Raw genomic sequence first — 60,948 nt, 5'->3', positions numbered from 1 at the left:
TTTTTTTATATTTTTTATGGAAAAGTCGGGCTATTACCACCGTCTGATTAAATGACAAGTCATCGTTGCTGGGATTGGGAATGGGTGGACCCGCTCCTCGTCTTAATTTATTTATTATTTTATTACAGCTGCTCATTAAAGGAAGTAGAATACCAATGCCGTTTGGACATTACTGAATTGACACTTGACACGTAGGACTCTATTGAACGATCTCTTCGGCTGGTCACAGCACTTTCCTGCAACCACCAATAAAAAACAAACACAATAGCAGTTGTTTTAAATTCAAAAATATCTAATAATAAATCTTACCGGTTCGTTTATTACAAATAAACAAATTAAATTAAAAATTAAGGGAAAAAAATTGGAATGAAGTGCAGCAGCAGACGTGAGCTCCACTCAGGCAGAAGCAAAAGACTGGTTCTTCGGAGTTCGGACCAGCCAACCAGGGTTGCCATGTCCACGGCCAGCTCATCTTAGAGGTTAGAACAGCAACACAAAACCAGTCAAATATTTTTAATCTTTTTAAAAATAATAATAAAAGCCATAAATTTGAAAACTGAGAGATAAAAGAGACGAAGACACCGAATAAAAACAAGGAAAAAGGGTTCTAATTTTATAACCGACGACTGACCGGGAAATCCTGTAATTTGGCTCGGACGGAGAACGGAGCAACTGATGTAGCCTAAACCCTCTTCTCACCCTCTCTCCTTCTCTCCTATCTCGTCCTCATCTCGATCTCTAAGATCTTGATCCGATTCGAAGAAGAGTTCAGTGGCGATCTTTGTTTAACAGAGGTTGCTCTTCTGAGGACTACGAGAAGGTTTTAGCTTTCACGCTTTTCCTCATGGTTCCAGGTACTTTCTTCTTAGTTTCCTTTTTATTCTGCTGTCATTGTTTTATGTCGATCAAATTTTTGCATTTGCTTTGTTATTCTTGTTCTCCTTTTTTTACATAATTTCTTTTTAGGAAAATATCCAATTTCTTCGCTGATTTTGTGCGTGTTTGTGTGTTTCGAGGTTGTTGAGGTGCTTTTCAGCTGGATTTTATTTTTGGATGATGTTCTATTGATTTCCATTGTGTATTTTGCTTATTCCTGTAGGCAGTAGAATCTTTTAGTTGAATATGGAAGATGAAGTTCTGCTTCTTACTGTTAACTTAATACGACTTTTCGTTCATTATGCTTTTTCTTAGCTTTTCCTTTTAGAACATATAGATCTGGAGTGGATATTGGTAATGCTTAATATTAAGAGTTCCTCACTTGTTTGGTGTGCTCAGTCCAAAATGTTGGCAGCAAATTTACTTTCAGATCAATTTTAAAATCTTTTAAAATCCTTTAGCTTTTTTTTTTCCTCGAAAATTCACGGACTTGAGATGAATTAGTTTCTGTCTTTCTGGACATCAATCTATCGTCTGCAAAAGAGAAGAGCCTTTTGAGGGCATTGGACTTCTTTTTCTTGGATAAAATTTCATTGCTGCTGCGGGTTGATCTCTTCTATTTATTTATCCATTTATTGTTACATATATGTCCCCTTCTCCAAGACCCTGGATAGCTCGGACTAACACTGGGTAATGGCCTTTTACATGTCTCCTTGCGCAGAATACTTTTTGCAGCATTGTTTCGGCAATCTGTTGTCATACCGTGGCTCAGGGATTCAATGTTGATAGAAAGAACCCCGTGGCGGGAATTCCTGCAGTGTTAGACTGAGAACTTTGGCTTTTCAGATGGGCTTCTCCTGACTTTACTTCATCTGAGTTGGAATTCTTAAGATGTCTCGGGCAGGCAGGGCAAGGGGGAAGCTTCGGTTGAGCAATCTCTACACTTTCTCTTGCATCCGTCCGAATGTTTTGGAATCAGAAGGCCCCCATTCCCTTCAAGGCCCTGGTTTTTCACGGGTTGTCTACTGCAACCAACCTCGTCTCCACCGGAAAAAGCCTCTGAAATATCCATCCAATTACATATCAACCACAAAATACAATATCATTACATTCCTTCCCAAGGCAATCTTTGAGCAATTCCGGAGGGTTGCCAATCTGTACTTTCTCATGGCTGCAATTCTGTCTCTCACACCCATTGCCCCATTCTCTGCTGTGAGTATGATTGCCCCCCTGGCCTTTGTTGTTGGATTGAGTATGGCAAAGGAAGCTTTGGAAGATTGGCGTAGATTTATACAGGATATGAAGGTCAATACCCGGAAAGTTAGTGTCCATAAAGGGGATGGTTTATTTGGATACAAATCATGGCAGAAAATTCGGGTTGGTGATGTGGTAAAAGTGGAGAAGGATCAGTTCTTTCCTGCAGACCTGCTTCTGTTGTCATCAAGCTATGAAGATGGGATTTGCTATGTGGAGACCATGAATTTGGATGGTGAGACAAATTTGAAGGTCAAGAGATGTTTGGAGGCAACCTTGCCCTTAGATGAAGGCATGGCTTTCAAGGATTTCACTGGAACAATCAGATGTGAAGACCCCAACCCTAGCCTCTATACTTTTGTGGGTAATCTTGAGTATGACCGTCAGGTTTATGCTCTTGACCCTAGTCAGATTCTCCTCAGAGATTCAAAGCTTAGAAACACAAGTCATGTGTATGGAGTGGTAATATTCACTGGCCATGATAGCAAAGTCATGCAGAATGCGACAAAATCCCCCTCTAAAAGGAGTAGAATTGAGAGGAAAATGGACAAAATCATCTATTTCCTGTTTACACTTCTTGTCTTGATATCTTTGATCAGTTCAATAGGCTTTGCAGTGAAGACAAAGTTTGGAATGCCAGAATGGTGGTACTTGCAACCAAAACATGCTGCAAATTTGTATGATCCAAGAAAGCCTGCCTTGTCAGGCATTTTCCATCTGGTCACTGCTCTTATCCTCTATGGGTATCTGATCCCCATCTCACTCTATGTGTCAATTGAGGTAGTGAAGGTCTTGCAAGCAATGTTCATTAACCAAGACTTACAAATGTATGACGAGGAGACCGGGAATCCTGCACAAGCCCGTACATCAAATCTGAATGAGGAGCTTGGGCAGGTTGATACTATCCTCTCTGATAAGACAGGCACTTTAACATGCAATCAGATGGACTTTCTCAAGTGTTCCATAGCTGGTGTTTCCTATGGTGTTGGTTCTAGTGAAGTTGAAATTGCTGCAGCAAAGCAGATGGCTTTTGACCTTAGTGGACAAAATTCTGAAATTTCTGGCATCGCCATGCACAATAGAAGTGCCCATGATTCTTGGGAGAACGGTGCAAGTGATGTTGCAGGGTCTGAAGTTGAATTGGAGACCATCATTACTTCTAAGGGCGAAAAGGAACAGAAACCAGTCATAAAGGGGTTCAGTTTTGAGGACAACCGGCTTATGGATGGAAATTGGTCAAAAGAGCCAAATGCAGATACCATTTTATTATTCTTTAGGATATTGGCACTTTGTCACACAGCAATTCCTGAACCAAATGAGGAAACTGGCAGTTTCAACTACGAGGCAGAGTCACCAGATGAAGGAGCTTTTCTTGTTGCAGCAAGAGAGTTTGGTTTTGAGTTCTGCAGACGGACTCAGACAAGTGTCTTCATTCGAGAAAGATACCCTTCTTTTAAACACATAATTGAAAGGTCAGGATATATGAGGTTCTGCTTATTTAGCCTCTCCATTTTTTACCTATTTTGATTATTGGCATCTAACCTCTGTCTTCAAATATATTCAGGGAGTTCAAAGTTCTTAATCTGTTGGAGTTCAGCAGTAAAAGGAAGCGGATGTCTGTGATTGTGCAGGATGAAGATGGGCAGATTCTTCTTCTCTGCAAAGGTGCAGACAGGTTTGATAGACAGCCCATTTCTTGTGGAATTTCTTTTCCATAAAAGATCTTAAATTGCTCTTATAAATCTAGTTATCTATGTTGGTTGAGTTATATCTACTTGGTCGCGATTTCCTTATACCAAAGAAGAAAAGAAGATATGTTTTCCTTCAGGCACTTACTATATGTTTCTTTGATTGGACCATGCAGCATAATTTTTGATCGATTATCAAAAAATGGAAGAATGTATGAAGAGGAGACAAATAGGCATCTAAGTGAATATGGAGAAGCAGGTCTGCGGACTTTGGCACTTGCATATAGAAAGCTAGAAGAGTCTGAGTATTCTGCTTGGAATAGTGAGTTTATCAAGGCAAAGACTACTATAGGAGCTGATAGAGAGGCCATGCTTGAGCGGGTATCAGATATGATGGAAAAGGATTTGATTCTTGTCGGCGCAACAGCTGTGGAGGACGAACTACAGAAAGGAGTAAGCTCAATCTTTCTCTTTAGAGTTTAGAGTCATTATCAGCAAGAGTGCATCTTGGGTCAGGTTAAGTGCTGAATACTCACTCCTAATGAAACCTAAGATGAAGATTTACCTGAATTGCTCAACTGGGTCCCTACTTGAAATGAGTTGAGTTGGGTTCACTATATTGTAATTATTTGTGGAAAGTTTTAAACAAGAAAGGATTTTTTGAGGTTTGAACTTTCAACCTGTTTCTTAAAAACAATTCTGCTAGGACAATGGCCACTTTTCAGTTGTTTAAATGTCCTAATATATAAAGTAAATAAAAAGAGACATGAAATCTGGTTTGGTTAGCCAAGTTGGCTGAGGCTGCAAACCCAACTTGACCTGATTTTGCATGGGATTTGTTGTTTTCCAACATCAATCCAAGTTGAGAGCATGACAATTCTATTTTACCTGGCTTAGATATGGTTTCGTCCAGTTGTGTTCAGGTTGGACTGAATGTCCCAACCTAAATTGCATACATTGTCATCAGTTTATTTTTCTTTTGGTTCTTTTGAGTTTCTTATTCTTCTCTTCTAATAGGTACCTCAATGCATAGATAAATTAGCCCAAGCTGGTCTTAAGATATGGGTGCTGACAGGGGACAAGATGGAAACTGCAATCAATATAGGGTTTGCCTCTACCACATCCCAAAAATACCTTGTTTTACAACTACTTTCTAGGAAGCTATAGCTTTTAGGCTAGCCCTTTATGTCAAAAGTTGCTGAGTCAGATTACTAAAATGAAATGCCTGTTTATGTGATGCAGCTATGCATGCAGTCTTCTTCGGCAAGGCATGAAACAGATCTGCATAACAACAATGAACACTGATTTATTAGCCCAAGATGCTAATAAGGTATGCGTTTGTTTTGATGTCCTGGGAATGTTCTCTTTAAAATAAATTAAAAAGACAAACACAAAAAATAGCTGAGAAGATGAACCTTTAAAATCGATTAAAAAGACAAATATAGACATGGATGAGAAGATCAAGAACATGTAGAAGAAGAGCCGGTTCAAGAAATTGATTTTGTATTATGGTTTGTTACTGTTTTTGGTATCTGACCAGGCAATGAAAGAAAACATTTTGATGCAAATCACTAATGCATCCCGAATGATCAAGCTGGAACAAGATCCCCATGCTGCCTTCGCTTTAGTTATTGATGGGAAAACTTTAGCATATGCCTTAGAGGATGATATAAAACACCAATTTTTGAATTTAGCAGTTGATTGTGCTTCTGTCATATGCTGTCGGGTCTCTCCAAAGCAGAAGGCGCTGGTATGACTCTGTCACCTTTACCTTATAAAATATGTAACCAAGTAGTTTTTTTTTTCTCTTTGCTAGTATGATTCTGAATTGTCTTTCCATTGGAAACATTCTTATGTTACTAGGTGACGAGATTGGTAAAAGAGGGAACTAAAAAAACCACTCTAGCTATTGGTGATGGTGCAAATGACGTTGGTATGATTCAAGAGGCAGACATTGGTGTTGGTATCAGTGGGGTGGAAGGCATGCAGGTTGGTAATTTCCTTCTAAAACTTCATAAACTTCAAATCAAATTTCAGAGACTTCGATATGCTGGTAAAATATGTATTTATAGAATGTTATATTCTGTGATGCCAAAGTTTGTTGGACTGATGGTTTTTTTATGGGAATTGTTGGACTCATAATTTCAATCTGTTAGACTAGACAAATATTTTCGGTCTTTTATTTTCTGGGCACTTTTATTGTTTTGTTACATTGGTGTTGGGGTATCTTTTGATGTAATGCTTTGGGGTGAAATCTCTTCACCTGTATGTAACCTTTTTCTTTTCTCAATGAAATTATTTCTTACCATCAAAAAAAAGAAAAAAAGAATCATCCACATGTCAAACTATCTTTAGGTTGGCCATTATTCAATTGATCTCCTGCAAGTATCACCTTTAGTTTCATAGCCCAGATCCTTTTGTCTGTATATACCCATTATGCAATAGCTTACAAATTATCTATGTGGATTTATATTTGATATCATATTCAAATTGGTGGTGTAAGGTGCAAATCTTGAACTTCAACATTGCACTATCTCACCTTTAGAGGGCGTTCGGTAGTGTGTTCATCTCGTGGATGGACCATTTCGGTCCACGCCACGGGATGAAATCAATGTTCGGTTTGTTGTGGATGGGACCGGTCCACACTATCTTGTGGACCAACCCCGTCCACACCCCAATTTCTCGTCAACGGCATTTTATCGTGGATGGGGTCGGTCCACAATTTGCTTTTGCTATCATGCTTCACGCGCACTTTCCAAACCCTACATCTTTTTACCATTGAAGGCCTCCTCTGCCGAAGTGCTCTATCGAAGGTCTCCACCATTGGAAGATATTTGTTGTGCTCCGCCGAAGGTCGCTCTATTATTTTTGTTTAAGTACTAATTATAACATTGGTGGTTTATCCATGCGCCATTCCAGTGAACCAATTGACCAATATTTTGATGTTATATATGCTTGCCTTACAACTAGTATGGGAACCAATGAGTTATTAGTTTACATGAATAGTTTGATGTTATGCTTATCTTGCAATAATTTATTATTTAGTTTGTTTAAATATTATTTTTAATATTTTTATCAATACAATATTAATTTTTATTTTTTAAATTAATTTATTACAATTTTTGTTGAAATTAATATTTTTCAATGATCAAATCCTTTTTTCAATTTATATGTATCATATAAATTATAAAAATTAGACATTTGTGATTGATTGTATAGGTTACTTCATAAATTGTATATGAGATACATGGAATCAAAAAGTGTGGTGTGGATTGGTCTACACCATGCCTACAGAACGCCACTATGTGTGGACTGGTCCTGTCCACACAGTCTGTCCACAGTTCAGAACAGCTGTGGTCTGTGGTGTAGTGTGGATTGGTCCCTGCCACAGGGTGTGGTGTGGATTGGTCCACAGAACCCAATTTCTTGTCCACACTACAGAACACCCCCTTAGTTTCATAGCCTTCCTTTTGTCTGTGTATACCCATTATGTCATAATTTAGAAATTGTCAATGTGGATTTGTTTTTGAGATCTTATTCAAATTGGTAGCAGATGGTCTGAATTGAATTTCACATCACACTCTCAGCCCCAAACTCCAACCCCTCTTTCCCTAATGGAAAAAAGAGAGTAAGAGCTTTTTTTTCTTGCAAATTGCAATATTTTATTTTGAACTTCAAACATCACACTCTCTCAGCCCTAAACTCCAACCCCTCTTTTTTTTTTATAGTTATGAACTCCAACCCCTCTTCCCCGATGGAAAAAAGAGAATAAGAGTTTTTTTGTTTTTTTGCAAATTGCAATATTTTATTTTGAACCATTTGCAGTGAACTTCTCAAGTGGTTGTGGATTACATGGGTTTGGGTGCTATTGGACCATGAAAATCTTGGCATGTAGTGAATCACAAATGAATCACCAAGTGACTACAATTGTGTGGACACATTGTATAATGTATAGTGAATGGTAAATATATTTGATAAGCAAGCAACTTATGTATGCAATATTGCAATTTGGGTGTGCTCTATGTATATTTCAAATGATACAGTATATGTTATTGAATTACTTCTTCAGAATGGTGCATGGCTGTATTTACAAAGTGCCCCTGTACAACTTGTTGCTATACAGCAGGAGTCAACTATGAGCCTGAAAGCGACAGCACTGAATTCCTTGTTAATAGGCATCTAAGACACTATACCATTTAGCTTCCAGAGAACAGCCTCAATTGATACATATCTAATAAATGAAACATTAAAAACAGGCAGTGCAATAATAAACTTGCAAAATGAACATAACAAACTCATAATGTAACAATATACTAAAAAAATCTGGTACAAACGGTTATACAGATGTTGGTAAACAATATTCATGTGGGTTGCATATATACATAGATACATACATATAATAGGGTTCTACTGATTTATCCTTGTAAGGACTTGGGCAAGATGAAATACTTAAGTGCGTCAATGTCATGTTCTTCAAATGCATGCACTGTTTATTAAAATACAGTCGAGCTCACAAATGTTTATCTTTTTGCAGGCTGTAATGGCTAGTGACTTCTCCATTGCACAGTTTCGGTTTTTAGAAAGACTTCTTGTTGTACATGGGCATTGGTGCTATAAGAGGATTGCTGAGATGGTAGGAGTGAGGGTGCCCTCTATATTGTCCTTATTACTAACTATTTTGGTTGACATAGATATTATAGGCTATAAGGGTGCAAGAATGTTGACAATAGCTTATTAATATTCTTTTTTTATTGCATTGAACTGCATTCAGATATGCTATTTCTTCTACAAGAATATTGCATTTGGCCTCACCCTCTTCTACTTTGAGGCATACGCTGGCTTTTCGGGGCAGTCTGTCTATGATGACTGGTACATGCTACTGTTCAACGTCATCCTCACTTCGTTGCCTGTCATTTCACTTGGTGTTTTTGAGCAAGATGTTTCTTCTGATGTCTGCTTACAGGTTAGTTCCAGTTGTAGTGCTATATCATGTAGCGAGTGAGATACTAAGTTGGCCATATTGAGACTCATGCACTTGCCTTTTGCAGTTCCCAGCACTTTATCAGCAAGGGCCAAGAAACTTGTTCTTCGACTGGTATAGAATATTCGGATGGATGGCAAATGGTCTCTATTCCTCCCTCATTATCTTCTTCCTCAACATAAACATCTTCTATGACCAGGCCTTCCGTGCTGGAGGCCAGACTGCAGACATGGCTTCTGTTGGAGCCACCATGTTCACTTGCATTATCTGGGCTGTAAACTGCCAGGTTGCACTGACAATGAGTCACTTCACATGGATCCAACACCTGTTCGTCTGGGGCAGCATCTGCACCTGGTACCTGTTCCTCCTCCTCTATGGCATGTCCTCACCAACCTATTCAGGGAATGCTTTCCATATCCTTGTGGAAGCTCTAGCCCCAGCACCTATTTACTGGGTTGTCACTCTCCTAGTAACAACTGCCTGTAATCTTCCCTACTTGGCGTACTTGTCATTCCAAAGATCATTCAATCCTATGGACCATCATGTCATTCAAGAGATTAAGTACTATAAGAAAGATGTGGAGGACCAACGCATGTGGACAAGGGAACGGTCAAAAGCAAGACAGAGCACAAAGATTGGGTTCACAGCAAGGGTGGATGCCAAGATCAGGCAGTTGAGAGGGAAGTTGCATAAGAAATATTCTTCTTCAGGTGTGCAGACTGTAATACCTGCTTCATAACCATGTCTGGTCGTGTAGTATATATATATATTTTTTTGTGTTAGGATTTCAAAACCAGCCCCATTTTTTATTCTTTTTTTTTCTTCCTTTTTTCGGTCCTTGTCCCATTCATGATTATTTTTCCACCCAGGTACATGGGGTTGGTTCAGTGTCCATTACAAGGAGCAATGAAATTGTCTGTACAATATTTATAAAAAGCATGAGAAAATGCAGCTTTTGGAAATAGTTAATATATACAACAGTACCTGTTCTTCGTATCCCCCCCTTCCTCTACTTTTATTATTTGGTTTTCCTAAGGCCCAGTACCTCCATATTCACAAAGCGATGACTATTTTTCTGTTCAAGATTTATTTGAGATTGGATGGATGGAATAAGACTCCCAACTCACTCATCTATAACTGTCAAACACCCATGATTAGGGGGTGTCAATCGACGGGTTTTGGGTTGAACCCGTCCAAATCAACATCAATTTCGATGGATTGGATGGGGACAAGTCGTATTGAATTGGACCAGTCCAGACTTAATGGTCCAAAGTATTTATTGGATTGGATTGAACCTAGTTCATTCTTAATTGATTTATATTGGATTGGGTTGGACTGAATCAATATCTGATCCATTGATAGAATATAAGAAAATAGGTGTCAATGGGCCAGGTTTGAATTGGTATGAATCTAAATTAAAACCAATTTAAACAGATTGGATGGTTCAGACATTGAATTGGATTGGTTCAAAATGGCCCAAAGTATTCAATAGATTGGATTAGATCTGATCCATCTGTAATGGATTCATATTAAATTGGACCAAATCTGGTCAAATTGACACTCCTATCATGATATACAGCTTATTAGGGATTATCTTCCAATAAAACACATTCCAACACCCTCTCATCATGATCCGACACTGCACATCTTACGTAAGACTGGGACTCATCAAATGGAACTCGATATGCGGTGTCAAATCATACTGGGAGGGTATCGGAACATATTCTATTAGCAGGTGATCGAGGCTCATTATCTACCTTAAAACAAAATAGAAATATTGTATTATAGTTTGGTGCCACCGTGCCAGTGCCACACGCAATGATCGTCTTCATCTAGACTCGAGCACAGACTAATCAACATGACAGGAATGATATCGAAAGCTATTAGGGTTTGAGATTTGGCTATTTCATTTTCATTGTAAAATTTAGGGAAGTTTTTTTTTTTTTTGTTAATGATGAAAAGCTTGCTTTTCTTGCCATATACACCAGATTTTCCATTTATTTTAAATAGAAAGAAATGCAACCAAAAGGACAAAAATGGCAACGGGATGGTTTGGTTGGACCATTCAACCCATGATGTATTGACAGTTTGACACATAATCATCAATGGGGAATGGCAACTTAATTAGGCTATGTTATTGTCTGAACAAGATGAACATTCATTTTAATGTTGTGAGTGTATTCAATTGCTTTGGCTGTAGTGATTTGTTTGGCATTCTACACCCTACTTGTTTATTAATTATTTGGTCATTCATCAATTTTATAATGTATGGCGGATGGAAATCCTGTTACTTTGCAAATATAATGCCGCATGCAGGATCGACCTAAGCCAGTTGTATTTCGAATGGCTGCTGCGTTGTGTTTTCAAGTACAAGTGTTTGTACTGACGTTGTACTATCATTTATATAGAATCAGAGCAAGTTTAAGGCGGTGTTTGGTATCGATGCCGTTTTTTAAGAAAATGGTGCTGGAAGCAACGTTCTTTTGTTTGGTATCGTTTTTTTTTTTTTTTAAATATTATTTTAGACCATGCCTTGGAAATTGAGAAAGTGTGGTCTGGAGTAACGTCAAATTTGATGTTTTCTGAGAAAATGGTTCATTGCTGCCAACAACACAATGATGTGGCATGATCTTGGACATTGGATAATAAAATCAATGTTGAAAACGTTGCACCCCCCCCAACCCACAAGACTGCCCCCTACAACGTCCCAAAGCACATCCCCGCTGTGTATTGGGAACATCTCCCAATGATAATACCAGGAATGATGATATCATCATTGGGAGATGCTCCCAATACACAGTGGATATATGCTGTGGGACGTTGTGGGGGATGATTCGGTTTCATGTAGCAGCACTGATTTCAAATAAAAAATAAGTACATGCCCAACACCATTTTTCTCGGAAAATAGTGTAATGTTCCCAGCACCATGCCAAACAATTACTAAAAAAATTTGTTTCTCTCAAAAGAGAGGGATGTTTTCACTTTGAGTGTCCTATATGGTGCCTAATGGAAGAATTGGGTTCTCATCTCAACAAGTCATTACCGTCATACATGGGGAGCATCTCCCTTGTCTTTGTCCTTCATGGTGAGATGTTCTTGATGTATAACTGCATTAGCTTGTTGGGATCAGATCTATATAATATTGCAATTGAATCATATGAGCTGAGCTTCAGCATGTCTTAACTCGGTTTAACTAAAATCTCCTATATCCGAATTTGATCTGAACTCTATTTTTTACTTCGAGTTTGAATAAATATTCAGCTCATGAATCCAAGTTATTCCATTAAAGCTCAATTGGATTCCACTCCCATATCTGGATTCCTAATAGAGCCCATCTGCTCAAAACAATGATAAATTATTGTAAATTGTATCACATGCACAAACACCACAAGCTCTTAAAGTCCAACACAAACACACACACACAAAAAAAAAAAACAGTTACCTACTCCGTGTTACTTGGCCCAAGCATAATAATGAGCACTCGGGATTTCCTACAAATTTTTCCTATCCACTCTCTACCCGCCATAAATTGGAGCCATATATCTCTGTTATGAATTAAGAGATGTGTAATTCCAATTCACAGCAAATAGAGAATGAATAGGAAAAGTTTGTAAGAAATCTGGGCTCAACGGTGAATGTATGATGAAGTGTTAACATTTGGAATCCTTATTAAACCCACAAAATCTTCAAAGCACTGAAATAAAATGAATCATAGTTACAGCTCAAAAGCCTAATTGGTGGAATGTTAATAGCCCATAATCAGTTTGATATTCAAGCACGACTACACAGAGAAGAGAGAACATGACCAAACAACTGAAAAATGTAGCTCTGTCGTCCATTACACCAGACCTACTGAGAACTACTGAAAACTTTAGAGTATTATAGTCAGGATTTAAGGATGTGTTTGCCCACTTATTCGTGGTATAGAAAAATGACCTATTTTTAGCTCTGTCGTCCATTACATCAGACCTACTGAGAATTCTAACCACACAAACCTTTGGTCAGTCCCAAACCCATAACCTTTATAATCCATAAGGCTTCATTTTGTTGCAGAACAAATTTCATTTGCATCGGTCTAAATGCATGGGAGTGCAAAAGGGTGAATGTAAGAAGTAAAATGAGGTGACCTCCATTTTGAATGAAAAAAAAAATGAAGGTGCGAGGAGGACTATTTATGTAGGAAAAATGTAGGATGCAAGATGATGCGATCGTTTTTGGTGAGAACAAATTGAGATAGGAGGATGTTGGGGCTAATTTTGCATCAGTTTTTGGGATACAAATTTTACACTGCCAATGGGTACAGATGTGATAAAAAGTAAAATTTTTGCATCAAGTAGGGATCCAAACTATAATTACAAATAAACAAAAGCAAAACTGCACCGGACACAAATTTTGCACCTGGTGAAGATTTGATCTACAACCAAACACAGCCTAAAGAACCAAAACTGATCCTTGCTTAATATTTGACATTTTTATAGGATTTCAATATTATAAGAATAGCTAAGGCTTCTCAACAAATTAATGATGGAGAGGTTAAGAACTCCTCAAACCACCCTAAGGTGTTATGGTCCCGTGCATAGGATCCCGTCACGGGCCGGTCCACAGTGCGAAAGTTCTGCTTCCCCTTGCGCCTTCCCTTGCGTGCAGACCCTATTGCGGAAACTGAATGGGTGATTTGTCCAAGAGACCACCCGAACTCTCCCTTGGGGTGATTTGTTCAAGAGACCACCCGAACTCTCCTCACTATTTTCTTGGCTGGAAAATTGACTGCTTTATTTCAATTCGTAGCTCCTTAAATAGGAGATTACAGAAGGAAATTCCTAATTAAACTCAAACTCCAACTTGAACTCAAACTCCTAATTACCTACTCCTAATGGTAACTCACTCTTACTTAAGATAAGATAAAGATGAGATTAGATAAAGATAAGGGATAAGGGATAAGATAAGGATAAGGTAAGCTGGCGGCAAGTTGGCTTGACGTGTCCAGATAAGGGTGTGCCCACCCCTATGAGCTGTCGTGTGGGCCCCGCTCTGCTGCTGCTGCCGGGTAAGTGCGCGCGGCTCATGGTGCCGCTGCCACACGGTGTGTGTGCGCAGTGCTGCTGCCGCGCAGTGCGTGCACGCGACTCATGGTGCCGCTGCCGTGCGGTGCTGGGCGTGTGCACGGTGCGTGCTGCCGTGCAGTGCGTGCGGTGCGCGCTGCTGCCTGGCGGGCGGAGCGTGCCTTCGTGCGGTGCTGTCGGGCGGTGCGTGCTGCGTGCTGCCAGGCGGTGCGTCCTGCGCGCTGTCGTTGGTGCGTGCTGCTGTGCGGCGCTGCCAGGCGGTGCCTGCTGCTGTGTGGTCAGTTGTGCGCGCTGCTGCCTATGATTGCGCCATAGTGCGCTGCCGGTTGGTGTGATCATAACATTACACCCCTCCTGGACTACGAGCTTGTCCTCAAGCTCGAATTCCGGATACATGGCTTGGAATTCTGCGAATGATTCAAACGACTGCACACTGTCTCTCAGTCCACCAACGGTATGAACAACAGGGACTACCCCGTAGCTTAGTGCATAAAGCTGGATTATTTGATGCAGACCCCAACCACCTTCTTTAGTTTCCAGCTCCCAAGCGTAACCATGGCTTACAGTGACTACACGATCGGTTGCATTTAGGCCAGCCGCAAGAACATTGAGGTGTTCCCTACCTCCTGGGTCATATAGTTTGAAGTAGTTTTGTGGAAGATCCACATAACAGAAATCACGTACTGGACCACGACCCCGGTGTGCTATGTTGTGGATCATAAAAATGCACCGGTTATGCTTACAGTAGAGGACCTCAAGAGCGGCCTTACCGAAGAGAACCATGCATTTTAAAATATCCTCTCAGCCTTCCCCATATATATTTTCCTCAATATTACGAAACATAGGGCTGTCCATGAACATAAAATCCATGCCATCAATATAAGTTTGGAAGAAAATTACCTCTATATCCTACTCCTCCACCTTACATCTCTTGCACACTCCTGTTTATTGGATTTCTATGTAGTTACCATTCTGTGGTGTCGCAACCATAACTTTATGTCCACGCCGAGCCAAGGCCTTCGGTAAAGCCCCAGCAACATCACCCAGCCCACCTGTCTTCGTCAAAGGAGCACATTCTGCAGGTTCTACTGCAATGTTCGTGACATCGTCCTCGGCCAAAGGAGGAGACTTCACAGTTTCATCCTCCCTGCGCTGATCCTTGGAAATAACTGCGGCTGTAGGGGCAGCGATCTGTTGTTCGCTGCATGCCTCTGCCCAGTCCGGATGGTGTCTGTTGGTGTTGGCGATTCCCTCCGAACTCATTTCTTTGTTGGAGAGGAATGCTTCCAGCAGGCGTCGCATCTCCCGGATGTCTTCCCTGACTTCATGAACCTCCATGCTGGTTTCTGCAAGTTGGTGTTCCAGTTCGTGGACCTTGGAAGACAACTGTTCCATATCGCCCATGACGTTTGGCTCTGATACCAATTTGTTATGGTCTCGCGCGTAGGATCCCGCCACGGGCCGGTCCACGGTGCGAAAGTCTTGCTTCCCCTTGCGCCTTCCCTTGCGTGCAGACCCTATTGCGGAAATTGAATGGGTGATTTGTCCAAGAGACCACCCGGACTCTCCCTTGGGGTGATTTGTCCAAGAGACCACCCGAACTCTCCTCACTATTTTCTTGGCTGGAAAACTGACTGCTTTATTTCAATTCGTAGCTCCTTAAATAGGAGATTACAGAAGGAAATTCCTAATTAAACTCAAACTCCTAATTACCTACTCCTAATGGTAACTCACTCTTACTTAAGATAAGATAAAGATAAGGGATAAGGAATAAGATAAGGATAAGGTAAGCTGGCGGCAAGTTGGCTTGACGTGTCCAGATAAGGGTGGGCCCACCTTTATGAGCTGTCGTGTGGGCCCCGCTCTGCTGTTGCTGTCGGGTGCGTGTGCGCGGCTCATGGTGCCGCTGCCGCGTTGTGTGTGTGCGCAGTGCTACTGCCGCGCAGTGCGTGCATGCGACTCATGGTGTCGCTGCCATGCGGTGCCGGGCATGTGCGCGGTGCGTGCTGCCGTGCAGTGCGTGCGGTGCGCGCTGCTGCCGGGTAGTGTGTGCTGTGCGCTATCGGGTGGTGCGTGCTACGCGCTGTCGTTGGTGCGTGCTGCTGTGCGGCGCCGCCAGGCGGTGCTTGCGGCTGTGCAGTCAGTTGTGCGCGTTGCTGCCTATGATTGCACCGTAGTGTGCTGCCGGTTGGTGTGACCATAAAATCTCATGGATTCTCAGACTATCTCAAACTTCAATGGGCTAATTAGAGCTTTAAGACCAAATTTCTTGTCCATTAGATGGAAAGGACTTCGCAGTTATCCCAACTATCCAAACAGAACCTCAGCAGGGTGGACTAGTGTGAATACAAACCCTGGCGTTTTCTGCATGAAGTGGTAATCCTCAATTGAACCTGCATTCTCACACTTGTCAACCCGAGATTTCACAATTGGACCAAGCAACGGCCTCTACATACATACACGCTCATGTGTAGTCATATAATTGGTTCAGGTCCTTTTTGTCAACCCACATTGAGGTAGACCTGGTGCCAATCCAATTATTAACAGATCCGAAATTTTGGACCATGAACCAATCCAAGGCAAAGAGGCAAAGGGGACCTGTTCCACACCCCACAACGAATTCAGATAAAATAAAGAAATTGGGAATTTAATACTTCTTTCTTTTTAACTAATTGCTGGCTTTTTGGTCTCATAGTGAATGGAATGGGCAGTTTTTGGTGAATTGACAACAAATAAAGTGGCTGAATTGAATGGCTTTATAACTTATTGCATTTGTCTTTGGGTGAGTAAGTGATTCGGGAGGTAGTGAGTTCCTTAATGACTATGGCTGGAATTGGATTGATTACTTATTGTTTCAGTTCAGCCATTTCAGCTATTAATAAATGACCCCTTATACCTAAAATGCCAAGTGACCATCTCAATTACTGGGTCATTGGCTGAGTAATATCAGTGACCCAACCTACTGATTTTTTTTAAGGAAATCAGCTAAAACCTCCCTTTCCCTTTGCTGATAATCTCTCAAACCTCCCCCAAAGACTCTCTCACTCACTGCTGACACCTGACAGAGATGGTTGGTCAAATGGCAACCTAGAAAATGCAAAATTACAATTTTACCTATCATATACTCTTAATACATAGATATATGTATATTGATTGATATTTTCAAAATAGCCTCAAGTAATAGTTGTTTTGCAGATGACCAAAATACCACCAACCTGCAGATGAGGAAGCCACCCGAGCTACCAGAAGCAGAAGGTGTGTGAGCATGAGGACAAATGAATGCAGAATGCTTGGGTTTTGGTACATTAAAATGAAATCCCTTCTGCTATTTCTAAATCAGGATTACATCAAGTATTCCAAGTGAAAAGAACCACGAAAGTCAGGTGGGTGTAGGCCCTGTTTTCACAAAGCTAATAAAGAGAGCCTTCTTAGCTAGTAATGGGCCACCATATTTGAGCTTCTATTACTTGCCACCTGTCCCATTTTAATAATTGCAAAAGGAGTTATGGTCTGAGACTAAGAAAAGGTCCTACCGGGAGTTGAACCCAGGTCGCTGGATTCAAAGTCCAGAGTGCTAACCACTACACCATAGAACCAAGTTATCAGCAAGCGTTTTCTTTCCTTCAAATCATCTTTGAAGTGAGCGTTGATTAGACTTTGGAAGAAAATCAGGATTCCCCACAATAATATTTCAACTTACACAAATTTAAGCCATTCAGAACTTCACAAATCAATTAATTTTAAGGGGAAATGGGTTCCATAAGAAAATCAGGATTCCCCACAATAACTATTGAATTGTATAGATCACAAGATTTCTTCTTCTTTTTTTTAATAATTATCACAAGATTTTTTCATTGATGGATTGATTATGCTATGCTGGTCGGGAGCTCTTTTCCTTGTTGCTCTTTCAATTCATCCTTTCAAGGTTTCATTAATGGACGAAGAACCAAGAAACCATCTTCTCCAATCTCACACATTGATAGCCCCAAAATAAAAAAAATAAAAAAAAACATGCAAGCAAAGCTAATGTAAAGAATATATGATATCAGAATCGCTTTTTATCAATCAAACTTACAGTTTTGCATTGGAAATATTTGCTCCATAAAAAATATACAGACTTAATTTGGAAGGAATACAAATATAAATTTATAGTGTAAAACCTTTTATTTTATATTATTTTGTATATATTTATGCAATACATATTTATATTTATACTCCTTTCAAACTGAGCCACAAATACAAACATATTTACAAATTACAATATACAACTGTAAAAGGCTATGAAAGCAGTGTAAATACGAGTACTGAAGCCGAGTCTTGTATAGATAATTAGAAGACTTTTAGCCTATGTTTGATTTGAAGGAAAATGAAGAAAAGAAAGAGAAAGATAAAAAAACCTTTTTAAATCTTGTATATATATATTTTTTTCTGTTTTTTCCTTCGTTTTCTTACCTATTCCTTCAAACCAAACATAGCTTTAGTGAGAATGCACTTCTGACCAACCAAATTTCACATATAATGCTTACTACATTTTTACTTGTCAATTCATCTCAGTTAACTAATAATGATATATATATTTTTTTCTGACATCATTACATGAAACCTGGGGCCCATACTTAATTCCAAACCTTGTTTGTCAGAGAAATTGAAATCATATAAACAAAGCTTCATTGTATTCGTTAACGTGAATTAATTATTCTTACTTTTTTTTTTTTTTCTCTTTAAATGGGCCCCACATATTAACATTGCCATCCCGACCGTCAGCAAACCTGAAGATAGTGGATCCCCCACAAAGATGCGGATTAATTAAACAAGCTCTAAACTTCAATTCCCTAATTTGGGTAATGGATCTGATTTTCAAATGCCTGGTTGTGGTCGATGGTTCCATACTTCCACTTCCACGAGATTAGCTTATCACGATATCAAAATCAAATCAAAATCTTTGATTGATTTCAATTCCTGAAATGACAAAATAAAATAAAAAAACCCAATTTTAATTAATTAATTAATTAATTAAATTATATTTGTACAACTCTTGGATTCTTCGCCCTACAGACATGGTGAGGCCCAGCATGTCTTTCCACACGTCAAGGAAAGCAGAGAGTTGCAATGCATAAAGCCATAAACTGGTCGTTTGCTAGCGTTTCTCTCCTATCCGCGTTTTCAAAGCCGCTTTGTCCTCATTTGTCTGTACTTTGTGTGTTCTTTTCCATCGTCAGTCCAGAGATAATCCCGATTTCTCGAAACTAAAAAAAGCCCAAGCCCGGCCTAACAAATGAGCAACTTTGCCACGTTCGTCAGTCCGGCTGAAGACAAGCAATGCGGTCAAGATTCATTCAACTCATCAACCTCGAGTCGAGACCCACCGAGCACCGACCATCGATGTTTTCCAATGTAAAACATCAGTACTACGGTAATTGATCCCAACCGTTTGATTAATTGATCAGTTGACAGACAGTGCCACGTTACAATCTTCTATAGATCCTAGAGTTTGCAGACACAATCTTCTCCCTTCTAGGGGGACCTGGGGCTACATTTCTTGTCAGCGGTCTCTTGGACGGCTGAGATTCTTTTTGTCAAATTTACGACCCTCGTTCTATTTCTGGCCAGCAAGATTCTCAGGACTCAGGTTGCCTCTGTCTCGCGTGTTTCGCCCGCTATAGAATATCGTACTATCGTGCTTACTGCTTACATCCGGACTGGCTCTATGAAAAGTGTCAGTTCCCTAGGTAGGTTGAACCTTGAACGGACGCGGAAGAGCTGAAGAGGTGGTGGGAAGTGGGCTCATGACACTTCGTGTAGGGCCGAAGCTGGTTAGGCAATCAGGTGAAATGGGCCCTCGGCAGTTTAGTGGGCCGTAAAGTTCTCATTTTGGGCTCATCGTTTTCTTTTTGGGGTGCACCTCTGTCCTCTGGCTCTAGTGCTAGACTAGTAGACTAGAACCGAGGGGCGAGTGGGATAGCGCGTGAAATGGGAGGTAAATATAAATATAAATTAGAAGGAAGAAAGAAAATACAAAAAAAAGAAAAAAAATGATAGAAAGAGTGAGAAAAAACCCTATTGTAATTGTCCGTTCTTGAAAGTCCGCTTCGATTGGATCAAAGCGTGATGAGGGGGTGATATCATGACGCCTCTACTTCCTTTCCTCCTCTTTTCTTCCTTCTTCCTTCCGTCCTCCTCCCTCTCTCTGTAACCCAAACCTCCATTGATATAAGCCCGAAGGGGTGAACCCTAGATCTCCCAATCTCACCCTCCACCGTTCGATCTCTCCCTGTTCGCTTCAGTCAATCTTCCATTTCTGTCGTCAAACTGCCTTTCAATCTGCTGCTTGTTTCTGCGTTTCCTCCTGGTTCTGTTGCGATGGGCGTTGACCGGCTTAATGCTTTCAGCCTTTGCTCGTTGTTGAATTCGGAGAATTGGAGGGGGTAAATCGGTTGGGAGGGTTCGGGTGGAGGCCTCGATTTTCTTTGGAGTTAGGGTTTTGGTTGTGAGTGTGGATTGGGATTTCGTTGATGGAGCCTCGTGTGGGGAACAAGTTCCGGCTGGGTCGTAAGATCGGTAGCGGGTCCTTTGGGGAGATCTATCTTGGTTTGATTATTCTGTTCTCTTTCTCTCTCCCTGTTATTTTCCTTCTTTTTATTATGATTTTGTTGACATTAAGGTTGGCATTCCTTGATTTCTATTTTGTTTTCTTTTTTTTTTTCAGGTACTAATATTCAGACCAATGAAGAGGTCGCTATTAAGCTCGTAAGTAGAATCTTTCACCAGCCTTCTTAATTAATAAAACGTTTCAACGATGTTTCTCCTCTGTTAATTTGATGTTCTTTAGGAAAGTTTCTTTATTCTTTAAGTTTGTTCGTGGTAATACAGCTGCTCTTCTGCGCTTCCTTCTATATCTAACCGAACAATACAAACATATGCACAATTGAAGCAAAAGAAAGGGGGCTGGGGAAAATTGACAAATTTGAAGAGCTATATTTGACATGGGTTTGGCTCTTCTGTTCACGTTAATGTAAATTCATCGTGCTTACTTCAAGAAAAGTTTAAAGAGGTATCATTCACATGGTATAAATCAAAACAGTAAATACTGGTTCCAAAGCTTGGCATCTACGCAACGTAGAAGCTATTAAGAAATGAGTTACAATATCCTCGATTCAGTAACGTTTCTCATGCAGAATCAGCTGTGGAGAGTGTTTAATTTTCTAAGATGTTTGATTTTTTGGCGACTAGGTGCCCTCTTAGGTGATGATCATTTCATAAAGAAGCTTTGGTTAACTTTATCTTGTCCCCTTAGTTAATGTAGCAAGAATCAAACATTAAAAGTGACTGGAAAGCAAAAATTACATAACCTATGAAAAAGCAACTGTACGGAACCCTGCCTGTATTCTGTTCATGCGAGAGGGATACATAAAGAGAAATAGAAAATGCATATATTGTGTGTTTGTGTTTAAATTATAGAATAGAAAAAAGAAACGACCAAGGAGGATGGGGCCCTTGTTAGGTTTAATGTGACAGAGGAATAGGGTTAAGTGTAGAAAAAAGGGGAAAAATAAAAGGATGGAAGTGTAGTGCAGAGGAAAAAAAGCAAATGAAGGGACAGAAATATTTTACTACAAGTACAAAGAGAGGGATGATACTTGTTTTGCTTATAGAGATTTAGAGGAAAGGAACTGGGCGAGGAAGCTTTTTATGATGAATACCATGGGTTCTATTATAGTGAACATGTTACTAAGCCCGTTTTGTGTCCATTTAAATTGAAATTAGTTGTTCACAATGCCCTTTGCTGCTTTGCCCTTATCTGTAGAATATAAAATGGCATAGCAGAAATTATACCTAAGACTGACACACCTCTACACAAGATCAGTGACAAGGCAACCATAAGAAAATGCCTTATTGCCTAGGTGACGCTTTGACAATTATGATTAAGACATGCTCTCACTGTACTTGTATTTATTTAGTTGTGGGCACTTAGATGAAGAGAGTTAGGAATTTATAATCATGTTTGGAAGTCAATGAAATAGGAGCCATTGCTTGGTGTAATTGTAAAATCTTGGGATGACAAATGTGAGAAAACAGATTCGAGTCTGAGAGAGTTAACTTTGTGGAAAAAATGCCATTGATTTGGTCCATATCTATTCTACCCTCCCAGGGTCCAAGGCCCCTGATAACTGGGACCATCATTGGATAATGGCCTTCTCATTGAGTCATTGAAATATGGCAATGATCAATTACTTTTATCTCCCTAGGTGGACACCCTCTAGTCATTCTCAAAAAAGTTTTCTTCTGAAGTTTAAAATAGTGACATAATCTCATATACAATATACAGGTTAATAAAAATGCAAATGCAATAAAATAAGAATTGGCAGTCTGTTTTTTCTTTTCTTTCTCCTTTTTTTTTGTGTGAGAGAGAGACCTTGACTCCTTAATCTGGTTCTGTTATTTATGGCAACTTCGTACCACCCATCACTGATTGGAAAAAACCTTAAGAACTGCTCTGCCAAGTGTCATTTCTATTTGTAATGTGCCATAAGCCCATAACTGATGCTGAAAGCAGTTAACATGCATATAATATGATACTGTTATAGCTACAGAGAACCATTAACAAGTAAGACCTCAAAATTTGAAATAAATTTGTAGTCAACTAGGCAAGATAGTTGTTTGGCAACCTGGGCAACCTAGTCAACATTTAATCATCCTACACAACCACATCATGGGCATAGCCACTTGTCGAGTTTGCAGTTGCTTTGGCCCTCAATTTACTAGTCAGTTAACTAGCTGATCATGTATGAAATCTCAATTCTCAAACTGATCAGTAAGAAAACATTTACAGACTATAGTTCAAAAGGACAACTGAGATCCAATACTGTCAATTGATGGTATAGAGAGGCATAATCTTAGTAGCGTTAACATGAAATGTATTGCATTGACCAATTGCACTTGTATGATTCTTCAATTACTTCAATTGGTATTAATTTATGCCTTTTCTGCATAAGGTGCTTACTATGTTTATTCGTTTCAGGAAAATGTTAAGACAAAGCATCCACAATTGCTGTATGAATCAAAGTTGTACAGGATCCTCCAAGGAGGAAGTAATGAAAACCATTGCTTCTTGTACTTTCATTTGCTTTTTTATTGAGAGTTTTCATACACTTGCTTGAAATACACTTTCATGAATTTTTCAACTTTGACAGCTGGAATTCCAAACGTAAGATGGTTTGGTGTTGAAGGAGACTATAATGTACTTGTGATGGATTTACTTGGACCTAGTCTTGAAGATCTGTTCAACTTTTGCAGTAGAAAACTCTCTTTGAAATCTGTTCTTATGCTTGCAGATCAAATGGTTGGTTTCCATATATAGCTTGTGTATTCTCTAAAGTTTTATATACTTTTTTCAGTTTCACTATGTATGACAATTTTACTGGTCATAACTCAATGTCAGATAAATCGAGTTGAATTTGTTCATGCCAAGTCATTTCTACACCGAGACATAAAACCAGACAATTTCCTCATGGGCTTGGGGAGGCGTGCTAATCAGGTTTTGGTTTTAAACATAACTTCATGTTTCATTATTAACAACATTCAGAAGATCTTTTTGATGTGTTATCTGCTGTTTCATTTGCACATAGGTCTACATCATTGACTTTGGTCTGGCTAAGAAGTATAGAGATACTTCAACCCACCAACACATTCCTTATAGGTATGTGGTGTAAAATACTTAAGATAAGCTTGCCGTTGCTCACAGTTCAAGAGTTTGAGACATCATGTGTGGTCAGCTGATTTCTATTTAGATTAATGCTGAAAGATTTCTTTAACATTTGAAATTCATGTTCTAACTTGTTTTTTGATTGTTACTCATAATCTGACTTGTTTCTTGTGATATTTTTCTTTATCAATCTTGTTTCTTATGATATTGTCGGGCATCCTAAGGAGAAAATTTACGTGCAATTTGTTTCTAATTTTGTTGTTTTTTTATTGGTTCTTTCATGGTTTGTTTACAGATGCGTCTTTATCAACATCACTGTACACGTTTGCAGTGTCAAAGATTGTTGGATTATGTTCCTCTTATATTCGTTGATTGTAATTGTTATCTTTTCAAGTTAATATCCAAATAATATTTTTGATAAGCAACTAAGGGTGGATTCGAGCCGAGCCGAGCCGAATATATGGCTATTTGAGCTCGGCTTGCCAATAAACTATTAGGCTCAAGCTTGAGCTTGATTTGGGCTAGAGACTTGAGCTCGAATTCAGCTCGAATCAAAAGCTTACAAGTCCAAGCTTGGCTTGGCTTGGCTTGAGCTTGATTGTGGGCCAAACATTTTATAAAAATAAAAACATATATATATATATATATAAATTATTTTTTATTTAACATATAAAAAATAGTTTTTATTGTATATTTATTATTTTATTATTTTTTATAATATATACATCTTATTTTTTTTATTATATATAAAAGCTTGATTAGGCTTGTGAGCCTCATGAGCTGAGCTTTATTGGGCTCGAGCTCGGCTTGATTAGCAAACATGCCTATATATTAGTCTCAAGCTCAACTCAAAGCTCGGTTTAGACCAAACCGAATTGAGCTTTTCATGAGCCAAGCTCGAATAGCTCATGAAAAGCTTGGCTTGTGGCCACCCCTATCAGCAACAGATTGAGTAATCTTTATTTATATGGTAAATGGTAGTGGAACCCTTCCATTAGAGCTAATGGGAGAAGTACAAATGCAAAACAATTACCTGTGTTGAACACTTGCTTAGAGATGAAGAGATACTGAAGATAGGAGCAGTACAATTAGCCTACATCTACCACTTCTCAAAAGAGAAGTTATCTGCCAAGTAATTAGCACTAGCAGATCTAGTTATCCCATTGAACAACCTATTCTTCATGCCAAGGACTTGGCCTCTCTAATGATGTTTAAATGTTTCCAAGGTCCATCATCAGTTGATTGCATCCGTATGATTATAAGTTGTATATATTTGTAGTTTGAACCCAAGGTGAACCCCAATTTTAATCCCTGAAGAATGGACGCTAGACTTTGCTTGTATACTGTCCCTTTTCCTATGAGCCTGAAAATCTTAGAGCATTGTCCCATTTGTTTTCTTATAGATATTGCCCATATATGAAGTGTCTTAGTATGGAACAGCCATCAAAGTTTAAGTTGACTCTTTTGGCCATTGGAGATTCCCATGGCTAATGGCCACTAGATGCCTTGTATGCAAAGCTACTCACTCACTGCCATCATGAAAGTCTTCTTGGTAGCATTCGATTTCTTTGCTTTTTTTGCTTTTTTGGATTTCTGAATGTAGTGAAGTTGTTCAGTAATCTGAATGCTGTAACCTCTGAGAAATGGCTATTTTACTTTTTTGCCCCTATAGGTGAATCTGTTTGGTTATTATGCACATGTCAACATAGTGATGCATATATTTTATTTTTTTTCTTTTGATAAATATATTGAAGTAACAAATAGTACATTAGAATAATATTTAATATATTAAGTTAAAATAAAATATTAATTAACATACTATTCTGATTAATATACAAATTACAAAATAATAATTAATAAATTAATTAAAAACAATGCATGCAAATTGAAAAAAGACATTTAAATTGGAAGTTAGTATTAAAATCTATTAAAAGTGAAAAAATATAGTATTAAAAAAATAGCATGTTTTGAAGCAGAATTATGATGCTGAAGATGTCAATTATTGATAAAAAAAAAGATGTGAAGGATGGCAATTTACTAGAGCTGGAAATATGAGAACAATAAATAAAAATTAATGAACATGGATAATAACATATGTCAAAACAACATCTCACACATGTCCTGTAACGAAAACATATCTTCTTTTTCTTTCTTTTGGTACAAAAGATAAATTTTATTAAACCATCCAAGAAGAAACAATATGACAAGGAACTGGCTACAGCAAATGAAAACCATAAAGGAACAAACTACAGAGCCTACAGACCAGAATAAACTACGGAAAATAAAGAATAAAGGACACACCATTCAAAAGTCTGATTAATGCTCAGTATCCACATTTTTCGCAATGTATCTTGAATTTAAAGCAGAAAATAACTTGTAAATATCAGGTCAGATGTAGTAGGGGAAGTATGTAATAGTTTGTAATAGCATGTATTGGGAATGCATTGTACTGGGGAAGTATGTAACCACCATTTGGAGTGAGATGAAAGGGGGAAGCACCATGAAAATGAGTGGAAAATAGTAACCGGAAAAATGGTTTGTGGGCAAGAAGATGATAAGAGACACGCTTGTTGTGCTTAGAACAAGTAGACTGATTGATGAGGATCCTGAAAAAGTTTTCCTAAACTGGTTAGGAAGAATTGAAAGAAAAAACAAAGAAAATGAAACCAAAAAGAGAATGCACACTACTGTAGTTTGCAATATGGAGAGTGGCATGTTTTGGCAGATCAGAGGTTGCACCAAACAACCCCAGAAGGGGGGAAGCACTATGAAAATGACTGGAAAATAGTAACCGGAAAAATGGTTTGTGGGTGAGATGGTAGGAGACACACTTGTGCTTAGAACAAGTAAACTGAATGATGAGGATCCTGAAAAAGTTTTCCTAAACTGGTTAGGAATAATGGAATGGATAAAACAAAGAAAATGAAACCAAAAAAAGGAGAGTGCTGAAATATTTTTCCTAAACTGGTTAGGAAGAATGAAATAGAAAAAACAAAGAAAATGAAACAAAAAAAAGAGAGTGCACACCACTGTAGATTGAGATAAGGAGAGTAGCATGTTTTGGGCAGATCAGAGGTTGCACCAAACAACCCCAGCTGCTGGTAAAACAACTTTTTCAGTGGTTGGAGGTGCGATCGGTGCTACCAAACGTACCCTTAGACTCTTAGTCTTAGTTCAATCACCCTTTCCTGCAGTTTCATATTACTTAACTCCTATGACAATCATTATTTATTATTTATAAAAAGAAATCTTATGATAATTATTGTAACTTCATATTTCTCTTATATTATATAAAGGGACAAATGCACTTTTCCTCTACTCATCTACCATTTACTGTTTTCTAATAATCATATTGAACGAGGGGAAGACAATGACAAAAAAAACTGGAACAGAATAGATGATCTCCTAGTTATGAGCGTAAGAGATTGCTGACTTTTGAAAGTTAATAAAACTTTTCCATGTATAATGTATTTGAACTTAAAAGAGTTTGGTTATTCTTGGATTGGAGAAAAAATGAACAAAAAAAATGGAATGACAATTTTACTAAATCTGGCTATCTTATTCTTATTAGCCAGATCATTGTTTTGGTTCTATTAAAAGTTGGTTGATATCACCATTTTTTTTCCTTGTGGTTTCAAAGCACACATACATAAGCCCATTAATTTAAACCTCATGCTGTCATAAACATTTCAGAGAAAATAAGAACTTGACTGGAACTGCAAGATATGCAAGCATGAATACTCACCTTGGCATTGGTATGTATATTAAATTGTCTGTGTGTTATTACCTTTCATTGCTTGCTACTCGGTCTATCATTCTAGTTTTGTTCAATTTCAAAAACCTCACGTGTGGCAACTCCAATCATTTTCTATGTTTTGTTATGCGGTTCTTGGGTTTCATAGAACAAAGCCGGAGAGATGATTTAGAGTCTCTTGGATATGTTCTTATGTACTTCTTAAGAGGAAGGTAGAGTTCCCTTCCTAGCTTTTTTAATTATTTTTTAATTTCTTTCTTTACAAAATATCTTTAGTTGTGCCTTTTCTTTGTAGCCTTCCATGGCAGGGTCTGAAAGCAGGAACAAAGAAACAAAAGTATGAAAAGATTAGTGAAAAGAAAATTTCCACTTCATCAGAGGTAATTCTCTTGTGTTTGCTGGCTGTTATCTTTTTTTTTTTTGTTTCAGCATTGGTAAAATCTGAACCCTGAATAAAATGTTTATTGCTTCTTTCTCAGGCTCTCTGTCGGGGTTATCCCACAGAATTTGCTTCATACTTTCATTACTGCCGTTCACTACGGTTTGATGACAAGCCCGATTATGCTTATCTTAAAAGAATATTCCGTGATCTTTTTATCCGTGAAGGTTCCAGTTTACTTACGCATCTGTTTCTTGTGCATTAAATATATCTTAAAGCTATAATGGTAGTGCTAATTTTCAAGTTGCAGCAAAATCTTTCAGCTACTTCAAGTATCAATTCCATTCTATCTGATTCTGATTTCATGTTGTAGGCTTTCAGTTTGATTATGTGTTTGACTGGACCATTTTGAAGTATCAGCAATCACAAATTGCCACTCCTCCTCCTCGTGCTCTTGTAATTGGCATTTTAGCATTAAATTTCCCTTGTATTCCCCTTGAAAGTATTGATGTCTGAATAATGGTTGCTGCTGACAGGGTCCTGGTGCTGGGACAAGCTCTGGGTTGCCCCCTGCTGTTGCAAATGTTGACAGACAGTCTGGTAGTTTTCTGCATTCATTATTCTTTTTTTCTTTTAAAAAATCTGATAATATTTTCTATCCCATATTAAGTTTCATCTTTGTTGGGGAAATGGAGGCATGCTTTCTTTCTAGATTCTGCCTTTGCATAGATGTGGATCCTGTTGCATAGGTTCTCCCAATTACAGTAACCTTTAAGGCCTCAAACCTAGTTCCCTTGGTGTAAAATGTCCATCTTTCTGGCAATTTTTCTCTTACAAATGCCTATTTTTATTTTGTTTAGTTGTTTTGTTTTGACTTCTTTTCCCCATTCTCTTTACCACAACTGAAGATGTGGTGTCTTCCTAGCTATATGCATGGGGCTTATGCTGCTTCTGTAACTTTGTCCTAGGTGGTGAAGAAGGGAGACAAGCAGGATGGTCTTCAACAGATCCCTCGCGTAGGAGAATTCCTGGACCTGCTATAAATGCAGGAAGCTTATCGAAGCAGAAGAGCCCAGTTGCAAATGATTCAGCACTGACTAAAGATGCTATGGTAAGTTATTTTGGTTAAAACTATGGTAACAGAATTTAAAGACAGAGGACTGATGATTCAAAATGGCCTATTGAGGAATGGTTTACTTTCATACTGCACTTTGGTGATAAATTTGCTGGTTTTGATCAATATGTTATTGACACAATATATGATCATAATTCATTACTCAGGTTTCACTTTGATGCTTCATTCATTTTCTATTATTTGTGCTGTAATATAGCTTCTACTACCCCCAGTTCCTGTTTAAAGCTTACTTGATTTATCTTGACAATCATGTTCTAGTATTTTTTCCATTTCTTTTCTCTCTATTTTGAGGGTATACTATTTTATTTTTTTTCCACATTTCTCTTTTAGGCCGTGTTTGGTTTTAAGGAAAAAGTACCTATACAAATTACTAAAGCTAGTAACCCAATGTTCACGACTATTTGTATTTGTTCTACCAGAATTTAGCTTAAATGTTTTATTGTATTTCATAGGAAAAATCAAGCGTCCAATCTTGCATGCTTAATGGCTTAATGGTACCACGTTGCAAGTCCCTGAATATCATTGCAATTAGCAAATGCAATCTTTTTTATACCAAGGCCTTAGACTGGATAGTGTGAAACATGGTTTCAGTTGGTGGATTAGACTTGGATATATTTACAAATACTAAGTGTGACATTAATCATCCTTGCTAATGCCATTATAGATGAGCCATGCACGTGTGCAAGTAAAGACGGAAAGGTAAAAAAGTGAAAAGACGTTTAGATTTTTGAATTTTTACCTTTTTAAATGTTTAGCTGAATGATTAGATTTAATGTTTAAAATTTTTGTACAAACACTGACAGTTAACTGTTAAAATATTCAGATTTAATTGATTCAACTTTTATGGCCTGGACATGAAGCCAAATATTGGCATTATTGGTGAAGATGTTAAAAAGGCTGTAGAGTGTAGAGATGATATCTCATTGAATGATGCTTCCTGTATTGTTTCACTCTTTCACCTGCGTCCTCTTGGCTAGTCTAAAAATCTAATTTATGTAATTATTTTTGTTGTTAGAAGTTAAACTTTATTTTATGTCTGAATGTGACACTGGAATTAGATCATTTTTAGCCTGGGGATGTGGCTTCGTTGCAGTTCGTCTTCTTCTGTTGTTACTTAAACTTACCCTTAAGTGCTTGCTTCCTGGCAGTTGCCTAGTTCTATTTATTTGGGGCGGACAGGTGGATCTTCAAGGCGTGCTGCTGTTTCTAGCAGCCGTGATGCAGCAATTGTGGGCGGTGAGCCTGATCCTTCTCGGCCTCGTGCCACAGAAGCAAGCCCAGGAGCATTTCGCAAAGTTGGAAGTGGTCAGAGAAGTTCACCCATTGGATCTTCAGAGCCCAGGCGCACGTCTTCTGGCAGGAACACCTCAAACATAAAGAATTATGAGTCCACCCTCAAGGGTATTGAGTGCCTTCATTTTGACAATGATGAGAGGTTGCAATATTAGCTGATAGCTGCCTGCTCTCTCTCTCTCTCTCTCTCTCTCTCTCTCACGTGCTTTCCTGTCTCCTGTAAATCATAAACTTCTGTACAACTTTTACGCTTGGAGTGCAACTGTTTCTTTGAGTTGGTGTTTGAAGGAAGCTGTGATTCAAACCTATGATCTGACGGGTTGGGAATGGTGCTCTGTTGACTACACAATAGAAATTCGAATAATTCAGGGGAGCTGAACCCAACTGATACCCTTGGAGGAAAGGCTATGTCCATACAGGTTGAGTTGTCATCATGGGTGTTCTATTTTATACTTTGTTTCGGGATTCTCTACATGCTAATCTGTTACATACAATCTCAGAACTCTGGCACCGTTAACCCTTCATTTGTATTGCTTTTTCACTTTTTCCCTTCTCACGTATACTCTAGAAATGTTGCCTACCAGAAAAAAAGAATATTTAAGTTGAGAGTGATGCACTTGATTTCTGGAGATTACTTGGAGCTTTATTAAAACTGTTTATAGCATTTATGATGGCATTGATATAATTTTGCAAGAATAAAAAATGAAAAAAAAAAATTTGTATGGTTGTCAGCCATGGGTGCGCATCTTTGTCCCTTGTGTTGGGAATTGTATGGCTTACGCGATCTTATGGGGTGGAATAATAACACCAATTGCCAATCTTCTATCTGTATTCCTTTTACGAATAAATACATTTTAATATTTATACTCGAAAATGTTGAGTTAGAATCTGCCGCAATTAATTTTGGAAACAGGTTTGTATGGTTTATTAACAATGGTTAGATTTCTTGTCAATGTGTATTTCGTGGAAACACTTTTATATTTCTTAGTTCAAGTAAAAAAAAAAACATATATATATATATATATTTACAACACGGAGACCACCACTCCATCTCCGCCCTGGAATTAGAAGGTAACTTATGGGCCAGAGAACATATCACCTGCAAACAAAATATGTTCCAAGTTCTAACACCTCTTACCAACACAATCTGATACTACACATCTCATACATGGTGGGTCTCAGTCTCATGGTGAGCTGTGCGGTGTCAGATCATGTTGCTAGGGGGCGATTCCAAATCTTTAAATCAAGCATTGCCAGCAGAGAATCCGAACATAGTCTCACTGAACTACTGAAACCATACTGCCCCTTCGCCAACTACACATTTTACTGAGAACCAAACTTCAAGACAAACTTTCCCCTGGTTCGGTGAACTGACCTCGCTTGCTCCCTCTGAAATGAAGTCGAATCCTCTCCTAAAATTAATTACCCCCAATGTACAGGTTGGGGGTCGTAATTTATCCTAAAAAATAATTAATATTTTAATAATTATTAGATATATTAAACTACTTGTTTATTGATCCTATATATGGAGATTAAAATTTCTAATTTTTTCTTAGGTATGACCGTATGAAATAAAGTTGAGAGGTAAATTATGATGGTAAAATAAAGTTGAGAGGTAAATTTTTTAAAAAGACTTGGTATTAGCCGTTAACCCTATAGGACTTAAACATGTACTTCATCAATGAAAAGACACATGTAAAGTCATTTAAAATTTAAAAATCCTATTTTTCCCTTTTTTTTTTAGGATGAAGAAGAAGAACGTTGGAAGTGGAGAAAAAAAGATGACAAAGGAGAGAGAGAGATGACAACGTTTGGGAAACAGACAACAACACCGAAGTGGAAGAAACAGCGTAAGCTCAGCTAAACAAAAGAAAAATGAGGTTTAGAGAGTTCAGAGTTGGGTTGGTTCCAATTTCAAAAATGTGTTTGTTATATTTAGTCGTTCCTCTCTCATTCCACCGATTGAGAAATCATAAAATTTTCATGTGTTTCTTTCCGAACTGCACCTGTTGACTAATCTCTCACTTTTACTTTACCTTCCCTCACCCAAATCAGCCCCACGCGCTTTCATTTTTTTGTGTCGTTCCTCCCCAAAATCAACCCACACGATTTTTACTTAGGGCTGTGTTTGGTTGCATTACAATTTTATTTGCATTAGTACAAATACATGGGGGGTGCAAATGAAGAAAATGCAAATTCCTGTTTAATTTTATTTTCGATTTTACTTTATTCTACTTCGTGTATTAATATACTTCATTTTTACTGCAATCAAATTAAACAAGCAAAAAAGAAAAAGTCAGAATTTATACTCAAACCATTTGCACTATTATAGTTTTGCATCAATGCAAATTTATTTGCATTGCAACCAAACACAGCCAAAAGAAATTGCTAAGTATGAGGCAATTTCAGATGACAACAATAATATGGTGAAAGATCATTAATTAGATCCAAATGAGGCAGGACCTATTGATGTTCCCCAACACGTCCTAAAGGTGATGTAGTCAGTTTTTGAAAAACAGCTTCAATATATGTAGTTAATTGTGAGAAAAGAGGATATACAGCAACCCCCTTTTGTTAAATATACAGTCAGGTTTTGTGTAGACTGTAGACTGTGCAAAGATTCACACCCATAGATATTACGATGTTGATTTTTTGTCAAGTCATCTCGTAGTGTCTCTATTTATCTGTCCAAGCATCAACCCATCTTCTATTTATAATCTTTTTTGGGTTGTTGTTCAGATGTGATCATGCATGTAAAGAGAGGGGTAATTTGATATATCCACCGCCCACGAGTTTGAAAATGATATATTTTGAAAATTTAAAAGAAAATGAAGGATAAAAGAATCACAAGATATATTTAAGTCGTTTTTAGAAACACGTGTATATTTATGAAAACTTGGAGTATGCTCAAGTCTTTTACCCTAATAAGCCATTAAAATAATGCACTTATTTAATTTCTAAACATTCCAGTGATTTTCCTTTGATAGATTTGTAATAAATAACCCTATGGGTTCTTCAAAAAATTTGTTTTTATATAATGAATTAAAGGAACAAGATCAGGTTTCCCTACCTTTTCATTCAAAACCCAACACAAACGTAAGGAGCGTGAATGTTGGAGAGTTGGGACCTACTTGCATAGATTAGACCAAGGTTCAAAATTTTGATATATATCAGACCGCATCGTATTGGGAGCCTCTCAATTCGCCCCTACAGCGGGTTTAACCCGGCTGAGGAGATAAAGGGGCCTTAGACCGATTCCTCTGAATCAGGATCACAAAGAAAAAAAAAAAAACAATAATATCGGACTGTATCAATGTTTTGAATCTTGGATTAGACGAGTTTGACCCAGTTAAGTTGGAATCAAGAAATTAGAGAGAAGAGATTTTAAACAATTAGACAAGAGACTTGATGTTATTTTGAAACTTGAAAGAAATTGAGGGAATGATTGTTTTCCAACCATCACTGCTAAGTCTTAATCCATGTATTGGTTCCAAAATTTTCGTGTACTGTACGTACCCAACAAATAGCCCCCGTTTGGTTTGGTTGTGCAGTAATTAAAATACTAACCCATTAATAATAATAAATTAATAAAAAAACCAATTCGAGAATTAGGAGAGAACAAGGCAGGGAATTCTTGCAGGCCGAACCTCAGAGCTACGCAAACGCCATCAATGATTGCAGACTGCCCTTTAATCTTCAAGATTGACAAGGGGCAAGAATTTTATTTTAAACTGTTAAGTAGCGTTGGGAAGTCTCATCGCTCCTTTCACATCTATTAGGCAGGGATCAGAGATCATAAATAGCCTCGAATATGAGAGGATGGATCCCCATCCATTATTTTCAAAACGATTCATGAATAGCTTTGAATTTCTTTGATGCACCATTTCGTTTCTTCTCAACTCTTGGTTTCTTTTTCCTTTTCTTTTCTTATTTTTTTTTTCTTACCATTTTTTCATATTCGAGGGTCTTTTGTGGTTTACCTTCTATTTTGTCATTGGTGATCGGTCTACTCTGTATTGTCTTCCTTTGTTTTTAACAAGTGTTTTAAATTTTTTGATCTATTGTTGGCCGTTCTTTCCAAAATAGGTTTGAAGATTTTATTTCTATCTTATTAATTCATAAATCATCTTTTGGGTTATTTCTATGTGGAAAATATTTATGTAAGTATTTCATATATGTTTCTATTTAACTTAGAGAAAACCTACCTGTATTTGTTATTTTGACTGTGTACAGTTCAGTTTGCTAATGAACTGATCAGTTTCGGACTTTTGGTAGCTTTGTTGCTATGGCTGTTCTGGTTCGTCGGTTCAGAGATGACAATGGAGGGAGGAACAGAGGATGGAGAAAGAGAGTGGAAGAAGAAGAAAAAAGGAAAAGGATAGGGAGAGGGCATTAGAAAGGAAAGGGTTTCTCTTTTTTCTGTATTCTACTTTTAAAGAAGCAAACCATCAGTTAATTTGAAACGTGACGTGTTACAATCTTATTGGGAGTGCACCATGGTACACACCAAACAAGTGCAGGAAATCCAGATTGAATCATCTTTCGGGTTTACTATTGATATTCCCACATTTTTGGGTTCATTTCGGCGGTGTTGTATGGAATGAAATCCAAAATCAAACTACATCGTAAAAATGGTATCAGTTTTAGTAATAGATTAATTAGTTGTATATCTACAAGTGCTCAATGCTTAGATAGAATTCTAGTAAATATTATTGAGTAGTTTCTTGATTTGGTATCTCCCCGGCCGGCCATATAAAATTAGGCCTCCCGATCTCTTCACCCGTCATCAGCATCCAAGAATGGCTGGGCTACCTTGAAGCAGTCTCTTTCTTCGTTCTCTCGCATTCTAGTAGTTTTCATGGCCATCATTAGCATCCCATGTGGTGCTAATTAATTGCTATTGAAGAAGATAGAAAGGCAAGCCATGCATCCTCGATCGCTTTTTAGCTACGTGGGTTTAGATATTCTTTTGTTAATCTGATGCTATTCTGAGTCTGTATGAATACATATATATATATATATATATATATATGTATGTATGTATCGGTGTTTCCCAGTAGAACCCTCCAGCTTCATACAACGAGATCCTGGAATTTCATGGGTTTAACTGCGGCAGCGAAAAGACAACCCAATGCCGAGAGTGATGTGATAGTCGGTGTCTTTGACACTGGAATCTGGCCGGAGTCTGAAAGTTAATTTCAGTGACAAAGGATTCGGCCCTCCTCCTAAGAAATGGAAGGGTACGTACTTGTAATGGTGGCAGCAATTTCACCTACAACAAGTAATTCTCTTCACTCCATGGATCATGCATGCATGATGCATGGCTGGCCTAATATGTGTTCTTCTTGCTAATGAGATATATTTGTTGTATTAGTATAGGTTGATGGGAAGGCAAACATGTTTCTGTTCATTTGTCTTGAGATGACAATGTCTTCCTCCATGATCTAACTATGAGACTGTCGTCTCAACAATCTGGTATTATGTAATTGTTGCAGTAAGCTCATTGGCGCTCGAGTTTACAGTGAGAATGAGGAGGAAAGTGCAAGGGACAAGGAAGGACATGGCACACAAACTGCGCGCGTCAACAGCAGCAGGGAACAGAGTGGTGGGTGTGGGCTTTTATGGAGTGGCTCGAGGAAATGCAAGAGGAGGAGCGCCATCAGCTAGGATTGCTGTTTACAAGGTCTGCAGCAGTGAAGGTTGTCGAGAAGAAGATATCCTCTCCGCCAGCTTTTACGATGCCATTGCTGGTGATGTAGACATAATCTCTATTTCAGTAGGGCGAGGTCAAGCAGCAGTTGAGTTATCTACAGATTCCATTGCTATTGACAGAGTTGTTTTAGAGGATGGTACACATCTTTTGGTAAGCAGATCAACCACTTTCTTAATTTCTTTCTTTTTTTTTTTTTACTGTAAATCATCACTTCTTACATTTGGTCTATCTTCTTTAATGGGAATAGGGTAGATCTGTTAAGTCATTTGGTTCAAGAAGAAGAAAAGTTGATATTGTATATGGCAGAACTGCTTCAAGGCTATGTGATTTTAATAGTGTTCGGTATGTTTCATCTGTAGATTAATTGATAGAAATCAAGATTTTTTTGCTTCATTTTCAGGTATTGCATTTATGGTTCTTTAGATAGTCGTTTGGTAAAGAGGAAGATTGTGGTATGTGATGAGGTCTCGCTAGGAGAGGAACCCAAGCGAGCCGCTACTCTTGGGTAATCATGATAGATAGAGAATTTAGTGATTTTGGTTTAATTTATCCTCTCCCTGTAGTACTGTTAACCCCTGAGAATGGGGAGAGGGTCAAGCTTTACATGAATTTCATAAGGTTAGCCCTCAATTCATCTATCTTAATTTTATGCCAAGCAAAACAGAGTGTCAAGATTTTTTTTTGGTTGAATTTTGAATCGTATTATTTATTATATTATCTACATGTATAAATCTCTTATCTATCAGAATTTCCAAATTAATGTGTTTGAAGCTTTGAATAGGTGTACTGATGTATTTTATCGATCTTTTATTTTATTTATTTTGAATGTAAGAAATTTCATTGGGAATTCTTTCAGAACAAAATTAATTGTGTTTGTGTTTGAATTTGATGTCATTAACTCAGAACAAAATCCATCAAACTTCAGAAATTGAAAGGAATTAATGTAATTTAATCAAAACTAAAGCCATTGTAATGCTTTCATCTTTGGGATTGTACTTGTGTGCTTGCCCAAATATAACTTTTGAATTTGATGACACTTCTCCACTCTCTGTCTTCAGTTCTATTAATTTCTCCCGGGAAAATATATTAATGCAGCCAGATGTAAGTGCCCCAGGAGTAAATATTTTGGCAGCATTTTCGCCTCTTGCTTGACCATCTGATAGTGATGGGGGATACAAGATCAGTGAAATATAACATATTGTCTGGGACCTCCATGTCTTGCCCGGCCACACGTTACTGGTTCAGCTGCTTATGTCAAAAGCTTCCACCCTGACTGGTCGCCTGCGGCCATTAAATCTGCTCTTATGACTACTGGTACCCATTTTCTCTCTAAGTTTAGTTTGATACTCAAAACATTGCTTTTAATTTGATCTTGAGCTTTATTAAATTAAACTTAATTCTAACACATACACAAAATTAAAAAACTTCCTTATTTCCATAGCTCGGCGTACGAGTGCTGTTCAAAATGAAAAGACACTGTATTGGCTTATGGTTCTGGCCATATTGATCCAGTGAAAGCTAAGAACCCTGGTTTGGTCTATGATGCCCATAAAGCTGAGTACATACAAATGCTGTGCAATATGGGGTATGATTCGAGGCTAATATATATCAGGTGACAACAGCAGTTGGCCAAAGGAGAGGACAGGCGAAGCTAAGGATCGATCTCAATTACCCTTCAATAGGACGTTATGTTGCAGACTTGAAGCCATTCAAGAGTAACTTTACACGGACTGTTACCAACGTTGGCTTCGCAAACTCCACATATAAGGCAAAAGTAACTTGTTCAGGTTCTGAGATGAAAATCAGCGTCGAATCCAGTGTTCGATCTGTCGTTTAAGGCATTGAACGAAAAGAAGTCTTTTGTTGTGACTGTAGATCAGTACTGTAGGTGAGCTATCGCATTAAAACATCCTGCACTGTTTGGATCATTGGTTTGGTCTGACGGAATTCATAGGGTGAGAAGTCCAATTGCTGTATTTTCAGATCTTTCCTTATTTTTATCCTCGCCGCACCAATTAAGCAAGTGTTGTCAAACTCACTATAGTAACGTGGAATATTTTCATTGTAATGGCCTAATGGGAAGAGCTTGATGTCATTGGGTTTATTGCAAATATCATCTGTGTAGTGATTAGTGAAGCTGAAATTCATCCACTCTTCTTTTGAAGTTCAAATCTCTCTCTGCTTGTCTGTCTGGAGTATCTTAATGAACGACCGAACACATCAAACTCATGTCCAAGTGTCTCGAGCTATGTCCTGACTCTTGCAAACCAACATTGCCAAACGATGCCGATATGTCCTGCATGCCCTACCACTCTTCCTACAAATTGAGTAGACGGCCGGACCTATATATGTTTTGGGCAGCCATCATCCCCACCTCATTATCATAAAGATTATATGGAAGATGGTGGATTTCCACCCAAACATCGATCCACTTCTTTAAGTAAAACCGAAGAAGAAACCTTATCAGATGACCATACATGTATGACCGTTTGCCTAACATCCACTATGTCTACGCCATAGTGAACCAGCAGCTATAGCGGGTTGAAATCACTAGTGACATCTCACTTCATAATGCACCCGAAAAGTGTCCTCCGACACCCTAGTAAACTTGGTGCTATAAAAGGTACTGAAAGTAGATTATATACTCCCAGATTTTATGAATACCCACTGCATGACCCAGTAGTTATTTTCCTGCAATTTATTCTTATTTTACTGGAAAATTTATTATCTATCAATTTTACCGAGTTTTCGACTTTCTAATGAATGTCTAGTGGCAGAAAACAACAGATCGATGATCAATCATAATGCACACACTGCACCAATTATAGAAGTTGTAATGAGGCTTAAATAAATATTCATGAGAGAACGACAATGATTGTAATACTATTCAGTACTCATGGTCATTTTGGGTAGCCCCAGAATCCATTAACTTCGATTGTTGATCATTGTAAACACCCATTTTTCCAGATTGCACATACAATATGGGACAGACAATGGTCGGCCAGGCGTGGATGACACAGAGTGGTTGAATGAAAAGCAGCATAGAGATGATGCCTTGTAGTAGCTGGTAGCTTATCTCTGTTCAGAAACAAGTGCATCTGGGTCGACAGCGACAAATGAGTTAGTTCGAGACACTGGTAAGGATCTAGGCATCCTTGTAGGGTATGAAGATAACCGTCTGCCCTTCTCGTCATAGATTATGGCATCTTCCTCATCTGGAACTCTGCATCTCTCCCCTAGAATTATAGTCTTTGTCCACAGTGAATCTTCTGGTTTGAATGCTCTATGTTTGTGATCCTCTCTTCTAGACCGGAACCTGGTCATGGCAGCCGAGGACCCGTGCAGCTTCCCGGGCAGCTTCATGCTCAGGCTGGTCATCAGTCTCCGCTTTGATGTCGAGTAGTTCAACAAATTTTCTGCTCTGGTTGGTGGTAGTGCCCGTCTTTCTTCTTGGCTTTGGGCGCTCATTCTCTCTGTTTCTAACGCTGCTTTGGATGGTGGTAGCGGCAATGTAGTCGTAGTGATAGTTGTTGTTGTTGTCGTCGTTGTTATCATACTGGTCTCGTGTGCTATCTCTGATGGTTCAGATGTTGGGGATTGAAGGGGCGATGGGGTCTTTTTAGATTTAGAACCACAAAGAAATACAACTATAGCGATCATTGCAGCAACCGAAGCTGCAAAGAGATAGAGAGAAATTGCAGGATGGAATAATGAGACGATTTCAGATGGAACTCGTCTTCCCATGGAAAGGAATTTGCTTTGCCTTTTCTATCTTTTATATTCTGTGTGTGTGTGTGTGTTGATCGTAAGGGAACTGAAGATAGAGAATTTCTTTCTTTGGTTTGATTTTCTGGGTTTTCTGTCTGAAGGTTGATTTGATCGTAACGGAACTGAAGATAGAGAATTTCTTTCTTTGGTTTGATTTTCTGGGTTTTCTGTCTGAAGATTGATTTGATGGTAAAGGAACTGAAGATAGAGAATTTCTTTCTTTGGTTTTGTTTTCTTCTTGTCCAGTTTTGTTTCTTTTTACACCCGAAACAGATTGCGTGGTTTGAGGAATGGGAGGTGGGAAGAAGAGGTGAAGAGGGAGAGATGCAGTTGGCAGTTAATTAGTTAAACCCCATTAATATCAAAAGAACCGCCGCACACCCTATTTAGAAATTCCTCTGGTTGAATCCAAGATGAAATGCATCAGAACCATCCATCAAAGAGATCATTTTGATAAGTACGCTAATAATAGAACAAGATTCTTTTAGTAAATAATTATGCCTGAAATCGAGATGCTGTACTTGATAAAAAAAAAAAAAAAAACACTAACCGAATGTTTTCCTCACATTCTGTTGAATTCAAGCTGCTATAACCTTGTTGTCGTATCATGTGGTATTAAATTGTCCATCACAAAATTGACTCTCTGAATACTACCCCAGAGACTGTTAATGACTACATTACATACGGTGGAAGCTCTCTCTCTCTCTCTCTCTCTCTGACCCGAAGAAGTCTACCTCGATTGGAGAAAGGCTAACACTCGTGAATAAAGAACATCCGGCTTCAATTCCTATCGACTTCCAGAGACAAACCAGAAGTAAATCCTGCAAAATTGGCGCCAATGGTGACAAGAGAAGCAAAACCCAACATCGACGAGGAGCCGGCGAACCTCCGCCGAAGATCTCACTAAAAGCTGTAGGTTCTCTTTTCTGGCCATTGGGATATTGTGTTTGATGAACTTGATGGAGCCGGGGAATTGCTTTGTGGAGGAGGTAGAATTAGTGTTTACCGCCCATGGTTCAGTTCTTTCTATGTTACCTAAATAAAATTTGAGGTATCATCCAAATTTTTGGGAGACAAACTGAGTTGACTATACCCTCTTTTTGCTGTTTCTTTTAGGATGTGGGGATAGAAATAAGCAGAGGTTAATGTAAAACGGGAAGTGTTAAGCAGTTGTAAGAAATCAGGGGGGTTTAAGTTATCTTATATATATACCCTTTTAAATGGAATCTTACTGTTGATTCCCATATTTGCAAATTTTTATTTCATGTCAGTTCTTAAAGAACCATTCAACATAAAATCTTAAGTTGTTAGGTGAAGTCATAAATTAATATTCTTAAATCTTGAATAGATTGATATTCTCTAATAGCAGTAAACTTTCTCATATTTCTCTATTTTTTCCTTGCATGATTATAACTGGACACTTGTCCATGCTTGTCTCCCTAAACTCTTCCCCTCCCTTTCTTCAGTAGCAAGTGAACATCTCCGTCTCACTCCTCCTTTCTCTCTCTTCCCCGATTCAGTAGCAAATGAACAAGATAATTTCTTGTCTGACTTTCTCTCTGTTTCCTTCTGTCTCTCTCTTTCTCAAGATAACACTGCCTAGAGCTTTAGATGAGGTAAGTTTTTGCAAATCCTAACCCTAAATGCTAACGTTTTTGCCTTTCTCTCAAATCTCTCTCGTCTCTCTTCCATATGCATGTGTGTCTCTCTTCCATTCCCAATGTCATCTAAAAACACCGTTTGAAAGCTTCCATTAAATCTTTTCTTGTCTGGGTTTGCTTTCTCTCCGTTTCCCTGTCTCTCTCCCTCAACACCGTTTAAAGCTTCCATATTCTTTTCTCTCTTCTCTCGAAGTTTTCCCATGCTCTCATTTTCTCTCTATTTGCATTGATTTATATTCATGGTTTTGTTGGAACTTGGAAGGTTAGGCTCTCAGAAGACTTTACGGCTGGTGCGCAGTTGCCATATTACGGGGGTTTTCAATCTTGGCCTTTTCCCATGGTCAAGCGGTAGCTGGATTAGGTTGTACGGTTGTTGGTGTGGCTATGTTGTGGTTCTGCAGCGATCTCTCCATCTCTTTCTCTTTCTTTCTCTTTCTCTAACACTGGTCTGGCTTAAAGTTTTGGTCCATTTTTTCTCAGTTTATTAGGTTGAGTTTTGATCAGTATTTATTTCTAGACAATGGGGTTTGATAAGTTTGATTCTGTATTATCTGCCGGGAAGAAGAGAGATGTATTACAATGAAAGAACATTCCAGAGCAACAAAGAAGATGTTATTCCTGCATAGAATGAGAAATTATTTCAAGAAAATAGAAAAGCCAGATGAATTTTCTGAAACTCTCCCTTTCTTCCGCTGTCCTTCACGGGTCTCACGGTCGATAGCCAATCTTTCACTTTATGCTTCTCTGGTTCTCTCTCTCAAACTTCTGTGTATTTCTCTCTATCCACCTCGTGGGTTCTTCATTTCTCAATTTGCCCACTTTTTCTCCTCTTTTATTCACAATCCAAATAAAATAATGGAAAATTATGATAATCTTTTGATTCAAATAGACGGCTAGATGTTTGTCCCTCCATCAAACTTCCTCACATAATCCCCTTGCCCAACCAAAAGGCTGAGCCATCTCTTTCTCTCTCTCTCTCTCTCTCAGATGGTTAATACTTCATATTCCAACAATTACTACTCCTGTTGGGAGCCGTCCAAACAATCTGTTCATTTGGTGTAGGCCATCTCATTCAATTAATTAATTAAGCTAATAATGAATAATGATGGTGGTCTAATTCTTAATCCAAAGAACAACAAGAGTATAGGGTATGCATGGGCCAAGGCCCATGGCATAAGAAGTAATATCGTATTCACTTATATATGTAAAAACTTGACAGTCTTGGAAAGCTTTTAATTAAATATTTAATTAAAAGAATATTGATGATAATTACTCATTTACCTAAATCCATAACAGTAAAGATATTAGACATGTAAATGAAGTCAACATGCATTAAATTTCAATTTTCTAAAATAATGATGAAAAACTAGTAATGATATAAGGCATTTAGGGATTTAAGAGGGAAAGCTTACTTTGATAATTTTCTTTTATACTAAAATGAACTCAGAATTATTAATGTTACATGTTTGTGGGGACTAGGGTGTGTAGCCTTCTACAAAACCTACTAAATGAGATACCTACTAGCGCCATATATTATATGTTATATGGTATGTTTTATGCATAAATATTATAATATGATATGTATAATTACATAAGTGGGTTTGGATATTTGGTCTTTTGGCTCGGATTGGATCCAATACTTTGGGCTCTTTTTGGGCTGGGGTTGGGCCTAAGAGGCCTATGCTTGGCCTAATCTTATCATATTTCAGTGTGGATTGGGCCCAAATTAGATATATCATGCCTTAACTTGGAGGTTATGGGTGGCTTCATTTCTCTTTCGTTTACAAATTGTTTCAATCTCTCCTCTTTATTCTCATGAATTCATGGTCACATTTGCTAAGCTCTACGAGATCACATTGGTGCATGTCTTAGTGTGCATATTGGGAATGTTTGGATGGTTTGTAAAGAGAACTATATGACATTCGAAAGGCATTTTTTACTTTTTAAATGTTACTTAACGGTTAATTAACGGCAGGTATTATATTGTCACATTTTGAAAATTTGGGTACTGGGTTGTCGTATTTTAAAATTTGTTGACTAAATTTTCCCTAATTGTTTTCCAAATTATTTCTTGATACTTTACATTCAAGCTGGGCACCAAAACTTGTTTATATATATATATATTTTTTATTTCATGTTATTCGGTACAAGAATTCGTTGTTTGTCGAATAATTTTGCTTTTTGAACAATGATTCTTATCGAGGGGGATTGGGGAGGGATTTAATAATCATCCATCACCATCTGTCTGACTAACTATATTTATTGGATATGTGGGAGTTTTTGTGACTAGCAACACTGAAGCCTTTTTTATGAAAACATCCTGCTATGCAGTTGCAACAATGAAGCCACTTTACCCTCTTTGTAGGATCCAATCAGATAGCAATAGTAATGGAGGTGATATTTTCTTTTGAGGGTTCGTTCCATTGTATTGGCAGTGAAGCAAGTAATGCATCAATCAAGTAACTCGATATACATTTTCCTTTGATTGCTACTGTTTTCTTAATTATTGTGATTTTTTCCTTTATTTATAATTTATAATTTTATTTGTTGTTTTATTGCCCATGATTAGTACGAGCGATAGTTTTTGAATCATTGTTATATTCTTTTACTTCACTTTTTTATTCTCCCAATTATTCGGTATTATTTTCGTCGCTAGTTTAAATTTAAATTTTAGACTAAACAAAGACAAAGCTGTATATGAAGTAAATTCTAATAATATAAATCAAAGAACTCCAGACACACCGCGTGGTCGGCGTCAATCTTGCTTATACAATCCACTCCACTGCAAATTAATATTTTATCATTCTAGTCGGTGATAAAAGACAGAGAGTAGTATTCTGTCTGCCGTTCACACATTCACTCATCATCATAGCAACGGTTTTTATATGAATAGTGGAGGAGGGGAATAAGCATAAATGGCCCATGAGATATCAACTATGAAAAATTGAGGCGTCAAAAAGGATTCTGAAAAAATGAGGCATATAAAAATAAATTTAGATGACCATCAATGATATAATTAAGAGTAGATTCTGGGGCATGGCCGCATGGGGGACTATGGCTCCTCTACGCTCCCCTTAGCTCCATCCCTGCCCAATAATCATTGAGCAACTTAGGTTGTTTTTGGTATGATTGTTGTATATAATTGTTTAAATTCAAGGTCTTTAAAATTGAATCAGACAACAAGTAGGGGTCTGATTCCCGGGTCAAATGGTTTGATCATTAGAATCGAATAAAATGGCTCATTCTGACAAAAAAAAAATTTAAAAATAAAAATAGGCCAAGCCATTGAATGATTCGACCACTCGGGATAGCGGTTGGCTGATCAAATCAATGGTTTTTGGGGAAATAACGGTTCTGGGGTAAAACGGATATATAAGCAAGTGAATGTCATAGACATAAACATGAATGGTAAATCCAAATGGCACCTATAGTCAGCATGTTAAGTTATCCTTGGCATCACACCAATGCTTATATCTTTTCTTATCAGCTTTATAAATGTAGAAACTTTCTTGTCCACTGAATATCAGAAATTGAAAGGATTTAGATTTTGAGAATAATAATGGCAATTCTACTGCATTATCTTAATTTGAACAATTTAAGGGTTGTTCACCAATATGTTTGATATTGTTTCTTTAAAAGAAAAACAATTAATTCTTTTGGTTTAAGAGACAAGGTCATACACTCATACATATTGTCAGACACCCCGTTAGAGGTTAGAAACCCTCATCATTTGATGTAAGCTCTTTCTCATATGTGTAACAATTCTGCCAGCCTACATGTTTAGTGAAGGTATCAATCGAATCACTCCAAACCCCAAATCCAGTTCTTTCATGGAAATCCTCGTCATTTGGTGTAAGCTCTTTCCCATACGTATAACAATTTTGCCAGCCTACATTTTTAGTGAAGATATCAATCGAATCACTCCAAACCCCGAATCCAGTTTTATCTAACCATTTCCTCAACAAACCTAAATTTTCCTATCTAAAAGAATTACAAGATCAGACACCAATGCTAGTCAGAATTCGTCTAGCCCCCATTCCTGAAATACATATAAACTACATTTTTCTTTAGCTGCAATAAATATAAACTACCCTTACGCTACAGTTATTACTCTTGTAAACTTTTTCCCAATTCCCAGTCACCGGACAAGATGTACAACTTTTAATTTAAAACACCATAGAGCAAAGGATGCATGCAATTTTACCAAGACAAGCAAAATCAGTAGCAGAAGAAGCCAATCCAGCGGCAGTCGGAAAGTTGTTATAGGAAGCAATATGTACATGCAATTTGTCCCAATCTTCTTTCTTAATGTGAATCCCCTTGTCCTCATCACCAACACTGTTTGCACGGCATCGGATTTCCCTCAGACAGTTCTGAAATCTACCACCAGAGAGGGAAATCTCCTACACTAACCTGCAAAAGTTAAAATTTCCAAGAATGAGCAAATACTAAAAAGCATCAGAAATCAGACAAACAAATGAGATATCCATGAAATATTACTGTTTGAACCAAACAAACTATAAGAATAGACCATTCTAATATCGATTCTAAGAGATTTTAATTCTGATTTCGATATTCCAACTGCAAACCAAAGAAACTCTGAGTCACATTAAAAACAAACAGTATGTCATGCCCAGACAGATTTTAGTACCATTGATAATATAAAGTTGCATCCTTGATATATGGTATGAGCATATTAAAACTAATAATAAACTCTTAATTCTCCTAATCTAATAATAAATCTAAGAAACTGACAAGATTGAACATATTATTTCAGATATTAAGAAAATGATAAATCTAAAAGGTATCTTTGTCACTAGATATGAATGGGTGGTGTAGTGAGTTTCCATCTTTCACACGGCAAAACTATTAGTTTGGAGATCAGAAAAGAGTCTCGTCTTCAAATTCCTTACTTTATTCACTAAAAAGAGTTTCATCAGCCCAAAAGAATCTGTTATGTGTAAAAAAAAATAAGCCCATTTACAAAAAAATTGAAAATTTGAACAGATAATATTAATTATGTGAACCAGAACCACCAATACAAAGTGGATTATAAGAATAATGTTGACTCTGAGATTAAACATGTGGCCTAATCCAGTGGATCCCCCATTCTTCGTGGCAGAAATGCATCGAATTGCGTCTAATTTAGAAAATTTTTTATTTTTTCCCAACACGCACTTATTCTCGTCAGCTCCTTATTGGCTTGGAACTGGGTGAACTTAATGTCCATCTGGTTTGTATTATTGAATCCAAAAATTGACTCATGGGAATAAGTATAAGGGTCATCTCCTGGCATGATAGGGTAGGGTCATATTGGTTACCTTTTTTCGACCAAACCGGGCCCATTATAGCTATAGTACAAAATGGGGTTAGAATTTAGGGCCCGTTTAGTTCATGCGAATTGGGGTTTGGAATTGGAATTAGAATGGACCATTCCATTGTAATTGTTTGGTTGGATGAAATTGGAATTCTATTCTCATTCCTAGTGGAATGGCATTTCCCCATTCTCTCATTTGCAGGAATGGTCATTCCCTCCCCTTCTATGGAAATGAAATTCCATTCCAGTTGATTCCAGTTCCTATTTCAATTCTTGTCTGAACCAAACAAATTATAAGAATGGACCATTCCAATTCTAATTCCAATGGATTTTGATTTTAATTCCAACTGTAAACCAAACAAATCCCTAATATGGTGTGTGTGTATCTACCATGTATACATTTTTTTATCTCACCAAAGAAGTTTTAAAAAATAGTATATATTGATTAAAACTCTAAATTTTTATATTGAGAGTATTGAATGTTGCTACTGTGAACCTTTTGTATATATTTGCACTGTTCCGTACATATTTGTATTTGTACTTGATGATGCGCATTTTGGCAACTACCTCATGGAAGGTAGCTCGGATACCTAGTTGAACAACTCCTAGTCGAAAGGTGACTTGTGTGCCTAACTGAACGGTTCCTAGCTGGAAGATGGCTTGGGTGCCTAGCTGAATAATGACAAATTGTATAGTTTACTAGGGCGACCTGCATAGAAAACAATGTCAGAGTGCTCGAGTTGCTTTACCCAGGGTGGGCACTCAAATGCTTAAGTCAGCGAATCAGAGATTTTTTAGGGATCTAAATGTGAGAGAGTTGTGAGAGCTAAATTGCGCATATACTTTCTAAGGTTGGAAGTAAGGCCCTTATGTAGGCATTGTTTGGTGCGGGCTTCACGCACCGCGTCCGAGATCTCCGAGAAGACGTGCCTAACCGATCTGGAGTCCTTAGAGGTAGTCCTACACGTAGACTTGGGAGTGACGGGATGCATGTAGAATTGGTCGGCGAGCATGTCTCGCAAGTCGCCACATGCTCAATCAGGTCGGCAAGCCCTTAAGGGAGGTCGCTCCTCATGTTGAGGTCACTTCGACTGGTACTAACGAGGTACCACAAGTCGGCCCTAGATGAGGTGTTGCAAGACGCCCTGAGTTGTGGACGAGGTCGCCAGATAGGTTTCCACTAGGTTGGCGGAGGTAGATTGTCAGCTAGGACTCCATTTTGGCTAAGGCAAGTCATTGCCTAGGTGGTGTTGGGGTGTTATCCAATTGTTCTGAGATGCCATGTGTCATGATGTCAATGGATGGCCAAATCTGCCCTCATTAGTATTTTTGAGTTTGGAAGGACTACAAATGCAAATATGTAGAGTGCAAAGCCTTATATTTTGTATTATCTTGTAAGTATTTGCACTCTACATATTTGCATTTGTACTCTTTCCAAACTGAGCCTTAGGGAACGGTGGTCTAAGTGCAATATTTGTATTGGTTCAAAGTCTTAGTTTAGAAGGAGTACAAATACAAATATGTTGAGTGCAAAACCCGGTATTTTGTATGTATTGTACTATACATATTTTTATTTGTAGTTGTACTCTTTCTAAATTGAGTCTAGGCTGTGTTTGGTTGCAATGCAAACAAATTTGTATGGATGTAAAACTATAGCTCCATTTAGAAGGAGTACAAATACAAATATGTAGAACACAAAGCCTTGTATTTTGTATTATTTTATATGTATTTGTATCTGTACTCCTTCCAAATTGAGCCTATGGCAGTGTAAATGATTTCAGCATAAATTCTGACCTATTTTTGTTTCAAATTTTAGCTTATTTTGTTTGATTACAAATTTACAATACAAATGATGTAAATGAAGACATGAAGAAAAATAAAGTAAAACTCAAAACAAAACTAATAAATTTTTAGCATTTTTTTTCATTTGCACTCCTATGCATTTGTATTAGTGCAAATAAAATTGCACTACAACCAAATTGAATCTTAGGCTTGTTTGATTGCGGTGCAAATTTATTTGCACTAATACAAATGCATGAAAATGCAAATTCTCATTTAATTTTGTTTTGGGTTTTATTTTATTCTGTTTCATGTTTTAATTACTTCATTTGTACTGAAATCAAATAAAATAAACTAAAATTTAAAACAAAAATAGGTCAGAATTTACACTTGCACTGCAATAGTTTCACAGCAGTTAACTCTCCCTTAGACCACTTGTCATCTATCCATATTGGCCCAAACCTCCAAAGAGTTGGTTAAAGTTTAACTTCGATGGGTGAGTGGTAAGGGACCACAATATATCCTTCTTAGATGCTCGGGATATGAATGTAAAGGATAGTTCGGCCATGGAAAGTGAAGCTTTAGCTTTGATGGAAGCTTTGAACTTTGTATCTTCTCCTAATCTGGATAAAGTTCAAATTGAGGGACACTTTTACCCTGATAAACTCTCTATTGGAGGATTCCTCTTCACCTCCTTGGTGTATTAGACCACTATTGCAGAGAGACATTTTCTCTCCTCTCTAACTATAACTGCTTGGTTCGAGTTCGAAAATCCTATCCGTACCTCGTTACAGTTGTATATTGAGAATATCTATCTTATTTGCATATTACCACTTATGGGGAGATGTTAATATACAACTGTAGTGTCATGCGGGTAGGTGAAGGGAGGATTCTTGTGGGTTAAGAGATCTGAATTCGCTCTGTTCGCCATACTCCATGATAGCTTAATAAAGTGGCTACTTGATTGTTCATCATTCTCTCGCTGAACTGTGCTTTCATTTGGTCTTCACCTCTGTTTTTGATCGTGGATGCTTTATCTGTTGATCTGTTTCATCCTTCTTAATCGTCCTGAACAGCTTGTTGTGTTGGTTGCCACTGGGTGTAAAAAAAAGTTCCGACTATTATTTGTGGGTTATTTAGAAGGAAAGATGCAAACTAAAATTTGATGTTTGCATTCTTTTGATGATAATAAAGGGCCTCCTATTTCTTCAGTTCTTCTCTTGTGATGATAATAAACAGATGGCTAATGGAGATTAACTTAGCTCATGGTAACCCTATTTTAAAACATATACAACATTCTTAATATTCCCATCGCACCTCATAGAAGGTTCGTTGGGTTCCTTTATCTGTTGATGGTTTCAGCTTAGGGATGATGCATGTTGAGGTTGAAAGTGATACTAAATGTTTGATTGATGTGTTATGAAATGAAAGCTCTTATCCCTAGTAAATTACCCATCTTTCTCATGGAATTAAAACAATAAGTTCAAATATGAGGATTAAATATTCTCACACTCTAAAAGAAGGAAACCATTGTGCTTATTTTCTTGATAACATGGGTATCAATGAAGAAAGATTTTAGATTTATCATACCATTCAAGACATCCCTAGAGAGTTAAAGAAGTTGCTCCAAGAAGACTATTTGAAGATTCCTCTTCTTTGTATAGGTTAATGGTCTTGTGTTCTAATATATATTTCTTACTCTGTTTGAGTCTTGTATTAAGCAGGGTTGAGATGATTAGAATGTGTGATTTTGTATTGGGTTTTGGGCAAGGCAGTATACATCCTCTGCTCCTGTATTATTGTTACCCCTGTTGATAATGGTTAATATAATTTAAGATGACTACCCTTCCACCTGGATAAGGATAACCTTAGGGGTTCTTAAAAAAAATCTCTGTATGGATTAATGCACTGTATTATCATACTTGTTACTTAAAATGAACTGACAAAATCACAGTATCTATGTGAAGAATCAAGAGTCTTGATGACAACGCATGTGGGCTAAGTTTATTGGATGGGTTTCCGAGTTATGGGCTGTTAAGGGTTACTACAAAAATGGGCTTGTTTGTTGCTTGGGCTAAAGTGGTTTTTCAACTGAAAGGGTAAGGAAAATCTATGATGTGGAAAAGATATAGTATGGGAAGAGTTTTGATCAATCAAAATCCATCCATGAATTTTGATAAACAACACCTGATTGGCTACCACATTTATGATTCCAATTCATTGAGCAGAAGTTTTTTAGATATCATATCTTTTCCACATCATAGTTGAATATCTGAACTCTGGAAAACTGTCACTTTAGGCCAAAACTGTTAATCGACATTAGATGGTAGGTGAAAGGACAAAAATACCCGTTAAGGTTGATTGGTTAGCATCTTCCCTATGAAAATCCAATCAGCCTGACAGGGTTTCTGATACTTTTATTGGCGTAGTTACACGGAGAATGGTGTTACTGGGAAAGAAAATTAAGGTGAAAAGTCTATATATTTTTCTTCAAGTCTGATGTAGTTTAATTTACACTTGATTCTATTCAAAAACTTTCATTGTTCAACATTCTTCTCTTTTGCAACCATTCATTCAAACTTGAATGAAAATAAGAAAACTTTAGGTTTTAATGGTTTTGAAGAAAAGGGCAAATTGGTATAAAAAATAATGAGAAGGTTAGGTAACATTTTTAAAAATTTTAAATGCACTTTTTAAAACTCGGATGCTAAATTGACAGTTTTCAGGTGTTTTAGGTACTGCACCTTTTAAAATTCGGGTACTGAAGTCAAAGGCTACTCAAATTACAGGATAATAATATGCAATTTACCCCAGCCGAAATTACTGGTTTTAAAAGCGTGGAGGGAATCCAATAGCCTCTGATCGAATATCATTTGAGGGGGGGCCCTCGTGAGTCATTACATCGCGACCCTTACCTTTTCTTATCTTTTTTATGATTTATGTTTTATTTTATTTTTTATTTTTGTCTTTTGTTGGATGTAGTTCCTATCATACAAAGTTTTCAAAAGAGGGTTTTGAGCACTGTTTTCAAAATCGGACCGGAAAAACCGGGAATCGGTCACTTGACCAGTTTTGTTTTCCTCCAAATTGGTAAACCGCTGAACTGATTGGTTAACCGTTTGCACCGTTTTCTAATTTTTTATTTTTTTGTCAGAACAGGCCAGCCGTTTGGGGGTAATCGGACCCCTGACTGGTTCGTTTTTAAAAACCATGGTTTTAAGACTAAAAATTAGTTGTTTATAAGAAAAGAGGAACGAAATTTCTGTGACGATTTCGATTCTGAGAACACGTTTCGGATATATCGGCCGAATATACCTGTTTCTATGTTGAAAGCTTAGATAGGTTCTCCATGGAAGACTATAACGTGTAACGTTTCCTTGTTTCCTATCGGAAGCCGAAAGTTCCGATATTTACGAACTTAAAAAGAATGCATTCCTTTTTTGACGGAGAGAAACGAAAAGCAAAAAATAAAAAAAGAGAATTTTATGTTGACAAGGACCGACAAGGAGGCGTTTGATTAAATTGATAAATGCAACAAGAACCTGGTTTTGTCTTTGACCGCCGGTTCTGTGACTCTGTTTTAATCCTCTCTTTTTTATCTTCCTTTGTTTTCTGAAGAACCCAATAACAGTAAGTGAAGGATTTCTTTCTTCCACGTGATTTGCAATTTGAATGAAAACTCTTGAAACCTTTAACGTAATGGAGGGCAACACCCAGAGCAAATTCAAGAGAGTATGCGTTTTCTGTGGTAGCAGCTCAGGCAACAGGAAAGTCTTCAGTGATGCTGCTCTTGAATTGGGAACTGAACTGGTTAACTCTGGTCCTTTTCGTTTATCTACATATAATTGGTCGATTGCTTTTTTTTTTTTCTTTTTTCATTCTTGCTTTCATGTAGCTTTCTATTTCTTTCTATGAAATTTTGGTTTTCGGCTCCCAAACATAGAATTGGGTGTGCATTAGGATTGGTTTTGAGGACCCGCGTAATGGGTATTTTATGTTTTGAACTGAATTCCTTCTGTGATTACTGTTCGGTTTTTAGTTCATAGAATTTCAGGCTTTTTTTTGGGGTTGGTTCAGTAAGATCTTTTGTGGGTTTTATTTTTAATTTCGTCGGTGTGGACTGCAGGTGAAGAGGAAAATAGATTTGGTCTATGGTGGTGGGAGTGTTGGCTTGATGGGTTTGATTTCTCAGAGAGTTTATGATGGGGGTTGCCATGTTCTTGGGTAAATTAGGATGCTTTTATTTACGTTTTTGAAACAATTCTAGCATCAAAACAATCTATGAGCTTCTTCTCTAATTGATTTTTCTGTTACTCTGTTTTCTTTTGGCTTTGTTCTCCATATACGCAGGGTCATTCCAACAGCACTTAAGCCTATTGAGGTATTTGTGCTCTTAGGCTGTCATCTCTTTCTTCTTCTTATTTTCAGTATGTTTTAGAAGGCTGAAACTTTTATATAATTGAGGGAACATACTTAGAATACCATCTATCTTATAGAAACTAGCAGACATGGAAATAGAGCTATAATTTCATGGGATTATCTTGATTTTGGTCTCTAGTTGGACTCCAGTGCTTATAAAAGCGGTTCTTATCCTTTTCATCCGTGTATGCAGTGACCTTCAATTTTATCTGTTAATCATGTTATAAAACTTACTGCTATTATCTCCGGGGAGAAGGAAATCTCAATCCTAAAAGCAATTGGGAGACATGAATAACTGATTGAGTTGTAGCTTTTTTAATTGTATGATATTGTCACATTCTAGTTGAGTAGTTGGAAACTAGTTGCAACTTCGACTGTATCAACAGATATCTGGCGAAACTGTGGGGGAAGTAAGAACTGTTTCGGACATGCACGAGCGCAAGGCTGAGATGGCTCGGCAATCTGATGCATTTATTGCTCTTCCAGGTAAGAAACACAGAAGCTTTTAACTCTTCAAACATAAAATAGAGGTAACTGACTTGGTTTTCTCTTGTTCTTGGTCGATTTTCGGCAATGGGATTTTGATTTTCTGTAGGAGGATATGGAACAATGGAAGAGACACTAGAGATGATAACTTGGTCACAGCTTGGAATTCATAACAAGCCAGTATTAATCAGAGTTTTCTGGTTTTTCTTATTACTTATTTGATCTGTTTTCAGGGGTGGAGAGGTTACTCATAATGCTTCTAACTTGGTATCATGTTCACAGGTTGGTCTGCTAAATGTGGATGGCTATTACAATTCTTTGCTTGCATTATTTGACAATGGCGTTTCAGAAGGATTCATCAACCCAGCTGCTCGTGATATAGTTATCTCTGCTCCAACAGCCAAGGAATTGATGTTGAAGATGGAGGTCGTCAGTTCATCTGATCTACCTCTGTTTCTTTCTTAACAGATTTCTGGGTGTTTCATCTGAATGCATTTCTTTAATCTTTGCAGCAATACAGCCCATCCCATGAACAAGTTGCCCCACACAACAGCTGGCAGATAGAACAACTGAATGGTTATCCAGAGCCACCCAATCAACCATGACATCATTCATCGGTGGGTGTCCATCCATTCCACTGCTTCACTACTTCCAGTTCTGATTAGATTCTTTGTCATTCCATTTTTTTTTTTCTGAGAACTCATTGAAATTGGATTTCACTTTCCACTGTACATAAATAAATACACATGCACTTTGCCAATTCAATTCTAATAACATCTTCTGCTGTTGATATCCCTGCACAATGAACTGAATTAAGGGTGGTCAATGGGCGAACTGTTCTTGAGTCGTTTTGTGGGTGTACCTCAAACAGAACATTGAACATTCCATCATGTAGTGAGATGGCCCCTCTTTGCAGTTGCAGTAGCTTAAATTTTCAACTTCTGTTCAATTGCCGAGTTGCAAAGTCAACTGTGACACACAGCAGGAGAGACTCGGTGACAACTCAGATGAATCACCCAACTGACTCGATCAAAACCCTGCAGCTCATCATCTGATATGCTACAGTATCTGTGACTACTGGGTAACTCCAGGTAGCCAATTTGTCCAAAATATGAGGAGACTTACTGACCTGTCACTTTTTTGGAAATTTCAGATTATGTTCATTGCTTTTATAGGAAGAATTGGCCTTATTTGAAGATGCCAACTGACACCCACATGGATGTCTGTCTTAACTCTTGATCTATGAGTCCATTAGCATTAGGTCCTATACCCGTTCAAGCACAAGTCTGGACTCTGGATGAGTTTGTTACCTGAGCTGACAATGAGGTGGGCCTTCTGGTCTAGCAATTTAAGGCCAGAATTAAAAGGTGGAAGACTAGAGAGAGAGCTGTGTTTTTCCGTTCATGGGTCCCTTCTCTCCTATGATGTGAAATGGTTTGTACCAGTGTCGAAAAGCAGCCAGCATTTACCAGTTGCAAACATTGAACTCAAGTCAGAGAGGGGATGCCATCATACATTTGTTCATGTGAATTTGTTACTCAGAATTAGCTTATATTACACTGAAATCCACTCATTGTCATTTCCGGGATTGGAAATTGAAATCATCACTAGGGCTGCAACTTGGGCCGGGTTGATGATCGGGTTAGGGTTAGGGTTAGGGTTAGGGTTGACCCTTCGGGCAACCGTCTATCTTAGTAGTTGGTCTGTTGATCTTAGTAGGACCCATTGAGCGCTTGGATCAGGGGAGTGGATTTTGTTTTGAATTCCACTCTTTAATTGATTCGTCCGGGGAAAAAAAGAATTACTTTCCTCACCGATGCAACTAGAGATACTAATTTTTTTTCCTCTGCCTCAATATAAACTCATCAAACAGTTGAATCTGGAGATTCGTAGAATTGACGATTCTAATTCCGCTGCCTATTCCATTTCAATCCAAACAGTTTGCAATCAATGATGGGAAAGAGCTAATTCGTCCCCAAATAGTTCGAATTTATCTTCGCTCTCTGCAGTCAGTGACGGACACATAGACAAACTGAATAGTAGCCTAAAAAAATTCAAGCCTTAATGCTGATTACGTGTCCATGACCATCAGTGGAGTGCTCTGCGTCCTCCATGCAACGAGAGCATTTGAACTCAAATCCGACGTCTTATATTGGGTAAGGGCCGGCGGACAATATATAAATCTATTTCGTTTATCTATAAGTTTTATTTGGGTAAATGCATTTATCTGCGTTCTTTTTAGCATAAATTTTGTTCAGATAAATATCACTATTAGAAGGGCCAATTATGTCCAATAATGTTTTACCAACTTCCTCCTAAGCGAAAAAAAAAATTGCTTATTCACTAGATATCATTTATCAGACTAAGTGATATCCATGAAAAAATTGATTTACCGTGAAACCTGCAATTACCAATACACAAATGCGAGTAAATTGGTCGCTGGATTACAAAAAAGGGCTTTTGTTTTAATGATAGAAAGTGGGTTGTTGTGGTTGTAGATTGACTTGAATAATCTTTTCTTTTCTTTTCTTTTCTTTTTTTTTTTTTGGAGAGAGAGAGACTTGAGACTTGAATAATCTGTAAGTATGGATTTGTAACGGTTTGAGAATTGATTTTTGACTATTGAACATGGGTGGGTTTGTAATGAATTATAACAGTTTTGTATCCAGCATTTCGATTTATGATAGTTGAGTACCAATCGATATGGACTGATACAATTGCATATCAGTGGATGGATATAGGTGGAATGACACCAAAACAAAGAAATCCCACCCTGTAGTCCTGTACCATGTGATGGTAATAACAAGCCGATACACATTGGAATGAATAGGGAACAATACATAATCGGTACTAACACACGTCAGCCTCATAGAAAATTGATTGTTTAGCGGTTGGTGAACTCCTATGACTCCACTAGTGTAGATTTGTAGTAGTCGATAAGATGCATGCTGTGATTCCAATGGTTTTGTTGATTTTCCCATGGTTGAGTGGTTAAGACAAACAGTTGGTAAACTCCTATTGACTTCACCTATAGTGGGCATGTTCTAATAGTTGAGTTATTGATGATTTTCATGGCCGGATTCACCTGTGAATCCCACATTAGAAAGAGATTAAGAGATGTGAATGATTAATATATAGGGATTGATCAACAACCTAATGACTTAACCTTAGTCTTGTGTGCAAAACAATCTTCCCCGGTATTGTTTGCGACTCCACTTGATGCACAATTATTTACATATATCATATATTCTAATTTATTTTGTAATATAAACTATTCTATAAATATCTTTAATTAAGTGAGAATAAAGTGAAGCATGGTGTAGTGGTGGATTTGCTGGCTTTCGACTTGGATACATGGGTTTAAATCTTTTTAGTTGCAATTTTTAAATGATTAATAATAGGAGAAGATATTAAGGGAGACACATGAAGGCTTAAATATAGAAGTATACTGTGAATACAAGTGGAATGGAATGGAGTTTCCACCATTCTACTTGTGCCACGTGCCAGTAAATTGGGCATTTCTACCTATTTTCATCAATACATCTTACTTCATTCAAAAATCCTTCCAAACTCGACCAATAAGCCTTAAGCCGAAATCCATGTTGTGTTGGGTTACGTTTGGATTGGGCCTAACTTGATAAGCTTGGGCTTGACCTTGAATGGGGGCCAAGCCCAAACCCAAAGTCTAAGTCTAAGGGCTGGGCTTGAGTTGACCCTCAAGCTCACACAACCCACCCAAGTGGGTACCCTTAATTTTAGAATGTATAACCTAAGGAGGAAGCTGGATCCCTCTTCTGAAGAGGTTCAAGTTCAAACTGGTGGGGGCCATTTCCAATGAACACACATTCATTTGTGCCCCCTACATGGCAGCCAGCACTTCAGTCTGCAACCCCCCGCCCCCCTATTTGAAGGGTGTCACATTTAGGGGGCATTCTTTTTTGAGATTTTGAGAGGGGGGGGGATTGACCAAGAACCCCATGTTCTTTTTTCAGATTTATGTGAGGATCAGGGAAAGTTTATTTTCCTAGGTATCACTTATCCGGTAAATGATACCCATTGGATAAACAACTTTTCCACCTACAGGGAAAATTGTCAACACTTGAATGGGACAAAAATGCCCCTTTTAATAATGAATTTTTATGGCTAAAATAGTCATTGTATTATTTACCTGTGAAATAAAAGAACATGAATAAATACACTTACCCGGATAAATATTTCCCAACAAAAATTCACCTAAGTAATTGCATTTACCCAAGTAAATAATTTACTGAAAAACAAACAAGGCCTTTCCCAAGTACTAATTTTTTGTAAAAGTAAATGTGAAACGCTGTTACACGGATACTTAGTCACTTCTTTGGCAGCTAAATGGGGAAATTCACCAGGCTCACAAAGTTGGGCCATTCAATTTGTATCTCTGATATTTCATCTGTTTTCGGGTTTTAATCTTCTCGCCATTGCTTTAGTTGACTCTTGCCATGGCTTTTTCGGATTTCAGATACTTCAGGGTATTTTTTTGGTTGCTAGATATGATTTATGCAAAGGTGTTTCTACAGAATATGCTGAATTGTTAATATCTTGGAATGTTGTTTATCTGCACAAAGTCTGGGTGTGAAGTATCTCAGCATTGAGAGTGACTATTAATATTGAATATGCTTTAAATCAGCGATCCTTTGCTTGTTCGCTCTCCTGTGGTGTGGCCTCTGTTGCAGGATTTGTATTCCTTAAGACTATGTTTGGTTTGAAGGAAAAGGTAGGGAAAAGAAGGAAAAGACAGGGAAATTTATACAAGGTTTGTAAAAGTTTTTCTACCTTTTCCTTCAAACCAAAAATTTTTCTACCTTTCCCTACCTGTTTGGTTTGCTATTAGTCTTTCTTACCCCTAAAAAAAAAAGATTGACTCTGGTGTTGTAGGTAGAGAGGATTTGATATAACGAATTCAGTCCAGAAATTCTGTTTCTAAAATCCACCCCTAACGACTAGCACCTGTCCCTGTATTTGGAATTGATTGGTGCACAGCAATCGCACACTGTTTTATGATTTATCAAGCATGTACTACAGACAACGGTAATTGGAGTGGTTAAAACTTAAAAAAGGACAAGAAGAACCAGTGATTGCTGTCTGCCTGCTGAGGTGGGTTTGGTTGGTAGGCCTCTCTAATACATAGACTGGAGAGAGATACGATCAACACATAAAAGCAGCACAGGTACAGGTAGGAGCATTGACGTACTCTGTTAGCTTCTAATGGTTGTTTGATAATTTTTTCGGCAATTCCTCAGTTTCATTCACAACCTCTAAAACACTTCAGTGATCGTATATCAAATTCACCGAGAACTAGTATGCATTGGGATCGATTCACTCTTCCATGGGTTTCTTTTTTGCAATTAGGGAAGGCTGCGAGTTTGCAAAAATTCTGGGTTTATCAAACTTCATTGTAGAAAGTGATTCCAGTTCAGTAATTCAACCTATGTCTTCTCAATCCTTTGATGCTTTTCCTGATGTCTTTATGGTCTGTTCTCAGAGAGGATAAGATAATATGGTGGCCCATGAATTAGTAAAGCAGGGTGTGAATGGCTTGTCAGCTCTTTGGTTGCACCCCCCCAAGCTGTTTGATCGGACCTTGCTGTTTCTGGGGATAGTAGACTTACCCCCCTTAATCTCTACTTCTGTTTAGATTTTTGTTTCTCTAGTTTGTTTTTCTAAGTTCGGGTTTAGGCTTGGCATTCCCTACTTTAAGGACTAATCTCCTTTTTGCAGTTAAAAACTCAGTGTTCATGCTGCATTTGGCATTCCTTATTTTAAGGAATTATTTCCTTTTTGCAGTTGAAAATTCAGTGCTCATAGAGGCATTTTAACTCCAAAAAGGAGATAAGTCCTTAAAATAAAGAATGCCAAATGCAACATTAGTCTTCTTGTCTCTTTCTTTAGAGTTCTTTTCTTGCTGTAAGTGTTGGTTGTTCGATCTGCTTTCTCTTCTTGTAATCTGTTCTTTCTTGGTCAATGGAAACTAAGTTCTTACCCACCCACCCACCCCCCCCCCCAAAAAAAAAATAATAATAATAATAAATCTCTCTTGTGATCAAAAGGTGAATGTTTATGCTTTCTTTATCAGTAAGGTGAATGCTTTTGATTACCAAGAAGGGAGCCTGTGCTTGGGTAAGCCACGGATGACAAGTTTGTTATCACCATCCTCAGATGTTCATCTTCCTAATGGCACTCGGGTAGATGATCAAGAAGTGATGGTTCTGTAAAACATATCAATTTCATCTTCCTAATGCCTCTCTCTCTCTCTCTCTCTCTCTCTCTCTGCGTGATTCTTATAATTGAATGGAACAAAACCTTTCAGATGTTATAATTACTTGGTCAATCTAATGCTTTGGAAAAGCTAAACTAATGAACTTCAGATGGTTAGGCATCAAATGTATAGTAACTATGACTTGCACTCCTACCTGATACAAAATTTGTACTTTTGTCTCATTTGCACTCACTAGCAGTGTAGATTTTGCATATGAAAAACTGATGCAAAATTTGCACCACCTTCCCCCTACCTCAATTCTCTCATATAATTATAAAGTAGGTATCACATCATCTTGCTTCCTACCTCACTCCCAAACAAATAACTCTCCTTCCACCTCCATTCTCTTGCATGTAAGGTGGGAATGGGACCGGATCATTTTACTTGTCACAAACAAATAAGACAAGGACAAGTCTGAATCTAAAATAAACCAGAATCTACATTCAGCCCATATACACTCCTATGCATCTACACCAGTGCAAATTAAATTTGCACTGTAACCAAACACAGCTTCAGGCTTTGATGAACTCCCATGGCAATGCCAAAAGGCACTAACACAAAATTTGTGATGTCAAATTCCCCCTTCAGCATATCTATTTCTACATTAACATTTTCTTTGGTCATTTATATCTGCTAATAACCTTCAATACCTAGATTTTTTATCAAGGTTCCTGCCAATGTCATAAGTACTAAACTGGAAGAACAATCAGCAAATACAGACATTATATATTGAACCTTTGGTTTGACCAATATATTTTGATTAACTTCTTTCCTCATCTACATTCATCAAAAGAACTTCTGTCTTCTTCTAAACCTTAGGAAGAGATCAAAAACTTACATCTGATTTAGGTCTTGAGTTCCACCCTCCTTGTTTCATGGAAGTATATAGATATTAATCCGGTTTATCTATAGCAAGTTGCAACTTTATTAATTCAAAGAAGTTCCATAATTGTATATAGGTCAATTTATCCTATACTTTTGGGTCATCCAAGTACAACAAGCCAACCATATGATTATCATAACCCTGTACTAGGACTCATGCTGCACCATTAGCGCAGACATCACTCCAGATTCTTTCAGCGAAACCCATAAATCCTATTTTTAACTTCACATGTACAAGGAACCAATCATAAAAGATATCTAATGTAAAACCACAACAAATGTGTCTACAGTAAACTCCAATTTCCAACCACTCAAAATATGTAATGTAATATCTAACAAACTCATCTGAAAATCCTGAGTTTTCATAAGAAAGGGAGTGTCTGCCAGGTTCAAACAGATGATGTAATATATAAGAAGAAAATCCAACATTTTATAGGAAGCACACTGCATATTGTAAATGATGAGCAGGCAGAGTAATTCACTGCCAAGTCCATCATAGGACAAC

At 37.8% G+C, this 60,948-nt stretch overlaps 3 protein-coding genes, 1 non-coding gene and 1 pseudogene across 7 annotated transcripts; 4 read left to right on the top strand and 1 right to left on the bottom strand.

Moving 5' to 3' along the window:
- Positions 1 to 360: 360 nt before the first annotated feature.
- On the top strand, positions 361 to 9,795 carry LOC104586664 (putative phospholipid-transporting ATPase 4). Its single transcript, XM_010243964.3, has 11 exons — positions 361 to 854; positions 1,598 to 3,602; positions 3,695 to 3,805; positions 3,995 to 4,271; positions 4,836 to 4,924; positions 5,061 to 5,148; positions 5,359 to 5,568; positions 5,682 to 5,807; positions 8,353 to 8,451; positions 8,590 to 8,781; positions 8,867 to 9,795. The coding sequence occupies exons 2-11, from the start codon at positions 1,768 to 1,770 to the stop codon at positions 9,536 to 9,538; spliced, it is 3,699 nt and encodes a 1,232-aa protein (XP_010242266.1). The 5' UTR covers positions 361 to 854; positions 1,598 to 1,767; the 3' UTR covers positions 9,539 to 9,795.
- Positions 9,796 to 17,386: 7,591 nt separating this feature from the next.
- TRNAQ-UUG (transfer RNA glutamine (anticodon UUG)) lies at positions 17,387 to 17,458 on the bottom strand. The gene has a single exon. It is a non-coding gene; the product is annotated as a tRNA-Gln (tRNA).
- A 2,200-nt stretch (positions 17,459 to 19,658) lies between these two features.
- LOC104586665 (casein kinase 1-like protein 2) lies at positions 19,659 to 30,760 on the top strand. Its single transcript, XM_010243965.3, has 14 exons — positions 19,659 to 20,450; positions 20,569 to 20,609; positions 22,882 to 22,951; positions 23,054 to 23,202; positions 23,302 to 23,397; positions 23,489 to 23,559; positions 27,259 to 27,320; positions 27,468 to 27,531; positions 27,615 to 27,699; positions 27,799 to 27,925; positions 28,072 to 28,154; positions 28,235 to 28,298; positions 28,667 to 28,809; positions 29,982 to 30,760. The coding sequence occupies exons 1-14, from the start codon at positions 20,375 to 20,377 to the stop codon at positions 30,279 to 30,281; spliced, it is 1,431 nt and encodes a 476-aa protein (XP_010242267.1). The 5' UTR covers positions 19,659 to 20,374; the 3' UTR covers positions 30,282 to 30,760.
- A 5,241-nt stretch (positions 30,761 to 36,001) lies between these two features.
- Positions 36,002 to 38,347, top strand: LOC148790563 (subtilisin-like protease SBT4.3; annotated as a pseudogene). The gene is made up of 2 exons (XR_016077735.1): positions 36,002 to 37,153; positions 37,281 to 38,347. The product of XR_016077735.1 is annotated as a subtilisin-like protease SBT4.3 (transcript).
- Positions 38,348 to 51,899: 13,552 nt separating this feature from the next.
- Positions 51,900 to 54,837, top strand: LOC104586666 (cytokinin riboside 5'-monophosphate phosphoribohydrolase LOG8-like). Of its 3 annotated transcripts, XM_088889751.1 has the most exons (8): positions 51,900 to 52,174; positions 52,491 to 52,588; positions 52,715 to 52,745; positions 53,170 to 53,269; positions 53,379 to 53,449; positions 53,552 to 53,695; positions 53,782 to 53,886; positions 54,087 to 54,837. In XM_088889751.1, the coding sequence occupies exons 1-7, from the start codon at positions 52,037 to 52,039 to the stop codon at positions 53,872 to 53,874; spliced, it is 675 nt and encodes a 224-aa protein (XP_088745877.1). In that variant the 5' UTR covers positions 51,900 to 52,036; the 3' UTR covers positions 53,875 to 53,886; positions 54,087 to 54,837. The 3 variants fall into 3 exon arrangements, with proteins under 3 accessions (XP_088745877.1, XP_010242268.1, XP_088745878.1); XM_010243966.3 differs by lacking the exon at positions 54,087 to 54,837 and having other exon boundaries at positions 51,901 to 52,174; positions 53,782 to 54,072; XM_088889752.1 differs by lacking the exon at positions 54,087 to 54,837 and having other exon boundaries at positions 51,980 to 52,184; positions 53,782 to 54,072.
- The last annotated feature ends 6,111 nt before the right edge of the window (positions 54,838 to 60,948 follow it).

This window comes from Nelumbo nucifera, chromosome 6 (genome assembly GCF_055504915.1).
Source record: "Nelumbo nucifera cultivar China Antique chromosome 6, China Antique-T2T, whole genome shotgun sequence".
Classification (NCBI taxonomy): Eukaryota; Viridiplantae; Streptophyta; class Magnoliopsida; order Proteales; family Nelumbonaceae; genus Nelumbo; species Nelumbo nucifera.
This window is presented reverse-complemented; position numbering and strand designations above follow the sequence as displayed.

What these genes read in the sequence shown, in the direction of transcription:
- LOC104586664 (XM_010243964.3), top strand. Translation starts at nt 1,768, where the DNA reads ATGTCTCGGGCAGGCAGGGCAAGGGGGAAGCTTCGGTTGAGCAATCTC. An exon ending in GTGGGGTGGAAGGCATGCAG is followed by an intron (nt 5,808 to 8,352) that starts GTTGGTAATTTC and finishes ATCTTTTTGCAG; the next exon opens with GCTGTAATGGCTAGTGACTT. An exon ending in CTTCTGATGTCTGCTTACAG is followed by an intron (nt 8,782 to 8,866) that starts GTTAGTTCCAGT and finishes TGCCTTTTGCAG; the next exon opens with TTCCCAGCACTTTATCAGCA.
- LOC104586665 (XM_010243965.3), top strand. Translation starts at nt 20,375, where the DNA reads ATGGAGCCTCGTGTGGGGAACAAGTTCCGGCTGGGTCGTAAGATCGGT. An exon ending in TGGGGAGGCGTGCTAATCAG is followed by an intron (nt 23,398 to 23,488) that starts GTTTTGGTTTTA and finishes ATTTGCACATAG; the next exon opens with GTCTACATCATTGACTTTGG. An exon ending in CTCCTCCTCCTCGTGCTCTT is followed by an intron (nt 28,155 to 28,234) that starts GTAATTGGCATT and finishes TGCTGCTGACAG; the next exon opens with GGTCCTGGTGCTGGGACAAG.
- LOC104586666 (XM_088889751.1), top strand. Translation starts at nt 52,037, where the DNA reads ATGAAAACTCTTGAAACCTTTAACGTAATGGAGGGCAACACCCAGAGC. An exon ending in TTGAATTGGGAACTGAACTG is followed by an intron (nt 52,175 to 52,490) that starts GTTAACTCTGGT and finishes TGTGGACTGCAG; the next exon opens with GTGAAGAGGAAAATAGATTT. An exon ending in CAGCACTTAAGCCTATTGAG is followed by an intron (nt 52,746 to 53,169) that starts GTATTTGTGCTC and finishes CTGTATCAACAG; the next exon opens with ATATCTGGCGAAACTGTGGG.